The sequence below is a fragment of the Podarcis pityusensis genome (genome assembly GCF_964106645.2).
Source record: "Podarcis pityusensis genome assembly, chromosome: 16".
Lineage (NCBI taxonomy): Eukaryota > Metazoa > Chordata > Lepidosauria > Squamata > Lacertidae > Podarcis > Podarcis pityusensis.
The window spans coordinates 5,618,855-5,690,488 of NC_138041.1; the positions used below are offsets into that span (position 1 = coordinate 5,618,855).

At 47.1% G+C, this 71,634-nt stretch overlaps 1 protein-coding gene across 1 annotated transcript; it reads left to right on the forward strand.

The window, feature by feature from the left end:
* Positions 1 to 19,046: 19,046 nt before the first annotated feature.
* LOC308464999 (nuclear receptor subfamily 2 group F member 5-like) lies at positions 19,047 to 45,734 on the forward strand. Its single transcript, XM_080984771.1, has 4 exons — positions 19,047 to 19,498; positions 21,699 to 22,992; positions 32,266 to 32,793; positions 44,032 to 45,734. Exons 2-4 carry the CDS (start codon positions 22,644 to 22,646, stop codon positions 44,304 to 44,306), a joined length of 1,152 nt encoding a protein of 383 aa, XP_080840897.1. The 5' UTR covers positions 19,047 to 19,498; positions 21,699 to 22,643; the 3' UTR covers positions 44,307 to 45,734.
* The last annotated feature ends 25,900 nt before the right edge of the window (positions 45,735 to 71,634 follow it).

Here is a 71,634-nt window from a genome sequence, read left to right on the forward strand (position 1 = left end):
CAGGTGGTCTTCACATGGGCAAGTTCTTTCTCCTTCCACCCTGCCTGAGAACCTTCCCCAAAGGAGGTTTGATGGATTTGAATTAAACCTGGCCAGCGAAAATGCCCTTCTTTCTTGAGGGTTAAGCAGAAATTCAAGGTAATTATGGTTAGTTTCACAAAGGACGCGGGTGGCGCTGTGGGTTAAACCACAGAGCCTAGGACTTGCCAATCAGAAGGTCGGCGGTTTGAATCCCCATGACTGGGTGAGCTCCCGTTGATTGGTCCCTGCTCCTGCCAACCTAGCAGTTCGAAAGCACGTCAAAGTGCAAGTAGATAAATAGGTACCGCTCCGGCGGGAAGGTAAATGGCGTTTCTGTGCGCTGCTCTGGTTCGCCAGAAGCGGCTTTGTCATGCTGACCACATGACCCGGAAGCTGTACGCTGGCTCCCTCGGCCAGTAAAGCGAGATGAGCGCCACAACCCCAGAGTCGGCCACGACTGGACCTAGTGGTCAGGCATCCCTTTACCTTTACCTATGGTTAGTTTCATGTGCCCAAGAAAGTTGAAATTAAAGAGGGGGACATGTTTTCTCTGCTGCTGCTGTTAGTTCTTGGCGTTCAATATCCCACAACCTAGTTTTTAGTATAACCTTGGCATATGGTAGGGACATTGATCGCAAAAGTTCCACTGACAGCCCGAGTTGCTGTACCTTCTTGTTAAACTGTTGTAGCCTGGGGAAAGAAAGGGGTCTAACAAAACTTTGCTGAGGAGAGGATCTTTATCTGATGTAAGGCAGATGTTTAACCAGCCCATCTAGTCCAGTATTCCATTCTCAGGGTGGCCAACCATTATGGGAAACTCTCAAGCAAAATTCTAGCGCAAGAGTTATTCTCCCTTCCTGTGGCTTCCAGAAATTGATATTCAGAAGTATTCCTGCCTTCGACCAGAGAAGCAGAGATAGCCATCGGGACTAGTAGCCACCAATAGCCCTCTTCACCTCCATGAATTTGTCCAAATCTCATTTAAAGACACCCAATTTGGTGGCCATCCCCACCTCTTGTGGCAGTGAGTTCCACAATTTAACTATGTACTCACTGCCTGCAGAAGGACTTTTCTGCGCCCTGAATCTTCCAGCATTCGGCTTCATGGGGAAACGATGGGAGCCCCTTCACTTCCCAGAGATCTCAGGATCCTTTCCAACTCTGCACGTCTATAATTCTAGGTTCCAGCTTGTCAACATCCATCTTCAACTGAGACGCCCAGAACTGGACACAATATTCCAGGTGGAGGTCTGACCAAGGCAAGATAAGAGTCGTACTATCCCTTCCCTTGACTGGGACACTAGACTTCTGTTGATGCAGCCTAGAATAGTGTTAGCTTTTTTTTGCTGTTGCGTCACACTGTTGACTGCAAGTGAAAATTAAGAAATGAGCTTTCAGGCTGATTTGGCAACGTCCCTTGCAAGGACTTCCCAGTGATTCTGCACTTGTTGCAAACTCCATCCTGCACCGTCCACTTGGTCTGGCCCTCAGCTGGTTCTTCGTCCCCCTTCCCCTCCCTTCCCCCGCTTCTCACACTCATCCAGCAAAGCCAATTGGATCTGACAAGACGCCTGAGCCTCCCGGTTTAATCCTGGGTTATGTTTCCCTCCAGTGACCACGCTGGCAAAGATTAGCTGAGGGGCTCAGGAAAAAAACAACCCAAACGCCTCTCCGTTCGTCCAGGGGCTCTTTATTAAAGAGGCGTCGTCGTGGGGGAGGAATTCGCCAGTAGGAACAGACGAATCCATCAGTTTTGGGTTCTCTCAGCTCCTCCTCTTCCAGTTCGGCTCTCCACATCAGCTTTCAATTCCTTCTTGACAAAATGCTTGCAAAGATTCGTCGGGGTACTTTAGCGTGAATTTCCTCCTGTTTATTTATTGCATTTACAATCTAGCCTAAAGCTACAGGTTTTTATTATTTATATAGTTAATAATAATAATAATAATAATAATAATAATAATAATAATAATTTATTTGTACCCCGCCCATCTGGCTGGGTTTCCCCAGCCACTCTGGGCGGCTTCCATAGAAACCAAAAATATACTAAAATATCACAGATTAAAAACTTCCCTGAACAGGGCTGCCTTAAGATGTCTTCTGAATGTCAGGTAGTTATTTATCGCTTTGACATCTGATGGGAGGGCGTTCCACAGGGCGGGCGCCACTACCGAGAAGGCCCTCTGTCTGGTTCCCTGTAGCTTTGCTTCTCGCAATGAGGGAACCGCCAGAAGGCCCTCGGCACTGGACCTCAGCATCTGGGCAGAACAATGGGGGTGGAGACGCTCCTTCAGGTATACTGGGCCGAGGCCGTTTAGGGCTTTAAAGGTCAACACCGGCACTTTGAATTGTGCTCGGAAACGTACTGGGAGCCAATGTAGGTCTTTCAAGACCGGTGTTATGTGGTCTCAGCGGCCGCCCCCAGTCACCAGTCTATATATATATTGAATATAAAATATTCAATATTTTTTCAATATTCAATATATTCAATATTCAATATATATTCAATATTTTTAAATTTTTATTGTAAATTTTATTTACAACATAACACAAACCCCCCACCCCCAGCACAGAAATCCACCCCCATCAGACGTGAACATAACAAGCAACAAGCATAATATACAACAATACAAACAACCAAATAAAAGACTTCCTTTATCCTGTTTCTGGCATCCTTATTTACTTCTTATAAGCTGTTTCCTTTATGAATAATTATTAAGATTTTTCTAATTATAACTTAAATATCCACAAAGTCTCCTGCAGACATTAATCGAAATAAGTCCAGGTATGTATTTTAGGGCACTGTTTTGTGAAGTATTCTCTGCATTTCCCCCATGCTTTTTGAAATTCTTGTCAAGTGTGATCTCTAATTGCCTCTGTTAATCTAGCCAGTTCACAATTGTGTGAACAAATATGGAATGGCAAGACAAACTGTTAGAGTATATTTATATAGTAATATATTCAGTGCCTTTTTTGGTGTGTGGGGGGGGGGTACACAGGGGTACGCATACCCCTAAACATTTTACGGTCTTCAAACAAGAACATCTTGGAGGTCCCAGGCCACAGGGAGGTTAGGCTGGCCTCAACCAGAGCCAGGGCTTTTTCGGCTGTGGCCCCAATCTGGTGGAACGCTCTGTCCCAAGAGACTAGGGCCCTGCAGGACTTGACATCTTTCCACCAGGACTTTGGCCAAGGCACAGTCTGACCCCCTCTCTCCTTCTGTAATCCTCACAGAACTCTAGCCCAATGGTTGCCATTAATTTGATTCTGAATTGATTTTAGAACGCTGTGTTACTTTTATTGTTGTTAGCCGCTCTGAGCCCAGCTTTGCCTGGGGAGGGCGGGATATAAATAAACTTTTATTATTATACAGTGGTACCTCGGGTTAAGTACTTAATTTGTTCCGGAGGTCCGTTCTTAACCTGAAACTGTTTTTAACCTGAGGTACCACTTTAGCTAATGGGGCCTCCTGCTGCCGCCGCACGATTTCTGCTCTCATCCTGAAGCAAAGTTCTTAACCCGAGGTACTATTTCTGGATTAGCGGAGTCTGTAACCTGAAGTGTATGTAACCTGAAGCGTATGTAACCCGAGGTACCCCTGTATTATTATCTGTGAATTTTTGTACTTTTGTCCATTTACTGTATTTATTTTCCCGATTTGAACTATAAAATGGTGGTTTTCTTGAGTGAAAAAACCCCTAAACATTTTTAGGGAAAAAGCACTGTATATATTTATGTGAAGCACTGCGCACACACACATAAACACACACACACGTGTGTCTCTGGTCTGAAATGAGTTTTAACAGCTGGGCCGCTGCATCTGGTAAAAGGGGGCCAACCACAGTCCGCCTGCGTAGTTCCTGCAGTGGTCAAATGCCCCAAAGAACCTAGGTACCCAGATAGACTGCTGCTGGAGCTGGAGCTGGATGTCCATAAGGACATCGGAAGAGCCTGGCTGCAGGATCAGGCCCGAGCGGCCCCATCCACCACAGCCTCTTGTTCTCACAGTGGCCAAACAGGTGCCCCATCCTGCAACCAGGACCCGAGTTCAAAAGCCGCACCCTTGCGGCTTTCCAGCAACTGATCTATATTCCTCAGCGGAGGGAGAACATTTTTGCTCCCATGATGCATTCCAGGCCCTTTTCTCAAGGCTTTGAGGTTGCAGTACCCAGATTTCAGACGCCTGAGTCCTTCTGGATGTGGCTGCAGGGTTGGTGTGTGTGTGTGTTGTTGTCCCACTTTACTATCAACTTGATTCTTGAACTTTCTCGCAGGCCGTATCAGCCCCAAAGAGCACACTCCGGCAGGGTTTCGGAGCCCTGTGGGCAACGCCCCCAAACAACTTGGTGCTTTTCAGCTCGCTGCTCGTCTACCGCCTCCCCTTTGGCCACATGACCCCCTTCCTCCCCCCCCTCCTCTGCAAAATAACTTTTCCTTGTTTTTCGATTTCCAAACAAGACATCCCCTTGTCCCGTCCTGCTCGCCTCTGTTCCCCAGCAAAGGTCGCAACCTCTTTTGCCCTCTGCGTGACACGTTCGGTCACGCCTTTGCAGCATTCCAGAAAACTGACATTCCGGATTCCCCAGAGAGAAGCCGAGAGGGGGGGGGGTGTCTCTCCCTCCAACCCCTAACTAGGCAAGCCTCCTTCACCATCACATTGGCAAATGCAATATTCAGAGAGAGAAATCAACCCCAAATTAGGAGCGTTTTTTTCCTTCTAGGCCTTGTTTTTTAGGGGGAAGATTTAGTGGTGATTTTTTTATTAATTGCAAACTTTATTGAATTAAAACAACAACAATGCCCAAGCATAAAGCGTTGTCTTCCAGATGCAAAGTCTTGTATGTAGTCATCCACATGGCATTGAAACACACTAAGGAAATCTCTGATATTGCAGATTAAGTCCACACCCAAAGGATACGCTTCAATCTCTAGAGCGTTAAAATAATTTCTCCTTATTGGCTGCTGCGACTGAGAAGGAAGGGAGATTACAGTGGTACCTCGGGTTACAGACGCTTCAGGTTACAGACGCTTCAGGTTACAGACTCTGCTAACCCAGAAATAGTACCTCAGGTTAAGAACTTTGCTTCAGGATGAGAACAAACCCATCTTCCTTTGTTTTTCCTCTGATCACCGTCCGATGGTGAGTTAAGTGCCTCCATAAGTACTATATTCCACTTATATCTAGAGCATTAAGATAATTTCTTTTTAGCGGCTGCTGTGACTGAGAAAGAAGGGAGATTACTGTGCTATGGCTAATAAACTGATATAAATTGAGAAATGGAGATTTGAAATTGACCGGGTGCCCAGGAAACGGAGCGTGGAAATAAAGGCACCAGGACAGTGGTCTAAGAAGGTATTGGCGTAGTGGTTGGTTTCAGTTCTCATTTTTCCACTTTTCTGTTCAGTTGTCTGCATTCCCACCACAATTTGCAGTTATTATTAAAGTCTCTGTGAAAATCCATCAGTATTTGGGTACCACTTTCCTCTAACATACAAAGGTTTATATTGATCTTATTTCTATTTACATTATTTCTAAGCTGCTCTTCCTTGAAAGTTTTCAACCTCAGAGGAGGGAACAAAGCAATAACAAACAAACAGAGATAGAAACAATAAGAAGCAAAAATGACAAAATCATTATAAACAGGACCGATAAACAACTAAGAAGCAAAATCCCAATGCGACTTAATATTTCCAATTTAACAAAGTTCCAAGTACATGCAATTTTGCTTATTTTTGACATTTCTGAAAAGCAAATATTTGAAAAGCAAATTTCCCCTAATATACAGTAACTGCATTTTTATGAAAGCTTCCATCGAGTGCATTTTCCAGGCCACAGTCACACCCTGCATTCAATGAACCATGCTGTCACTTTAAACAGTCACGGCTTCCCCCAAAGTCTCCTGGGAGCTGTAGTTTCTTCAGGGTGCAGAGAGTTATTTTGGAGATCCCTATTCCTTTCACAGGACGCGGGTGGCGCTGTGGGTAAAACCTCAGCGCCTAGGACTTGCCGATCGAAAGGTCGGCGATTTGAATCCCCGCGGCGGGGTGCGCTCCCATCGCTCGGTCCCAGCGCCTGCCAACCTAGCAGTTCGAAAACACCCCTGGGTGCAAGTAGATAAATAGGGACCGCTTACTAGCGGGAAGGTAAATGGCGTTCCGTGTGCTGTGCTGGCTCGCCAGATGCAGCTTGTCACGCTGGCCACGTGACCCGGAAGTGTCTGCGGACAGCGCTGGCTCCCGGCCTCTAGAGTGAGATGAGCGCACAACCCTAGAGTCTGTCAAGACTGGCCCGTACGGGCAGGGGTACCTTTACCTTTACCTATTCCTTTCACAGACCTATAATTCTCAGAGGGCTTTAGCAAGCAATCCCTTTCCACAGGGAGCTCTGGGAATTGTAGTTCTGGGGAGCAAGGGATAGAGGGGGTCTCCTAACAAATCTCAGAAGTCTTGAACTACAGTTCCCAGAATCCTTTGGGGGGAAGAAGCAAGGGCCGTTTAAAATAGTATCACAGCGCTTTGAATGGATGGTGTTAAGGCAGCCAAAGTTTCTACCTCTGGGGAGTGCTGGGAAGATGGGAAAGATTTGAACTCGAAGGACCGATTGCCTCAGTGTGAGACAGCTTTGCATTTAGTTCAGCCCATAAGGACTAGAAGCTTAGATTTTTTTTAGTGGAATGGCTTGTATCAGCCCCCCTGCATGGCTGTTGCTCGTTGGCTTGGAGGTAGCAGTCAAACCGAGCGAGGTAGAAGTCCCATGATTCAGAGGCTGGGGCAAACGGCAGTAGAGGCACGAGTGAAGCCATGCTTCAGATGCCGATGTGGGGCGATGGATGGAACACAGTGCTCTAGCCAGAACGGTCAGCTCTGAATTGGTTCTGTTCAGTGGTTTTGCTCGGTGTTTCAGTTCAGTGATTCAGCTCAGCTCAGCTCAGAAAGTGGGCGCATCTGGCTGTGCTCTGATGTCCATCGATCCCATCCTCGTCACCAGTGTTAAGTTGTGGGTGAACATATCAGACGACATAGCGATTCTTCAAACAGCTCTTGTTTATTCACAGGCCAGAACAGAACTGAACTGAAGGGCTCAGCCAGCCTGCTTATATAGAGCTCCAGTACAATGTAACTGTAACAACTTTCTGTAACTATCCAATCACTGAACGTCACTTTCGATCCCTTATTTGCATATGTGGACCTGAACTGTCTACAGTATCCCCCTGCTGGCCCAGGGTGAGAACTTCAGTACATAACAGAATGGATGGTGTTAATGCGGCCAGAGTTTTCACCCCTGGGAGTGCTGGGAAGATGGGAAAGATTTGAACTCGAAGGACCGATTGCCTCAGTGTGAGACAGCTTTGCATTTAGTTCAGCCCATGAGGACCAGAAGCTTAGATTTTTTTTTAGTGGGATGGCTTGTATCAGCCCTCCTGCGTGGCTGTTGGCAGATCACCACCAACAAACAAACACACACACACACACACACAGAGAGAGAGAGAGAGAGAGAGAGAGAGAGAGCTGTACCCCTCTAAGGGGAGCTGGCTTTGGAGAAATCGCTTTCCCAAGCTCTGATTGATGACCATGCCACCTGTCCGTGGAAATCTCTGCTCAGCCGACATTTTAAAACAGCCCCTTGCTTGCCTCTGACCTCACCTGTTCCGGGTGGTCTTTCGAGGGTCACTGAGGGCGTACCTAGAGGCGAAGAGGTCAGAGGGAGCCGTTTCTGGAAAGACGCCTTTTTCTCTTGCTCCCCACAACCTCCCAGCCTCTTCCAAGACAGCTGAGGAGCTCCTTGTTTTAAAAATATCATGTAAGGGCCTGCCAAATATTTCCCCATCTCTCGGAGAGTGGAAATCAAGAAAATCTTAATTTGTCTGTGTGGCTGGGGGCGTCATTGCAGATTTGAGACACATTAAGGACATTTTTAACCAAGGCTGGTCTGGCATAGAACTTGGTTTCTGGGCCAGTTTTTCAGGGCGACAGGTACCTCTGAGCATGCGCAGAGTGCTCCTCCGCTAGTTATTTACTTAGCTGGTAAAAATGCTTGATATGAGTCCCCTGAGCAATTCTCAACTCCAAAACCTTCATTAAAAACTGATAAAAGAGAGTTTAAATATAAACAAAACCTGCAATTTTAAGATAATGATGCAGAATTACCGTATTTTTCGCTCTATAGGACGCACTTTTCCCCCTCCAAAAATTAAGGGGAAATGTGTGTGCGTCCTATGGAGCGAATGCAGGCTCCTTGGCTTCAGTGATAGCAACGCAAAGCCTGCAAAGCGCAGAGGAAGCACTCCTTCCGCGCTCCGGAGGCTACGCGTTGCTTTCGCTGAAGCCTGGAGAGCGAGAGGGGTCGGTGCACACCGACCCGTCTCGCTCTCCAGGCTTCAGGGATAGCCGCCTGAAGCCTTTGGAGCGCAGCGGGAACTCGTGTTGCGCTCCGAAGGCTTCGGGTTCCTTTTGCTGAAGCCGGGAGAGCCAGACTCTCCCGGCTTCAGCAGAGAGGGAGAGCTGTGCAGCGCCCCTTCAGCCAAGCGGGAGGAGAAATGGAAGGGGCTCCGTTTCTCCTGCTGCTTCACTGAAGGGGCGCTGAGCAGAGAGAGGGAGAATTTTTTTGTTTTGTTCTCCCCCTCTAAAACAAGGTGTGTCCTATGGTCAGGTGCGTCCTATAGAGCGAAAAATACGGTAAATGGCAAGTTAAACGTGTGTGTGATTGACAGCTTCTAGATCAGGGATGATGCACACACAGACATTTCAGGACCGGGAGGTAAATGTGGCCCTCCAGACCTCCCTATCAGGCCCTTGAAGCTCTTCTCAGGCCACACCCACTCCCCTAGACCACGCCTCCTCTCCCCAAGCCACTCCTCAAGCCAGCCCCTCTTGAGTGTTTTTTGATTGCCTCGAATGCATGCTTGGTAAAATGTAAAGGTTGCCATGTGCCTGTAATTTAGCAGATATAGCCGGTGGAAATCACTGAGATGTCTGGAGAAATCTAGACGCATGTAGATTTTGGCGAATTTCCTTGAAAACAGCTCAGACAGCTTTGCCAAAAAACAAGCTCAGACAGCTTGGTTTTCACTTTCTGAAATATGGCAACCCTATGATAAATGAGATTTGTACATTGTCCTTCATCCAAAGATCGCAGGGCAGTTCGCAACATAAAAATACAAAATTCATAATGAAAGGAAAGCAAACCCATAATTCACGCCCCCCATGAACACAGTTTAAAACACCATAGATTTTTTTAATCGGCCAAAGTCCTGGGAGAAGAGGAATGTTTTTACCTGCCCCCTAAAGATATTCAAAGAGCATCGCACCAGCAGGGAGCCACTGCAGAGAAGGCCCTGTCCTCGCGTTGCCTTCCTCCGCACCTCTTGCTTACCTGGGTGGAGAACAGAGAGGGGCGTATTTCATCTTCTGTACACAAGGCAAACTTCACAACCTCGCACACTTTTCCTTTGCCCCCCCCCCCACCACTCGCCCCCCAAGCTGCCCAGAAGGGAATGAGGTCTGCTCCCCCAGCGGCCGCTGTTCTAGCCAATGAAAGCTGCCTTTCAACTTCGCAACAGGTGTGATTTGCCCTAACCCTAACCTTTAAAGCCCTAAACGGCCTCAGTCCAGTAGACCTGAAGGAGCGTCTCCGCCCCCATCGTTCTGCCCGGACGCTGAGGTCCAGCGCCGAGGGCCTCCTGGCGGTTCCCTCATTGCAAGAAGCAAAGCTACAGGGAACCAGACAGAGGGCCTTCTCGGTAGTAGCGCCCGCCCTGTGGAACTCCCTCCCATCAGATGTCAAAGCGATAAATAACTACCTGACATTCAGGGAAGTTTTTAATCTGTGATATTTTAGTGTATTTTTGGTTTCTATGGAAGCCGCCCAGAGTGGCTGGGGAAACCCAGCCAGATGGGCGGGGTACAAATAATAAATTATTACAGTGGTACCTCGGGTTAAGAACTTAATTCATTCTGGAGGTCCGTTCTTAACCTGCAACTGTTCTTAACCTGAAGCACCACTTTAGCTAATGGGGCCCTCCGCTGCCGCCACCAGAGCACGATTTCTGTTCTCATCCTGAAGCAACGTTCTTAACCCGAGGTACTATTTCTGGGTTAGCAGAGTCTGTAATCTGAAGCGTATGTAACCTGAAGTGTATGTAACCCGAGGTACCACTGTATTATTATTGCTGAAGAAAACCCACTGCATGGCCCTGTTCTCCGATGAGGACTAGAATCTTGATGCTTTCTGGCTAAACTCTCTGGCTCCTTCCCAGCTGGTGGCCTCCCTCCTTGTGCGCCGGAGACGACAGCTGCGCCGAAGAATGTGCTTTGCACAGTTCCCCATCTTTTTCTCAGGGCCTCAAATCCCAGTTGGGCTAACCTCCTGAGACCTCTCCTTGCGGAAGGCAGGCAGCCAGCCAGCAAGGGGTTAAGAGTTGGATGTTCCCCAACAATACTATTGGGGGGGGTGCAAGGAGGCGGCAGCAGTGGCGTTGGGGGGGGGTGAGACCTTCCTCCCTCCAGACTCTTCTTGGGCCTCCAGACTCGAAAAAACAAGAACACAAGGTCAACGCAGGAACTTATTAATCTGCCTGCATGACGCCAGGCCTGGCCATAATTTTACGCGGATAATTAACTCCTTCCCGGACGAGGAAACGGGAGGGTCGCGTGTCACCCGGACCCGGCTCTTTCACGCGGACGTGGCCGCGGCTGGACGGAGCCGCTTTCTCGCCTTCACTTCCTGGATTCCCAGGCCACAGGCGGTGGCCCCCCTGTTGCTCCGACTCCATCTGGGACACGGGAATCGTAGGGTCCCCCAAAGGTCATCTAGTTCAACCCCTGGCTGCAATGGAGGAATCGCAAGCTAAATAAGTCCTGGTAGCGCTGTGGATTAAACCACAGAGCCTAGGACTTGCCGATCAGAAGGTTGGTGGTTCGAATCCCCGCAACTGGGTGAGCTCCTGTTGCTCAGTCCCAGCTCCTGCCAACCTAGCAGTTCGAAAGCACATCAAAGTGCAAGTAGATAAATAGGTACCACTCTGGTGGGAAGGTAAACGGCGTTTCCATGTGCTGCTCTGGTTCGCCAGAAGCGGCTTTGTCATGCTGGCCACATGACCTGGAAGCTGTACGCTGGCTCCCTTGGCCAATAAAGCGAGATGAGTGCTGCAACCCCAGAGTCGACCACGACTGGACCTAATGGTCAGGGGTCCCTTTACCCTTTACCTTTAGATGGTCACTCAGCTGCTCCTTTAAAAACTCCAGTGGCGGAGAGTTCCAAGGTCAGAGAATCTTGGAACCAGAATCTAGGCCAGCCCCTTGCAATGCAGGAACCACAGTTAAGAATCCCAGGCTCCTGGGGTATTTTTTTGGTGTGTGTTTGTTCCTTAACTTTCTTCCAGGGGTTCCAGGCACAAAACGGAGGGAGCTTCCCCTCTGCTCCATCGCTGCGAGTCTGCTATGAGAAAAGGTTGCAGCAGCTGGAGATTTTTAGGTTAGAGAAAAGGCGCCACGACATAAAACGATGCAAGGTGTCTTCCTCTCTCTCTCCTAACTCCAATGAAGCTGAATGCTGGAAGAGCTCTGATCGCGGCAAAATGGAAGAGTAATGAAATCCCCGCTATACAAGATTGGATCCAAAAGCTGACAGAATATGCCGAATTAGACGGTCTATCAGAAAAAAATAAAGAATAAATCAAAACAGGAATTTGTTTCAAAACGGGAGGTTTTCAAAGAATATTTGAAAAATAAATATCGTAGTTTAAATTCTGTTGCAGCAATCGAGGAACTTCAGTAATAGTTGCAACGTAGATATAAGAAATTAGATATGTTAAGGAAAAGTTTTATTATGTTAAAAGTGTGTGTTGGCAATAAGTAATATGAAGCCGAAATATGGAATAGATGGGAGGTTGTGTCTTTAGTGTTAAGACCAATATTTGTTTTATTGTTTGTTAAGAAAATTATGTGTCTATGGTTATTCCTGTGTGTAATTTGGTATTTGTGTTTTTTTCTTTTTTCTTGCTGTATCAAAAAAACAAAACAAAACAAAAACAAAATGTAAAAGAAGCTGAATGCTGGGAGACTCAGGACAAAGACAAGAAACTCTGTCGTCATGCGGTGCATTGTTAACCTGTGGAACTCCCTCCCACATGAGGCAGCCATGGCCAAGTGGCTTTAAAAGAGGATTGGACAAGTTCATGGAGGAGGAGGAGAGGGCTATTGGCTGTGCTCTGCCCTATACATTTGGGGGCAGCAATGCTTTGGAATGATGTATGGAAGTGAGAGCTGGACCATAAAGAAGGCTGATCGCTGAAGAATTGATGCTTTTGAATTCTGGTGCCGGAGGAGACTCTTGAGAGTCCCATGGACTGCAAGAAGAACAAACCTATCCATTCTGAAGGAAATCAGCCCTGAGTGCTCACTGGAAGGACAGATCCTGAAGCTGAGACTCCAAGATTTTGGCCACCTCATGAGAAGAGAAGACTCCCTGGAAAAGACCCTGATGTTGGGAATGATGGAGGGCGCAAGGAGAAGGGGACGACAGAGGACGAGATGGTGGGACAGTGTTCTCAAAGCTACCAGCATGAGTTTGACCAAACTGCGGGAGGCAGTGGAAGACAGGAGTGCCTGGCATGCTCTGGTCCAGGGGGCCACGAAGAGACGGACACGACTAAACGACTAAACAACAACAACAATGCTTTGGAATACCAGTTGCTGGAGACGGGAGGGTTTTTCTGCTCAAATTGGGCTTCCCTTTGGGGCCATTGGTTGGCCAATGTGGGAACAGGATGCCGGATTAGTCGGGCCCCCTTGGGCTTGATCCAGCAGCTCTCCTGACGTTCTCCTGCGTCTCTCCTCCCATCCCCTTTATTTAAAAAAACCCCCGTCTTCCTCAGGACTCCGAAAGCCAAGTGTCAGCCTCAGGTCGGGCTGTAAATTATTCCCAATTCCCCTTCTCCTGCTGGAGCCTGACCTGATCTTGACACACTGCTTGTCGTTCCCCCATTCCGCTCCCTCTTTTTTTAATGTCTCTGTGACAGGCCCACGATGGCTGGCCGTCCATCCATCCTCACCTGGGTTGCGAGCCAAAACCCATCCCTGCAAGGTCTTTGTGTTGCTTTTGGCTCTGCGGAAAGGACAGAGGGACAGATGGGGCATCTCTTGACCCTTCCCTCCTCCACCCTGTGCTCCGAGTGCCCCATCTGCAGGGGACGTCTTCCAGATTTTCATAATAATAATAAACAATAAATTTTTATTTATACCCCGCCCTTCCCGATTCAGAAAACCGGGCTCAGGGCAGCTAACAACAAATTTAAAACACTTAATTGATGCAACAAAAAACAGCATAAAATACAGTATAAAACAATAAATTCAGAATACGAAAATCAATTTAGGGGGGAAATCCATCCAATAAACATTAGATGAACACCAGGGTTAGCTGGCTAAATTAGTCCTATTTGGGCCAGAGAGGAGACCAAGGGAGAATTAGCTGTGGGATCCCAGAGCGGGTAATCTTCATAAAAAGGGAAGGGAAGGAAGAGGAATGAAAGATCAGGCTAAGTTCAAATTGAAAGCCAGGTGGAATAGCTCTGGCTTACAGGCCCTGTGGAAGGAGGTTAAATCCTGCAGGGCCCTGGTCTCATGGGACAGAGCATTCCACCAGGTCGGGGCCATCACTGAGAAGGCCCCTTTCCACAGAGTGTCCAGGCCAAGGGGATTCTATTCATAGCTGGGCCAGGATGGAGGCCAATCGTAAGGTAGCCAAAGACCCCAGTGGCTTAGCTCACGGCCATTTGGGAGGAGGGTCTTCTCTGGTTTGGGGTCCCCCTCTCCACCTTCTGTGATTTCCATTCTGCCCTGACAGAACTCCACCCTCTGGCCTATCCTCTCCCTCCTCCTTTCCTGGGACACTAGAGTCATCTAGTCCAACCCTTGCAATGCAGGAATCTCAACTAAAGCATCCATGACCCAACCTCTCCTTGAAGACCTCCACAACCTCCCAGGGGAGCCCGTTCCACTGTCAAACAGCTCTTAACGTTGGAAAATTATTCCTAATAATAATGTTGTTGTTTAGTCGTGTCTGACTCTTCGTGACCCCCTGGACCAGAGCACGCCAGGCACTCCTGTCTTCCACTGCCTCCCGCAGTTTGGTCAAACTCATGCAGGTAGCTTTGAGAACACTGTCCAACCATCTCGTCCTCTGTCATCCCCTTCTCCTTGTGCCCTCCATTTTTCCCAAAATCATCCACTCAGGGATGATTTCTTTAACAATGGATAGGTTTGATCTTCTTGCAGTCCATGGGACTCTCAAGAGTCTCCTCCAGCACCATAACCTAATAATAATAATAAATAATAATAAATTTATTATTTATACCCCACACATCTGGCTGGGTTTCCCCCAGCCACTCTGGGCGGCTTCCAACAAAATATTAAAATACAGTGGTCTGTTAAACATTAAAAGCTTCCCTAAACAGGGCTGCCTTCAGACGTCTTCTAAAAGTCTGGTAGTTGTTGTTCTCTTTGACATCTGGTGGGAGGGCGTTCCACAGGGCGGGTGCCACCACCAAGAAGGCCCTCTGCCTGGTTCCCTGTAACTTGGCTTCTCTCAGGGACGGAACTGCCAGAAGGCCCTCGGAGCTGGACCTCAGTGTCAGGGCAGAACGATGGGGGTGGAGACGCTCCTTCAGGTATACTGGACCGAGGCCGTTTATGGCTTTCAAGGTCAGCACCAACACTTTGAATTGTGCTCGGAAATGTACTGGGGTCATCCCCTTTATTGTCATTTGGAATCCATTGGTTTGGGTCCTACCCTGCGGAGCAGCAGAAAGCAAGCTTGATCCAATTTCCACCGAACAGAACTTGAGATATGTGAAGATCTCAGCCTCCTCTTCTCCAGGCTAAACATGCCCAGATCCTTCAACCGTTCCTCATCAGGCTTGGTTTCCAGGCCTTTGATCATTCTAGTTGCCCTCCTCTGCAAACCTTCCAGCTTGTCATAAGAACAAAATAAGTGTCTTGGAAAGACATATCCTGAAGCTGAGGCTCCAAGACTCTGGCCAACTCATGAGAAGAGAAGACTCCCTGGAAAAGACCCTGATGTTGGGAAAGATGGAGGGCACAAGGAGAAGGGGACGACGGAGGACGAGATGGTTGGACAGTGTTCTCGAAGCTACCAGCATGAGTTTGACCAAACTGCGGGAGGCAGTGGAAGACAGGAGTGCCTGGCGTGCTCTGGTCCAGGGGGTCACGAAGAGTCAGACACGACTAAACAACTAAACAACAACAACTGAATCAGGCCACAAGGGGGCCCATCTGCTCTGGCATTGCCCCCCCCCAGTTGCCCCCAGTGGGAAACTAGCAAGCAGGATTTGAACACAAGAGCAACTCTCCCCCTCCTGCCGTTTCCAGTAATTGGCATTGCTGCCTTGAACTGTGGTTAAAACGCTTCTTAAACTGCAATACTGAGAACTGGACCCAGGACTCCAGGTGGGGTCTGACCAAGGCAGAAGAGAGCAGTACTATTCCTTCCTGGACTTCTGTCAATGCAGAAAGGCATTAGCTTTCGTCGCTGCTGCATCACACGGTTGGCTCACCGTTACGCCTCAATCCTTTATCAAGCGGTTTTTTTCCTGTACCCTCTTAGAGTGCTGCTTCCTACTTGACGTGACACATCCTTTTTTTTTACAATTAGCTCCTCTCAATCATTCTCTCCCCCCATTTCCCCCTCTTTTACAATTCAGATTGTCACAGCTTTTGACAAGCCTTCGCACAGATTTATTCCCTTTGCCTTAACAATGGGGTGTCTCTCTTTAAACAAAGCAGCCCCTTACCTTGAGCCAGGAATCATGCTTAATTGTTTTTTCCTCTCCTTCTCCTCCCCAACTTTACCATGTTATTATCAGCCTGCAAAGCCTGCTGCATCTGTGTTTTCCAAGCCTGGGGATTCCAGCCCCAAAAAATCTTATTTTGAAAAGGACACTTAACTATTATCGATCCTTTTCATTATTTTGATGCATCCAAGGCCTACATAATACAAAACATCTCTCAGCAGCTTCCAGCAATAATGGGCTTTCCCCACGAGCGACAGTCTTAAATGCATTCCTTGCTTTTGTGATTTGGGCTGTTTTTAATTATCTTGTGGGTAAAATGCCTTGAGACAGTGGTTTAGAAGGCGATTAATATTAGTGTACTGGAAGAAGCAAAGATGACCAGTGTTGAAGCAATGATTCTTCAACATCAACTTTGCTGGGCTGGTGGATGCCTGATGATCGTCTTCCAAAGCAACAACTCTATTCCGAACTTAAAAATGGAAAGCGTAATGCTGGTGGTCAACAAAAGAGGTTTAAAAACTGTCTCAAGTCAAATCTAAAAAAATGTAGTATAAACACTGACAACTGGGAAACACTGGCCTGCGAGCGCTCCAGTTGGAGAACAGCCTTTACCAAAGGTGTTGTGGGCTTTGAAGACACTCGAACTCAGGACGCAAGGGAGAAATGTGCTAGGAGGAAGGCACGCTTGGCAGATCCACACCGTGATCAACTCCTACCCGGAAACCAATGTCCCCACTGTGGAAGGACGTGTGGGTCCAGAATTGGCCTCCACAGTCACTTATGGGCTCATTGTTAAAACCGTGTTTATAGAAGACAATCTTACTCGGCTACGAGTGATCGCCAAAGAAGAAGAAGGAGGAGGATCTGTGAGAGACCAGGGTCCGAATCTTCCCACTTGGCCATGTAGCTCAATGGGTATGACCCTGGGGGATAGTCACAGCCTCTCTCAGCCTAACCTCCCTCACAGCTTGGGCTCACGGAATATTATTACATGATGTTATCGCTGAACATTATTACATAATTTGATCACCGCATAGGATTCCTTATTCAATTGGATCAGTGAATATTATCACATGTTGCTTTTATTGCATTATATTGTAAATCGGATCATTCTAAAGCCACCTGGAATGTTTACAGATTAAAAAAAGGGAAGAAAGAAACAACCACCCGCTTGCTTTTTAAAAAAACAAACAAACCAAAAAACCCCGCAAATCTAGTGGTGACAACAAGAAGGTAGATCAAATGGAGAATCTTGCTTTGTCTGTGTCTGAGTGAATCGTTGATCTGAAGGCGGATGACAGCTGAATGGGGAGGAGGGAGGTAGAGCAAAAGAAAAGTGGGGTGTGTGTGGGGGGGGGTGCTGAGGCAGGAGGAGGGACCGAAAAAGAATAAGGCGGGCATGGAAGGAAACGGAGGCAGGGGGACGGAGGGGAAACTGTGGCAGAGCAGAGAAGAACAATGAAATGAAGACAAGAGAAATGAAATGAAAAGAAAGAACAGGCAGGGTAAAAAAAACAAAGACAGAAAGAGAAAATCTTATAATTAATAATAATTTATCATAACGTATTGCCCACTCTCAGGGCCGGCCTGTCCATGGCTTGCCTCAGGTGGCAAGACCCACAGGGGCAGCAGATTTGACCTCCAAGGAATGCATCATATGCAGATCTTTATACCCCCCCCCCCACGCTTGTTCCCAATGTAGATCTTCAGTCCCTGCTTCTCCCCTGCTGGGGGAGGCCTCGGTTTTTTGGTGTTTGCCTCGGGCGCTGAAATATCTTCAGCCTGCTCCACCTGCCCTTCACCCTACAGATCCTCAGGTGGATTGCAGCAATTAAACCGCAATATGAAAAGGAGTTTAAAAGCAACTTACACTTAGGTGGGTCCATAAATATGCACCTTGAGTGCCAAGAGAGGAAAGGGGGAGGAAACGGGGGAAATGAGGCAGGGAGGAAGGAAGAGTAGGAAAGTGAGGGGGAAACGAAGGAAAGAGACAGTGAGGTCTAGTGGTTAGAGTTGTTATACCAGGATCTGGGAGCCCTGTGTTCAAGTCCTCCACCCAGCTGTGTCTGCCACCTGGAGCACGAATAGGTGAGATGTAAATGTAACATTTTTTAAAGAACGCAACTTACTTTTGTTATAAGCTCATAGTATACTGCGGAGTTTGAAGGGATCCTGGGGGGGGTGTCATCTAGTACAACCCCCGCGATGCTTTGGGTAATTAATAATAATAATAAGCCACGAAATTAAAAGACGCCCGCTTCTTGGGAGAAAAGCAATGACAAACCTAGACAGCATCTTAAAAAGCAGAGACATCACCTTGCCAACAAAGGTCCGTATAGTAAAAGCTATGGTTTTCCCAGTAGTGATGTATGGAAGTGAGAGCTGGACCATAATGAAGGCTGATCGCCGAAGAATTGATGCTTTCGAATTATGGTGCTGGAGGAGACTCTTGAGAGTCCCATGGACTGCAAGAAGATCAAACCTATCCATTCTGAAGGAAATCAGCCCTGAGTGCTCACTGGAAGGACAGATCGTGAAGCTGAGGCTCCATTACTTTGGCCACCTCAGGAGAAGAGAAGTCTCCCTAGAAAAGACCCTGATGTTGGGAAAGATGGAGGGCACAAGGAGAAGGGGACGACAGAGGACGAGATGGTGGGACAGTGTTCTCGAAGCTACCAGCATGAGTTTGACCAAACTGCAGGAGGCAGTGGAAGACAGGAGTGCCTGGCGTGCTCTGGTCCAGCGGGTCACGAAGAGTCGGACACGACTAAACGATTAAACAACAACAATTAATAATAATAATAATAATAATAATAATATGAATGAATGAATAAATAAATAAATAAGGAAGAACCCCCGCGATACTTTGTAATGCTTTGGGTAAATAATAATAATAATAATAATAATAATAATAATAATAGAATGAATGAATAAATAAAAATAAAGAAAGACGGAGAGGAAACTGAGGCAAAGGGCACGGAACGCGAGGGACACGCTCTCCCTTTTAAAAACCATTCTCGGCTGGAGCCACGCCCCTCCTTCCCCGCCCCAGCCAATGGCAGCGGCGCCCCTTTCACTGGAGCGCTACATTCGCTTCCTTATATGGAGCGCCGCGCCTTATAAGGCGCCGCCTCGTCGCCATGGTCACGTTGTCAATGGGTCTCTATCTCTGCACCCCCCGCATCCCTCCCGCGGAGCACGTGACCCGAGGCAGCAGGAGAAGCAGCGGCGGCGGAGAAGCGAAATTGACAAGCGGAGACGGAGGAGCGACGCTGCTGCCGCCGCCGCCGTATCTCTCGGAAAAGAAAAGTTCCTCGCCCGCTCCGCCTCTCCCTTGTCCCTAGGATTTTAATTTTTTTTTTAAAGCCAGTTTTGAGGGAAGCGGGGGAGGAAAAAATAAAAAAATAAAATAAAATTCCGAAGCATTGTCCGGCGGCTTGCGCGGGTGGGAGCTGCGCGCGGGCGCAACTTCAGGATCGGGGCCGCCGCGTTGCGCGCCAAAGAAGAAACTGCTGCTTTTTTTAGCACTGGAGGGAGAAGCGCAAGGAGCAGCCTCGAGAGCCCCCCAGGCGGAATTTGCTTCAAAGAAAAGAAAAGGGGGAAAAAAGAGAGAAAACCATCAATTTCTTCTGCAGGATTCCGAAGGAGAATTAAAAGCGATTTTCGAGCAGGTCTGGGTCCTACCCTCCTTTTCCCTCTTCCTTTCCGATAAAGGAGATGTTTCCCCCCTCGCTTTGGGGTGGTGGTATTATTATCAAACCTTATTTTATCTTGGTGGTTTTGCTTGTGGTTAAGTCATGGCTGCCCACTCTGACAGATAGGAATTTATTTTTGAATTTATTTGGGGGTGCAGTGGTAAGTCGAAGGAGCGCTGCCTATTTTTTTTGTCTTCCTGTTGGAGAAGAAAAGCTTTCCCTTATTTCTGGGGTACTTTCCCCTTTTCAGGTAGCAAATGACACGAGGCAACATCGTGCTATAGGCACACCTACCTGTGAGTTTTACTCCCTCCTAAAGTAGCGAGCTCCTCCACTGACTGCAGGGGCGCGCGCTTACTCCTGAGTAAACGGGTGAAGGTTTGTGCCGTGTTAGGAGCGATTTATCCCCACCCTCTCCCGCAAAAGCAAGACAGGATAATGATGGCTCCCGAAAAAGGAAAATTAAAAAGAAAGAACTTTCGTTGGGGAAAAATATATGGGAGTTTGCAGAACAGGCAGAAACTTCACAAATTGATTTTTGCTCTCTTTAAAAAAAACAACAACACGATTTAAACAGTACAGATTTGATGTTAGTTGCTTGCAACAATGATGTTTAAGGATGGCTTTTGGTGTTCAGCTGAAAAACGAAAAACTTGCCCAGTCATCTGTACTGGCATCACTTGCTAGGATTATTAATTATTATTTCTGTGGGATGAAATTATGGTAATTCAAAACGAGTTTAACGGTACTAAATATTCTGTTATAATTAAAGAAATAATTATATGTAATTTCCGTAGCAGGATTTGACATCTGTTAAAAATATTACTAATGCTAATAAAGTTGCTTTAATTGTAATAGGGTGAAAGCTTAACACAATTGTATATAGACAGTGGCATGAATATTTATTTAATATAGACTGTTGGTACTAATGACCGTTAATGTCTAGAGCAGGAAACAGGATCTAATAATATTAGCAACAATAGTGTTATCAACAGTAATCACTAGTAATTTTATTAACAGCAATCTAATGCTGTTAATCATGATGTATCAATTACCATTACCTGTAAAAATAGCAACGTATTAATAGGAATATATTGCTAATAATGTACAGTATTGCTTTTAACAGTATTGCATTACTGATATTACAGATTTTGCAGGTAGCAATATCAATACAATTAGATGCCATTTCTTCTTGCACAAAGCTTTTAAGAAATATTATTTATTATTCAATGGACATTCCTTGCTATAGGGGGAAATGACATTTATTCATAAATATATTATTAGGAGGTGGTTGGAGATAATAAATTCTTCAGAGGGTTGGTAAAAGGAATATCATTTTAATTCTTGCTATGCTTGGAAAAAGACAAATTCTCTCGCCCCCCCAAATCCCTCATTGATCTGTAGATGATCTTCATCAGCTGTATTTAATACCTTGATCAGGGGTCAATAGGAAAATAAAGATATATACAGGGGTTCAGAGTTAAACCCACATGCTCCCTGATCCTAAAAATAGTTCACCGGAATAGATCTGTCTCATTCATGCAAGCTACTTTCTCTGTTGCTAGAGAAACTCTCCCTTCTTGAAAATTGAAATCTGAATGCCTGTTGATTTTGACCATAGAAAGGACAGAATGGGGAGGGAAACAGAGGATAGATTGGGGTCTTTGCCCTGGCTTAGATGGCTTCAATTTGCCCACACCCCAAAGGCAGAAGCACCCTAAAACCCCAGAGACGGGCATTTCTGGTGATGAAACACCCATCCCAGAGACAGTTTAGGATGAAAGCTCTCCCTCTCTTTCGGAAGCCCATCAAAATCTGATGGATCGTTTTTTTGGAGCCCCCATCATTTTTTAAAAGAATATTTTTTGGGGAGGACTGACTTTGAACTACCTCTCAAAGACTTGTTAGTTGCATTTTCTGTTCCTTTTGGGACACCGCTGCCTTAAAAGGCAGATGAACAGCCCCAAAAGGCTATCTTAAGATGTCGTATATTTCACACTCGATGGGAATGTGAACTTTAGACAACCGGGATGGGAGTTGTGTGGCTTCTGGTTTTTCCTTCACCTTTCTTGCACAATGTTTGCTGAGCTCTCTTCTTAAAAATAAACTAACCTCTCGCACCTCTTCTCTCTCCCTGTCCTTCCTCTCCTTAAAAAAATAAAACCCCCATGCACAGATCTGTCAGGATTTGAATGCCTGCTAGCAGCTGCCGCCTCACTGGAAGAAGTTTTCTCTCTGGTTATGGGCACCTTTTTCGGAGTCGTTATAACCCTGTGTGCTTTCCATCCTCTGGCAACTGAAGACCCGAGATTCCTTCCCTTCTCTCTGCTGGGCTTCTGCCAAATCGAGGCATTGTGATCTTCTTTCTCTAGCAAAGAAGGCAGACCGCTTCTTTGGGAAGACAGACCCACGGGGAGGAAAATGGAGGGAGGCGACTGCAATTTCCCCTCCCGGCACTGATTCTTACTAGTGGGGATTTTGGGATTCCCTCTGCCGCTTTTCCTGGAAGAAAACCTTCGTTTACAGTTGCCTGCTCGGTCTTGTGGGGCGAAGAGTGGGGGGAGAAGCTGCCAAGACGCCCCTCCTTTCATTCCTTATTCTTCTCCCTACCCCGCCCCCCCCCCTGCAAAGCATGCAGTTGTTTGCTCTTCTGCTGGAAAGTAGATTTATAACCCCGCTTTCTTTGGGATCTGTTTCATCCTCATTTTCCTCTTCCTCCTTTCTACCTGCTTCCTCTTTCTCTCACTCCTTCACGGCTGGTCCTTTCCACCCTCTCCTCCTTCCCAAACTTCAGCCGCTCACCCCCTGCCCTTCTCCATTCCTCTTCCCTCCTTCTCCTCCTTTCCTTCCTTCTCTCCCTCCTTTCTCCTCCTCTTCTCCGCTTCCAGTCCACCTGTTCCCCAGCCTTCCTGCCCATCTCATCCTTTCCTTCTCTCCCTAGCCGTCATTCTCTTGCCCACTGCTGCCCCTTCTTGACCTCCCAGCCTCTGCAGCCAGCCCCATACCTCCTCCAACCAACCCCTCCGCTAGATCTCTCTCTAGCCCCCCTGCAATTCTCACCCCCTTTCTCCCCACCCACTCCCCTCCTTTCCTGCACCTTCCTTACCACCCCTCTCCCAGGATGGCTCTGGTGGTGACCCCCTGGCAGGAAGAGCTTCCTGGCGTTCCCCCGGGGGTCCCCCCGCAGCTGCCAGCCCCAGCCCCCCAGGAGCCCAGCGGGGGCAGCAGCGGGGAGGGCAAGGCGTCTGCGTCGGCCGTGGACTGTCTGGTGTGCGGGGACAAGGCCAGCGGGAAGCACTACGGCCAGTTCACCTGTGAGGGCTGCAAGAGCTTCTTCAAGCGCTCTGTGCGCCGCAACCTCAGCTACACCTGCCGTGCCAGCCGCCAGTGCCCCGTCGACCAACACCACCGCAACCAGTGCCAGCACTGCCGCCTCACCAAGTGCCTCAAGGTCGGCATGCGCCGTGAAGGTGGGTTGCCCGAGGAGGGGGGGTGTCCCATGCATCTCGTCCTCCTCTCTCTCTCTTTCTCTCTGCTTTCTTGCAATCTCCCTCTCCTCCCTTCGCTCTCCAGAGGCCAGTCTTCCATTTCTTCTTCTTCCCCTGTTTTTTCCTGTTCGGATCTCTCTTACTCTTTCCTTTTGTGGAAGTTGTGACATCCCTTTTCTTGCTCGCCTCCTCCCTGCTGCCTTAGGGCTCCTCTGGAGAGTAATAATAATAATAATAATAATAATAATAATAATAATAATTTATTGTTTATATCCCACCCATCTGGCTGGGTTTCCCTAGCCACTCTGAGCGGCTTTCAACAGAATATTAAAATACAATAGTCTATTAAACATTAAAAGCTTCCAGTTTTAAACATTGTCTATAACATTACAAGTGTTTTTTAAAAATCCTGCTAATGTCTTAACTTGAGTACATTGCGTAGCTCAGTGGTCAGAACACCTGCTTGGCATGTAGAAGGTCCCAGGTTCCATCCCCGCTGGCAGAGGCTCTCTTGCCCCAAACCCTGGAGAGCGACTGCCAGTCAGTGCCAAAAGTACTGAGTTTCCTGTGATCCTGGTTTTTCTTTTTCTGTGGATGTATTCTGCGAAATGTCATCGGTGCATCAATAGTCCTATTATTTATGTATTCATCTGTTACCTTGCTCTTCAGCCTAAGTTCCCAGGGCAGGTTCTACCAATGAAAACACAGTATTGAAATGGCTAACAATCGCAAAAATAACATGGATCCTAAAAGGATACGGCTTGAGTGTCAAAAGCATTTCATTCAGTTTATATAGCCCACGCTTCCTCTCAAAGGAGCCCAGGGTGGAAAACCTATCAATCATGTAGAAAAGCATTTGAGAAGAGAAAGAACATAAGCAGAGCCCGCTGGATCAGGCCAATGGCTCATGTAATCCAGGATCCTGTTCTCACAGTGGCCGATCAGATGCACCAGTGGCTCCTGTGGGAGGGAGTTCCGCAGTTTAACGATGCACTGGGTGAAAAAGTCTTCCCCTTTTCTCTGTCCAGGGATCTGAGGGTCGCCGGAAACAGTCGTCTTTCAGCCACCAAATGACAACCTGGGTAAAGAGGGGTGTTTTAAAAATCCCTCCTGAAAGTCGATTACGAGGCAGGTGGGCGCAACTTGCTCGGGAAGGCATTTCACAAATGGGGAGCCACCACCAAGGAGGCCCTGTCAATGCCAACTGGGCAGCCTCCAGTGGTGGCACCCTTACCTACCACGGCCTCCTCTGCTGGTCTGAAATGCTTGATACTGGGAAAGGTGCTTTTTAAAAAGGTACTGGTGCCTTAGTGGCCGATGGTGCATTAATGGCAGATTTGTGCATAGGAACATAATAATCTGTCTTATACAGAGTCCAACCATTGATCCATTTAGCTCACTATTGTCTCCACTGACTGGAAGAGGCTCTCTGGGGTTTCAAGCAGGGATTAAATGTGGGATCTTTGGCATGCCAAGCAATCGCTCTACTCCTGAGCTACTGTCATTCCATTAAAAAAGAAGACGCTAGTCCGCATGGTTCTGAATAGAGAGTTGGTTTTAATTGGGAGCTGCCTTACACCAAGCCAGCCCCTTGGATCTATCTAGCTTTGTGTTGTCTACACTGGCTGGCAGCAGCTCTCCAGGATTTCAGGCAAGGGGTCTCTCCCAGTGGTACCTGGGGATGGCAGGGATTGAACTCGGGACCTTGTGCATGCAGCCTTTTCCTGAACCATCCACACATCATTCTGCCTTATTAGTTGCGTTCTGCAGTGCTTCCTCAATGTCCGTGTATTATGGCCACCCAGAGGGGCAAACTGCGATTCTTGCACTGTAGGGGGTTGGACTAGATGACCTTTGGGGGTACCCCTCCAACTCTGCCATTCTATGAAAAGCAGGGCAAGTAATTAAATCAGGCCATTTGAGTTAAAGGCTGAGAAAATGATAAACTAAAATCGACACATTTGTGCACCGGCTACTTCCACCCCTGTCCTGATTTTATTTATTTCTGCTCTCCAGGTGAACCTGGTTTAATTTCAATTTATTTGTGGCATTAAAAGTGAGGAGGATTTCAGCAGGGAGATCTGGGACTTGCAGCGACTGGGAACAAAGCAGAGTTTCTGGTCCAAAACCTTTGCAGCGGCAAACTCTGTTGAAAGGGAAATAGCTGCCTTGCCACTGCCCTAAAGCTGAATGCGGGGAAGCTTCGGGACAGATAAAAGAATAATAATAATAATAATTTATTATTTATACCCCGCCCATCTGGCTGGGTTTCCCCAGCCACTCTGGGCGGCTTCCCAAAAAAATATTAAAATACTGTAATATATCAAACATTAAAAACTTCCCTAAACAGGGCTGCCTTCAGATGTCTTCTAAAAGTGTGGTAGTTGTTGTTCTCTTTGACATCTGGTGGGAGGGCGTTCCACAGGGCAGGCGCCACCACCGAGAAGGCCCTCTGCCTGGTTCCCTGTAACTTGGCTTCTGGCAGTGAGGGAAGTGCCAGAAGGCCCTCGGTGCTGGACCTTAGTGTCCGGGCAGAACGATGGAGGTGGAGATGCTCCTTCAGGTATACTGGGCCGAGGCCGTTTAGGGCTTTCAAGGTCAGCACCAACACTTTGAATTGTGCTCGGAAATGTACTGGGAGCCAATGTAGGTCTTTCAAGACCGGTGTTATGTGGTCTCGGCAGCCGCTCCCAGTCACCAGTCTGGCTGCCGTGTTCTGGATTAGTTGTAGTTTCCGGGTCACCTTCAAAGGTAGCCCCACATAGAGCACATTGCAGTAGTCCAAGCGGGAGATAACCAGAGCCAGAGCTTTTTCACACAACACGTAGCTAGACTCTGGAACTCCCTCCCACATGAGGGCAGAGGCAGCCACCAAGGCTTGAAAAGAGGACTGGGCAAATTGATGGAGGGGACAGAGCTATTTGTCATTAGCAATAGCCCCTGTTGGCTACCAGCTGCTGTGGCTTTGCTCTGCCTCCAGCAAAGCTTCTGAAAGCCGGTTGCTGCAAATCACAAGCGTGGAGAGCACTGCTGTTGCACCCAGGTCCTCCTTTTGGGCTTCCAAAGGGGCATGTGAATGGTCACTGTGAAAAGAGGAGGCAGGACCACAAGGCCTCCACTTGACATGACCCAGTGGCCGCGCTCTTCTGATGTCCTTACGGTCCGGAGGAAGTCTATTTACATCCCTAGTTCCTTACAGGTATTTGGCCTTGGTGAGGAGAGGATGTTGGACTAGACTGGACCCCTTTGGCCTGATCCTGCGGGCTCTTATTGCATTCTTAAAAGTAAAGGTAAAGGGACCCCTGACCATTAGGTCCAGTCATGGCTGACTCTGGGGTTGCGACGCTCATCTCGCTTTATTGGCTGAGGGAGCCGGTGTACAGCTTCCGGGTCATGTGGCCAGCATGACTGAGCTGCTTCTGGCGAACCAGAGCAGTGCACGGAAACGCCGTTTACCTTCCCGCTGGAGCGGTACCTATTTATCTACTTGCACTTTGACATGCTTTCGAACTGCTTGGTTGGCAGGAGCAGGGACCGAGCGACGGGAGCTCACCCCGTCGCAGGGATTCGAACCGCCAACCTTCTGGTTGGCAAGTCCTAGGCTCTGTGGTTTAACCCACAGTGCCACCCGCGTCCCATTGCATTCTTACGAGAGCGCTATAAAAAGTGCCTATGCGGGGACCCTAATTCTTCATCTTCCTTCCATCCCTCTTCTGCTTTTCCTGCCTTCCTTTTTCCTTTGTGACTCTCCCTTTTCTATCCTGCTTTCCTCCAGTTCCCCATTTCTCCATTTCCCCCAATTCCCTCCACGCCTCCTCTTCCCTACTCTTTGCTTTCTCTCCTCCTTTTCTCCCTTTCTTTGCCTTCCTCTTCCTCTGCAATCCTTTTGCAAAGGCAGATCTTGATTATCTAGCTGTGCCCAACCACGTGCCCATTGCTGAATCATCCTCCTCTCTGCTCCTGCAATATCTTCCCTCGTTCCCCTTGATTCATGCCCCTGTCTTTGTCTTCCCAAGAACCTCCCAGGGTAGGAAAGCATCTACTCCTTTTCATCTTTGCCCTTCAAAGTTATTTACCTTTTCCCTTTCCTTCTCTCTGTCCTCCCTCTGCGTTTTCTTCTCCTTTTTTTTTTTTTTTTTTTAGGAATCGCTTCTTAAGGTCCAATTTCTTCCCCTCCACATTTAAGCAGAGGGGCTCCTTTGCAAGACTATTGGACACATTAATGGCTGATGAGGCTACCAACATCTGCTAACTGCAACGGCTATTTTCTGCCTCCATGTTGGAGGCAGTGAGGTAAAGGTAAAGGGACCCCTGACCATTAGGTCCAGTCGTGGCCGACTCTGGGGTTGTGGCGCTCATCTCGCTTTATTGGCCAAGGAAGCCGCCATACAGCTTCCGGTTCATGTGGCCAGCATGACTAAGCCACTTCTGGCGAACCAGAGCAGCGCACGGAAACGCCGTTTACCTTCCCGCCGGAGCGGTACCTATTTATCTACTTGCACATTGACATGCTTTCGAACTGCTAGGTTGGCAGGAGCAAGGACTGAGCAATGGGAGCTCACCCCGTCATGGGGATTCGAACCGCTGACCTTTTGATTGGCAAGTCCTAGGCTCTGTGGTTTAACCCACAGCGCCACCCGCGTCCCTGATGTTGGAGGCAGTAGCCGCTGAATAATAGCAGTTCCAGGAAACCACGGGGGGGGGGGGGAAGTGCCATGGCATTTGGGTCTGGCTTGTGGGCATCTGCTTGGCCATTGTGGGAACATTTGCAGGATAAAAAGGTACAGGATTTCTGGGACAGGTGTCAAAAAGTGCACAGATTAGAAAGGAAACCAGTGCAGCTGCCTCAAAATATTTGCAGGCCCCCAGCAGTGTTTTTTAAAATCTTTATTATTTTTTAATATATCTTTATTAACTTAAAATAAATACATTTATGAAAAACAGACGTACATATAAGTAAACAAACATACAATCAAACAAATAACAGAAAAACCAAACAAACCACCGCACTATAAGAAGATTAATATAATTATCATCATATATACTCCTGGTATTGAACACAATTATAAAACTTGTAGAAAAGAAATTTAAAACTGACTTCCAATTAATCTCGCTGTACTTTGTCTATCCATTACGTTATACCGCACAGTTACTTGTATACTTTCTTTTTACCTCCTCCCTACGAATTTAGAAAACTATGGAGTAAAAGGAAACATCTTGGCAGAATTAGACTGAGCCCCCAGCAGTGTTAAAGCAGCACGGTGTCTGACCGCCCCAGTAGCAGGTAGAGAAACAAATAATCATGGCTAGGTGATAAAAAAAAAAGTTGTCTGGAGGGGGCAAAGGATTCCTTGGAGGAGAGAGAATGCAGGAAGATTTGAGACAGCGTTTTCGGATCTTGCTCACGCAGCGCAACCTGTGGAACTCCTTGCCACAGTAGGCAGGGACAGCGACCAACTTGGATGGCTTTAAAGGAGGATTGGGCTGGTTCACGAAGAGGGCTATCGATTTCTGATAGCAACGATGGCTGTGCTTCTTCCTCCATGGTCAGAGGCAGCAGTTCTTCTGAATGCCAGTTGCTGCAGGAACTGCAGGAGAGCAGAGAGCCTTTTGTGCTCCAGTCCTACTTGCGGGTTTCTGACAAGATGGGCTACTGGCCTGATCCAGCGGGCTTGTTTGTGGGGCCAGAGCGGAGAGACCTCTGATCTGCCGGCCCTGCCAATCATGCAGGAGGCGGGGGGAGGAAGCGGGGCAGGTTCCCCTTTCCTAGACACAAGTTTTTTTAAAAAATCATTTTTATTGATTTTCTAATAAAAAACATCCAATTAATATATCCAATCATAATGCTCCAATTAAAATAAAAAAACTAAAATAAAGAGACCAAATTATAGTCCAAATTATAATTATTAATTTTTCGGGGCTCCCCAGGGTCTGGCTCTCTGAAGCATATCTCCACATCTTAGTCCTGTTTCTCCTCATTGTTTCCATATTTTCCACATCTCGATTTTGACGCTTCTTACTTACTTAATTTTCAGTTTTCTTTTTCATTGTGATTACTAACAACCCCAAGGGCATGGTATTGCATCATACTATATACAAAGCAAACAAAATAATAATAATAATAATAATAATAATAATAATAATAATAATAGGTCAATTTATATCCTGCCTTTTTCCCTGACAGGGACTCAAGGCGGCTTACAAATAAAATAAGAACTGCTAATTATTATTATTTTTTGAGGGGTGCAACCATTAAAAAAACAATTAAACAATGTAATTAAAATTACCTATCTGTCTATAGGAGACGCGGGTGGCACTGTGGGTTAAACCACAGAGCCTAGAACTTGCCGATCAGAAGGTCGCTGGTTTGAATCCCCGTGACAGGGGGAGCTCCCGTTGCTCGGTCCCTGCTCCTGCCAACCTAGCAGTTCCAAAACACGTCAAAGTGCAAGTAGATAAATAGGTACCGCTCCGGAGGGAAGGTAAACAGCGTTTCCGTGTGCTGCTCTGGTTCGCCAGAAGTGGCTTAGTCATGCTGGCCACATGACCCGGAAGCTGTACGGCGGCTCCCTCAGCCAGTAAAGTGAGATGAGCGCCACAACCCCAGAGTTGGTCACAACTGGACCTAATGGTCAGGGGTCCATTTACCTTTACCTATCTGTCTATAAGATTCCTGTGTAGTACGGGGTTGGATTTGATGGCCCCAGAAGGGTCCCTTCCAACTTTACAATTCTGTTAAAAACATACTGGCAATCTCCCTACGACAGAGGAATGGCAAACTAAACTGTTGGACTGCGCCGAAATGGCAAAACTGACCGGAAAGCTCAGGAATCAAGAAGACGAGAACTTCAAGAAAGAATGGGGGGAAATTATAATTTATTTAGGACACCATTGTAAAGCAGGTGAAAACATTACCAGGATTCTAATAATGCTTGTAATGGAACAAATATGATGGATAATATGGACAGGTACAAAATATTGTTGTTGTTTAGTCGTGTCCGCCTCTTCGTGGCCCCCTGGACCAGAGCACGCCAGGCACTCCTGTCTTCCACTGCCTCCCGCAGTTTGGTCAAACTCATGCTGGTAGCTTAGAGAACACTGTCCAACCATCTCGTCCTCTGTCATCCCCTTCTCCTTGTGCCTTCCATCTTTCCCTACACCAGGGTCTTTTCCAGGGAGTCTTCTCTTCTCATGAGGTGGCCAAAGTCTTGGAGCCTCAGCTTCAGGATCTGTCCTTTCAGTGAGCACTCAGGGCTGATTTTCTTCAGAATGGAGAGGTTTGATCTTCTTGCAGTCCATGGGACTCTCAAGAGTCTCCTCCAGCACCATCATTCAAAAGCATCCATTCTTCGGCGATCAGCCTTCTTTATGGTCCAGCTCTCAATTCCATACATCACTACTGGGAAAACCATAGCTTTAACTATACGGACCTTTGTTGACAAGGTGATACAAAATATAGACTGAAATAATACGCAGTTGGAAATGTTGACACTAGATTCAGAGAAATGTGTATTTGGCATTGTTACAGCTCTTCATTTGTAAAACCAAATAAAAACAATTAAAAAGACCACATACTGGCAATCACAACGGGAAAATAATAATAAGGAAATGAAATAGAAACATATGCATCCTTCGTTTCCCGAGCTTGCTTGGGTGGTGAATACTGAGAATCTTAAGTCAGAAACCCAGGAAATAAAATTTTCCCCTCCCCAGGACGACGTAACGACATATTGGTTTCATGAAATAAATGCTGAGACGCGAATCATGTGCTTTCTCCTTTCTCCCCCCCATAACATTGTATTAATTTTCCAACAATAACAGAAACAAAACAAACAACAATAAAAACCAAAATGAAACAAATTGACTTTCCCCCTGATCCCTTCCTTGGTTCCATTATATATCAATGTACTACTACCTGTCCATTATAAAGTTTTAACCATTTGAATTTCTTATTGTCCATTCATAATAAAATTACAAGAATTCTCAAAACTCTGCCAGTGTATTAACCTGTGTACATTGCAATAAAGTCCTTCCATTCTTCCTTAAATTCCTTGTTGTCGCTTCCTCTTAATTTCATTGCCAACTTTGCCGTTTCAGCATATTCTTTTAATTTAACTTGCCAATCTTCTTTAGCCATGACGCTTTCTTCTTTCCAATGTTGTGCTGTTTGTGCAGCCGTGGTTGCATACATAAACAGATTCTTTTGTGATCCTGGTAAGTCCATTCCTGTAATACCTAACAGGAAAGCTTCTCGGTTTTTTTTTTGGTCAAAGGTTATTTTAAACACCTTCATTTCATTATAAATCATTTCTCAATAATTCTTAACAATTTTGCTGTCTCATCACGTATGAAAAAATGTACCTTCTCTTGTTTTACATTTCCTACACTTGTTTTCTCTAGTTTTGTACATTTTTTGCTAGTTTAACCAGTTAGATACCTGAAGGAGCGTCTCCACCCCCATCGTTCTGCCCGGATACTGAGGTCCAGCTCCGAGGGCCTTCTGGCGGTTCCCTCCCTATGAGAAGCCAAGTTACAGAGGGCCTTCTCGGTAGTGGCACCCGCCCTGTGGAACGCCCTCCCACTAGATGTCAAAGAGAAAAACAACTACCAGACTTTTAGAAGACATCTGAAGGCAGCCCTGTTTAGGGAAGCTTTTAATGTTTAATAGACTATTGTATTTTAATATTTTGTTGGAAGCTGCCCAGAGTGGCTGGGGAAACCCAGCCAGATGGTCAGGGTATAAATAATAAATTATTATTTATTATCTATACGTCATTTTCTCTTTTTTATATACATTTTTATTATTTTTTTAACATATTAATTCCAACATTCATACAACATAACTTCTCATCTTATACAATATTTTTGGACTTCCGTCAACGCCTCTGATGATTTTCCGTTCTTTATCACTTATTATGCATTTCTTAATTCCATATTACCTTTAATTATCCTTAACTAATAATTCTCCTCATTGTCTTTTTTTTTTTTTGCAATATTTCAAATAATTCACCTTACAAAACTTCTTGCCGATCTACTAGCGCCATCTGTTCATCACAATTACTTTTCAAATCGTCCGTAAATTGACTCCAGCCTTCTGAGAATCTCTGGTCCCGCAGGTTTCGAATCCTTCCTGTTAGTTTATCTAATTCTGCATAGTCCATCCATTTCATCCTCCGTTCTTCTTTCTGCCACCATTGCATATAAAAACAGCCTATACATCATTTTCTCCCTCCCTCCCTTCTTGTCTCCCTTCAGCCGTGCAACGGGGGCGCATGGCTCCCGCGCAGCCCAGCCCGGGTCAGTACCCCTTTGCCAACGGAGACCCCTACAATTGCCACTCCTACCTGACGGGCTTCATCTCCCTCCTCCTCCGGGCAGAGCCCTACCCCACTTCCCGCTATGGGGCCCAGTGCCTGCAGCCCAACAACATCATGGGCATTGAGAACATCTGCGAGCTGGCCGCCCGCCTCCTCTTCAGTGCCATCGAGTGGGCCAAGAACATCCCCTTCTTCCCGGACTTCCAGTTGGCCGACCAGGTCTGCCTTCTGCGCATGACCTGGAGCGAGCTCTTCGTCCTCAACGCCGCCCAGTGCTCCATGCCTCTCCACGTGGCTCCCCTCCTGGCCGCCGCCGGCCTCCACGCCTCGCCCATGTCCGCTGACCGCGTGGTGGCCTTCATGGACCACATCCGCGTCTTCCAGGAGCAGGTGGAGAAGCTGAAGGCTCTGCACGTCGACTCGGCCGAGTACTCCTGCCTGAAGGCCATTGTCCTCTTCACCCCAGGTGAGCATCACGCGCTGCTGGATTGGAGGAGGAGAGGGCTATCGGTGGCCACGATGACCATGCTCTGACTCGCCATTTCATCGTTCGGGGCAGGCCAGAGAAAGTCCTCCCTCACGCAGGTCATTGTTAAACTATGGAACTCAGTGCTGCAGGAGGCAGCGATGTCTGCTATTAAGTAGCGGGTGGACATAGCAAACGACACAGAGATTTCTCCAAATACCGTATTTTTCGCTCTGTAAGACGCACCCGACCATAAGATGCACCTAGTTTTAGAGGAGGAGAACCAGAAAAAAAATATTCTCTCCTTCTCTGCGCAGCGCCTATCCAGCAAAGCAGGAGGAGAAATGGAAGTGGCTCCGTTTCTCCTCCCGCTTCACTGAAGAGGCACTGTGCAGAGAGGGAAAGCTGCGCAGTGCCTCTCCAGTGAAGTGAAGTCAGAACAGCAAGAGGGATCGCTGCTTTCGCTGCGCAGCGATCCCTCTTGCTGTTCTGGCTTCTGGGATAGCTGCGCACCCTGCATTCGCTCCATAAGACGCACACACATTTCCCTTTACTTTTTAGGAGGGAAAAAGTGCGTCTTATAGAGCGAAAAATACAGTAGTTCTTTATAAATAAGCTGGAACTAAACTGAACAGCAAACAGCTCAGCCGGCCTGCTTTTATAGGCAGCCAGCTGTCAACATCGTAACAACAGCAGCCCAGGGTTTCCCGCCTAAGTTAACTTACGTGGACCTGAGTGAAAACTATACAGTGGTACCTTGGGTTAAGAACTTAATTCGTTCCGAAGGTCCGTTCTTAACCTGAAACTGTTCTTAACCTGAAGCACCACTTTAGCTAATGGGGCCTCCCGCTGCCGCTGCGCCACCGCTGCATGATTTCTGCTCTCATCCTGAAGCAAAGTTCTTAACCCGAGGTACTCTTTCTGCGTTAGCGGAGTCTGTAACCTGAAGCGGCAGTAACCTGAAGCATCTGTAACCCGAGGTACCACTGTATACACAATACCCCTGGTGGCCAGGGTGAGAACTTCAATACATAACATCTGCCATCTTGGATGGCTGGAACAGAAGGCTGTCATTGGTTAATGGCTGTGCTCTGCCTTCACAGTCAAGAGGAAGCGATGCTTCTGAATACCCAGTTGTTGGAAACCGCAGCAGGAGAGAGGGCTCTCCTGCCCAGATCCTGCCTGTGGGTTTGCCATGGCGGTGGGGGCAAGGGCACTTTGCTGGCCATAATGAGAACAGGATTCTGGTCTCTTCTGATTGTGCTGGATCTGATTGCCCAATTAATTTGAAGGCGTCTGCAATTCTGAATGGCCTCAGGAACACGTTCCTTTCCTGGTGAGCGGTTCTTAGGCGAGAAAGGAAGCTGTGCGTGTTTCACACCCAGATGCACTGGAGTTGAGATGGGGGCGGAAGCTTATGGGGAAGCTGTTTTACACACAGTTTTTAAAAAAGCGCCCTCAGCCCCAAGATCTGTGTTTTATACCACAGATTTATGGTTATTATTATAATTTATTATTTCTATCCTGCCCATCTGGCTGGGTTTCCCCAGCTACTCTGGGCAGCTCCCAATAGAAAGTTAAAAACATAATAAAGCATCAAACATTAAAAACTTCCCAAAACAGGGCTGCCTTCAGATGTCTTCTAAAAGTCAGATAGTTGTTTATTTCCTTGACATCTGATGGGAGGGCGTTCCACAGGGCGGGTGCCACCACCGAGAAGGCCCTCTGCCTGGTTCCCTGTTACCTCACTTCTTGCAGGGAGGGAACCGCCAGAAGGCCCTCGGAGTGGGACCTCAGTGTCTGGGCTGAACGATGGGGGTGGAGACACTCCTTCAGGTATACTGGACTGAGGCCGTTTAGGGCTTGAAAGGTCAGCGCCAACACTTTGAATTGTGTTCGGAAATGTTCAGGGAGCCAGTGTAGGTCTTTCAAGACTGGTGTTATAAGGTCTCGACGGCTGCTCCCAGTCAGCAGTCTAGCTGCCGTGTTCTGGATTAATGGTAGTTTCCGGGGGGATTGATCCTCCAGGTCTGATAGGCCTCTTCGCCTGTTTCACAGCAGCAGACTGGTGGTTGTGGGCGGCAGGTCCTTTAGTTCAGAAATGGATCATGCTCTCCTATTATTCCCAAAGGGGCGAGTCGCTTCTGTTTCCTTCCAGCAGGAGGCGAGAGGGGGTCACTCCTCCACCCTCTGCTGGCATAACACAGAATCCTGACCATGGTGGCTTTTTTGCCCATGCAGGTGTTCATTAGTGTCCCAGGGGTCATCTTGTCTGACCTCCCTCCGACGCTGGTGAACCACCCCAAACTCTAACTGCGAGCAAAAGGGGTCCATTTACACTCTCTCCATCCAGTGGGCCAGGAATTGGCCCACCAACACCAGAATAGCCAGCCCACATTGGCTGGTAACTTGTTCTAGCTCCTTGCTTGAATCTCTTGAGGAGCTTCCCCCGTGCCTTTCTCCAACCTTCCTGGGGCATGGATTCCTTCATTAGAGGGGAAATCAAGCAACAGACGGAAGAAGACAGCGCCCCAGTATGGACTTTCTCATAGATCATCCTGGGACAGAATACGGCAGCTAGACTGGTGGCTGGGAGCGGCTGCTGAGACCACATAACACCGGTCCTGAAAGACCTACGTTGGCTCCCAGTACGTTTCCGAGCACAATTCAAAGTGTTGGTGCTGACCTTTAAAGCCCTAAATGGCCTCGGCCCAGCAGACCTGAAGGAGCGTCTCCACCCCCATCGTTCTGCCCGGACACTGAAGTCCAGCACCGAGGACCTTCTGGTGGTTCCCTCATTGCGAGAAGTGAGGCTACAGGGAACCAGACAGAGGGTCTTCTCAGTGGTGGTGCCCGCACTGTGGAACACCCTCCCATCAGATGTCAAAGAGATAAACAACTACCTGACATTCAGATGACATCTTAATGCAGCCCTGTTCAGGGAAGTTTTTAATATGTAACGCTGTACTATTTTTAACACTTGATTGGGAGCCGCCCAGAGTGGCTGGGGAAACTCAGCCAGATGGGCGGGGTATAAATAAATAAATAAATAAATAAAATAATTAATAATAATAATAATAATAAACCACCAAGAGTGGCTGGGGAAACCCACCTGGATAGGCAGGGTATTAATAGTAGTAGTAGTAATAGTAATATTATTATTATTATTATTATTATTATTATTATTATTATTGTATATCCCTCAAACCCAGTGTTGTCCACACTGACTCTCCATGAGTTCAGGCCAGGAGCTTCCCTAGAGATGCTGCTGGGCGTGTGTGTGTTAACCTGGGACCTTCTGCATGCCAAGCAGGTGCTTCACCTGTGAGCTGTGACCCTCCCCTTCACCTTTCTCCTGGCCCCGCTACCTAGAGATGGCCTCTGCAGAAGCAGAGCTTAATAAACTGCATGCATGTCAAGGAGAAAGGGGATAGAGAAGAGTTTTTCTCCCTCTCCCATAGTTCTGGAAGCCGTGCGACGAAGCTGAATGTTGGAACATTCGGAGGAGAGAAAAGAAAGCGCTTCTTTGCAATGCAGCTAAACTATGGAACTCCCTCCTGCAGGAAGCAGTGATGGGCAAGGCAAAAGCCTAGGTGGCTTTAAAAGAGAATGACACAAATTCATGGAGCGGGAGAGGGCTATTGAGGGCTACTAGCCATGTTGTCTAGGGATGCGGGTGGCGCTGTGGGTTAAACCACAGAGCCTAGGACTTGCTGATCAGAAGCTTGGCGGTTCAAATCCCCGCGACGGGGTGAGCTCCCATTGCTGGGTCCCTGCTCCTGCCAACCTAGCAGTTTGAAAGCACATCAAAGTGCAAGTAGATAAATAGGTACCACTCCAGCGGGAAGGTAAACGGCGTTTCCGTGCACTGCTTTGGTTTGCCAGAAGCAGCTTAGTCGAACTGGCCACATGACCCGGCTCCCTCGGCCAATAAAGCGAGATGAGCGCCGCAACCCCAGAGTCGTCCGTGACTGGACCTAATGGTCAGGGGTCCCTTTACCTTTAGTTTTAGCCATGTTGTGTATGTGCTGCCTCCACAGTCTGAGGCAGGAATGCTTCTGAAGACCAGTTCCTGGAAACCGCAGGAGAAGAGATTTGCTCTTGTGCTCAAATCCTGTTTGTGAGTTTCCCACTGGGGCATCTGGGTGGCCGCTGTGAGGCTGGACTAGATGGATCCAGCAGATCCTCCTTACGTTTTTATTTGTCCTCAGAGCATGTGGTTTTTTTGCATTCTGTTTCAACCATGTACGTGGCTTTGACACCATTGTCTTGTGAAGCGGTCTATAAACTTGTTGAATCTCAATGGCAACCTCCTTGATTCTGCCCTGCCATCGATCGGTGCTGGCTATTTTCTTGAAGGCATCAGGTAGCTGAGCTTGTGATGGCAGGGTGTGTGTGGGGGGGGGTTGCTTGTGTGTTAAGTGAGCTCGCCTTGCCAAGATGTACGTCGCTTTCTGAAATCACCCCCAGGCCAGTTTGCCTTTGCTATCGCAAGATGGAAACTGTCGGAAGTTTGGGTGCACAGCCTTTGCACAGAGCTAAGAGAGTGAGAGGGACATGGGTGGCGCTGTCGGTTAAACCACAGAACCTAGGACTTGCCGATCAGAAGGTCAGCGGTTCGAATCCCCGCAACGGGGTGAGCTCCCGTTGCTCGGTCCCTGCTCCTGCCAACCTAGCAGTTCGAAAGCACGTCAAAGTGCAAGTAGATAAATAGGTACCACTCCGGCGGGAAGGTAAACGGCGTTTCCGTGCGCTGCTCTGGTTCGCCAGAAGCAGCTTAGTCATGCTGGCTACTGACCCGGAAGCTGTACGCCGGCTCCCTCGGCCAGTAAAGCGAGATGAGCGCCGCAACCCCAGAGTCGGCCACGACTGGACCTAATGGTCAGGGGTCCCTTTACCTTACTGCCTCCAACAGTGGAGGTAGAAAATAGTGGAGAGTGAGGGACCTCTGTACCCCCAGACTGTACCTTTAACCTTATGAGCTTGCAACGTTAGCAAGAATAAGTTGGAACAGAACCTGCATCTCACGTCCCCTTGTCTGCTCTGGTCATCTAGCGTTTGCTAGGAGGGGAGTTCACAAAGGTGCTGGAGAAACTTTTTGCTTTGATGCCGTGAGTAATGCGCCACGACTGGCAGATAAACAGCCCACCTCTCTTTATCTCTCTGTGTTTTTTTTTTAATTAACCAAATCTAGCTGTGCCCCTTTCTCTCCCCACACGCACACACCCCGGTGCTCCTTTCATCCCTTTGGTGGCCCGCGACACAGCATCCCCAGAGTAAGCGTTTTCAAGTCCCAGCTATTGATGCCGGCGACGGGCGGCCCATTCTCCCCACGCAGCTAAATGTCTGTTGCGTTAGCCATGCCGCGTTAGAAAAAAGCGGCGGCTGTGAATGGATTCGCGGTGAGGTCCCTTTTGGGGGCCTCTGTCAATAGCGACGGCGTTCGTGGCCTGAATAGCCACGGCGCTCATTTGAGGGGCTCTGAATGGAGCTGTTTTGTGGCTCCCGCAACGGGGGAGAGGGATGAACTCAACTTGAAGGTTTCGTTCAAGCTGGGAAACGGCAGCCCTCGGAGATGTATTTCACTGGAGTGCTTGGGGTGGGGGCGAATGCTTCTCAACAGGAATGGGGAGGGGGGACACAACAACCCTCAAATATATATTCTCTTAATTGAATCCTGGAATTATGCTGTGTGGAAATTTTTTTGGGGGGGGGGGGAATGTGATGAAATAAATAAATAAATAAACAAACAAACAAACAAATAATTTATATCCCGCCCTCCCCAGCCGAAGCTGGGCTCAGAGCGGCTAACAACAGTAAAATAATACAGTGGCATCTCGGGTTAAGTACTTAATTCGTTCCGGAGGTCCGTTCATAACCTGAAACTGTTTTTAACCCGAAGCACCACTTTAGCTAATGGGGCCTCCTGCTGCCGCTGCTCCGCCGGAGCACGATTTCTGTTCTGGGTTAGCGGAGTCTGTAACCTGAAGCATATGTAACCCAAGGTACCACTGTATAGCATTATAAAATCAGTTCAAATCAAATTAATGGCAACCATTGGGCTAGAGTTCTGTGAAGATTACCAAAGGAGGGGGTCAGGCTGTGCCTTGGCCAAAGATCTGGCGGAACAGCTCTGTCTTGCAGGCCCTGCTGAAAGATGTCAAGTCCTGCAGGGCCCTAGTCTCTTGGGACAGAGCGTTCCACCAGATCGGAGCCACAGCTGAAAAAGCCCTGGCTCTGGTTGAGGCCAGCCTAACCTCCCTGTGGCCCGGGACTTCCAAGGTGTTTTTGTTTGAAGACCGTAAGGTCCTCTGTGGGACATACCAGGAGAGGCGGTTCCGTAGGTACGAGGGTCCTAGGCTGTATAGGGCTTTAAAGGTTAAAACCTGCACCTTAAACCTGAACCTGTACTCCACCGGGAGCCCGTGCAGCTGGTATAGCACCGGGTGAATGTGATCTCGCAGTGAGGACCCCGTAAGGAGTCTTGCCGCAGCATTCTGCACCCACTGGAGTTTCTGGGTCAGTCTCAAGGGCAGCCCCACGTAGAGTGAGTTACAATAATCCAGTCTGGAGGTGACCGTCACATGGATCACAGTGGCTAGGTCAGGGCAAGAGAGTAAAATGACTGAATTTGGTAAAGTGATGCTCACTTCAAGAATCACCAAAGACTGAAGAAAGGAAGAAGACCCTCAGTCTAGCATCCTGTTCTCACTGAGGCTAATACCTGAATGGTAAGATCACAAGTAGGACTTGAGCACAAGAGAATTCTCTCCTTTCCTGTGTTTTTCGGCAACTGGAATTTAGAAACATTGCTGTCTCTGACCACAGAGGCAAAGCGCAGCCATCATGGCTACTAGCCATCAGTGGCACTCATGAACACAAAACTTATTATGGTCAGAGACCAGCTTAAGAAACACAAATGGAATTACAATCCCAATATATACAACAATGGATTCTCGGTTTAAAAGTGTGATAGGCATAGTAAAGGAGGTAAAGGGACCCCTGACCATTAGGTCCAGTCGTGGCCGACTCTGGGGTTGCGGCGCCCATCTCGTTTTACTGGCCGAGGGAGCCGACATGGGTCATGTGGCCAGCATGTTAAAGCCGCTTCTGGCGAACCAGAGCAGCGCACGGAAACAATGTTTACCTTCCCGCTGGAGGGGTACCTATTTATCTACTTGCAGTTTGACATGCTTTTGAACTGCTAGGTTGGCAGGAGCAGCGACCGAGCAACAGGAGCTCACCCCGTCGCGGGGATTCGAACCACCAACCTTCTGATCAGCAAGTCCTGGGCACTGTGGTTTAACTCACAGCGCTACCCGCGTCCCCTATAGGGGACATATAGGCATATAAACACAGATAGGCATATAAACACATAAAAACTTTAAAATAGACTACCTTAAAGAAATGACCCAAAGTCGCCCGTGGATCTGGGTTTGGGAATTTTCAAACTAGATTGAATTGGGCGATGGTCTGCGCCTACAGATCTGTGCGCAGAATCTGGTGACCATTCAAGTCATCTTGGGGTCTTTGCCTAACAGGAGAAGATAGAATTTTTGCTTTGCCGGAAGGTCAGCAAGCCTTAGCAGCAGGGGGGCGATGGTTTCTCTACATGCCTCATCGTAAAAGGGACATCTAAAAAATATGTGTTTAGGGCTTCCTATATCCCCCAAAGGACAGGTGCAAATTCTCTGGTTGTATGGGACTTTTTTAAAGGATCCTTCCAAGACTGGCGAGGGCAGAGCTAAGCTTCTGGCAAGTGTAAAAGCCCTTTTTGCATTTTTGGATACAAGAAAAAAGAGATATGTTGCTGGTGCAGCTATATCTCTCTCGATTTCTACAATTTTGTAGTCGGAGCACCTTAAGCAGCCCTGTTGTCTCTCGGTGTCTATAATTCTTTGCCTAACCATTGCTTTTGCTTGGCCCGAGGCCAGACTTAGAAGGGCTTGAGGGGCAAAACCCAGTGATAGCCATTTATAGATCGGTGTTAGGCTGATATGTGCCAATCCTCTTTTAAACCCATCCAAAATGGTGGCCATCCCTGCCTCTTGTGGAGTTCCATGGTTCCCCTATGCTCTGCAGGAAAGGCTTCCTTTTGACTGTCCTGAATGATGAAATGAGGACTCAGGGTGGGGAAAATGGAAGGATACCATCGCACAGTGCGCAGCCAGGCTCTAGGCAGCGGTGGTCTCCAGCTCGTATGGTTTTTATAATTCATAGCGCATACCAGGGCTATCGGCGGCTGCTAACCATGACGGATATATTCGACCTCCATTGTTAGAGGTAGTTCAGTGGAACCTTGGTTCTCGAACTTAATCTGTTCCGGGAGGCCGTTCGACTCCCGAAACCGTTCAAAAACCAAGGCGTGGCTTCTGATTGGCTACGGGAGCTTAAGCGGAAGCAGCGTCAGACATTCGGCTTCTGAAAAACGTTCGAAACCTGGAACACTTACTTCTGGGTTTTCAGTGTTGGGGAGCCAAAATGTGCGAGTACCAAGGCGTTCAAGAACCAAGGTATGACTGTATGTCTCTTAATACCAGGTGCTAGGGATCACAGGTGTGGAGAGTTGCATACCCACCAACATTTCTCCTATGAAATAGAGATGCTCTATTCCCTTATTATAGGGACGCGGGTGGTGCTGTGGGTTAAACCACAGAGCCTAGGGCTTGCCGATCAAAAGGTCGGCAGTTCGAATCCCCGTGACGGGGTGAGCTCCCGTTGTTCGGTCCCTGCTCCTGCCAACCTAGCAGTTTGACAGCATGTCAAAGTGCAAGTAGATAAATAGATACCGCTCCAGCGGGAAGGTAAACGGTGTTTCCGTGTGCTGCTCTGGTTTGCCAGAAGCGGCTTAGTCATGCTGGTCACATGTCTTGGAAGCTGTATGCCAGCTCCATGGCCAATAAAGCGAGATGAGCGCCGCAACCCCAGAGTCGGTCACGACTGGACCTAATGGCCAGGGGTCCCTTTACCTTTACCTTTATTCCCTTATTATTGCTGTTGTTATTTTAGTATTTATACCCTGCCCATCTGACTGGGTTCCCTCAACCACTCTGGGCAGCTTCCAACATACATAAAAACATAATAAAACTTGAACCATTTTTAAAAAAACCTTCCCTATACAGGGTTGTCTTCTGAAGGTTGTAAAGTTACCGTATTGGCCTGAAAATAAGCCACACTTTTTTTCCCCTTCAAATTCTGACCGTGAAAAGTTAAAAGTGTGGCTTAAATTTGCGACCTTACAAAACTGGCTTTTATGATATCGCTGCTGGAACAGACATACGGTAAAATGGAACGGGTGTGAGTGCCTGTGAAATTTTAAAGGTGCGGCGTATATTCAGGTGCGGCTTATATTCGGGCCGATATGGTACTTTTCTCCTTGGCTCGGGTGTGTGTGTGTGTGTGTGTGTGTGTGTGTCGCATAACTCCATACCCTCCAACATTTCTCCAGTGAAAATAAGGAAAAGTGGGATCAGATCAGAAACCGGAACGGCTTCTATGAATCCAGGGCTGGAGGAGCTGAAGTTTCGGTTGTGCTGTGGCCCTGGTGTGCGCTTCCCCTTGTGCATCTGTTTGGCCCATGTGAGAATAGGATGCTGGCCTAGCGGATGGTGACTTTTAAAAAAATGATAATATTTATTATTTTCCGTACATAAACATAACAGAAGAAAAAGCCAACAATAATAAAGAAAAAAGAATGAAACGGAAAAAGGAAAAAGAACATAAAACATAAAACACATCAGATCACCACATAAGCTAAAACTTAATTAATCAAAATCCATCTTCATAAACGTATTACTTGACTTCCTCAAATCTCTTCCATCTGAGTTTCTTAGTAATTATATATATATATAGCAGTTTCCAATATCATTATTTCATAAAACCATATCACAGTCATAATCATATTTCCTAACTTTTCTTATCGTATATTTTCTTATTTATTTATTTAATCCCAATTTAATCCTAGGCCTAATTGATTCCTTCAGGTGATTACTTATCTTTAATATTACAATATTTATTCAAATAGCCTTTAAATTTCTTCCAATCTTCTTGGTATTCCTCTTCTTTCTGGTCGTGGATTCTCCCAGTGAGATCAGCCAGCTCCATAAACTCCACCTTCAGCGGATGGCGGCGGATGGAGACTTTTACCGCATGTGGTGGACTTGTGATAAAGTTAAGAATTTTTGGGAGTTAATTTACAATGAACTCAAGAAAATATTTAAAGACACCTTTCCCAAAAAACCCAGAAGTCTTTTTGTTGGGTTTGATGGGGAAGGAAATTAAGAAAGTCGACCAAAGACTTTTTATGTACGCCACAGCAGCGGCAAGAAACATGCTTGCCCCAAACTGGAAATTACAAGAAGTTCCTATCATTGCGGAGTGGCAGACAAAAATGATGAGCTACGCGGAGTTAGCCAAACTGACGGGAAGAATTCGGGACCAGAATGATCAGAGGTTTCAAGAAAATTGGAGTAAAATTTATAGTGTATATAAAGGCTAATTGCAAAACTTTAAAAACACTGGCAGGGCTGAAATAGCTCTTACAATGTACGGCAGATACAAGGTTTATAAATAGAATACGCGATATAAGAAAATAAGGGGTACTTGCTGAAGGGATGGAGGGAAGTCGCAAGCTCGGCAGAGCTAATAGTATCTATGTGATTTATTGTAAAGGTAAAGGGACCCCTGACCATTAGGTCCAGTCGTAACCGACTCTGGGGTTGCGGCGCTCAACTCGCTTTATTGGCCGAGGGAGCCGGCATACAGCTTCCGGGTCATGTGGCCAGAATGACTAAGCCGCTTCTGGTGAACCAGAGCAGCGCACGGAAACGCCATTTACCTTCCCGCCGGAGGTAAACCTATTTATCTACTTGCACTTTGACGTGCTTTCGAACTGCTTGGTTGGCAGGAGCAGGGACCGAGCAACGGGAGCTCACCCCGTCGTGGGGATTCGAACTGCCGACCTTCTGATCGGCAAGTCCTAGGCTCTGTGGTTTAACCCACAGCGCCACCCGCGTCTCTGTGATTTATTGTATTGTACTGTAAAGGTATGTATAAGGACTGTAAAAGTATGTATAAGGACTGTAAAAGTATATATAAGGAAAATAATAAATAATTATTATATATATAAAAAAAGAGAATAGGGTGCTGGCCTAGATGGGATCCTCTCTAGCCAGATCCATCAGCTGGGCTCTCACTCCGATCTCCCATGCAAACCTTCTTTCCTTCTCCCCCTTGCAGATGCGGTGGGGCTGACAGACTTGTGCCACGTGGAGAACGTCCAGGAGAAGTCCCAGTGTGCCTTGGAAGAGTACGTCCGTAACCAGTACCCCAACCAGCCCAGCCGATTTGGGCGCCTCCTCCTCCGCCTCCCCTCTCTGCGCATCGTCTCAGCCCCCGTGATCGAGCAGCTCTTCTTTGTGCGCCTGGTAGGCAAGACCCCCATCGAGACGCTGATTCGAGACATGCTCCTTTCCGGGTCCAGCTTCAACTGGCCCTACATCTCCATGCAGTGAAAGCAGCCGGGGGTTGGAGGCCGTGACTGCAGCCTTGACGTTGCCTTTGCCCCCCAAACTGGGCGATGAGGGCCTTGTTGGTGCGCAGACAGCAGTGGGCTGTCACTCAGGGAGCCAGAGCGTCTCAACTGTGCTCCCTCCAAAATGGCTCCAAAATCGAGACAACCAGGAAATGACATCAAGGAGGTGGAGCTTGAGGTCGCTTTCCTGGTTCCTTCTAATCCCAAGGGGGGTGGGAGTGACTTTGGAAAAGCAATCCCTGCCCTTCCATATTTATATCGCAGACAAAACACAATGGAAGCCGTTTTCTTAAAATGAGCTTGATCCTTGGATGGTTATTTTTAAAAATGTGCTTTATCTACAAGAATGTCCTTGCCCCTCAAGGAATTATACTGGACATTATAGATTGAGAACTTGAGATCTTTCGTTGTCCCATGTCTAAGGGATTTCTATAGCTTCGTTGGTGGGTCTCCCTTGGGCCCACCTTCTCAACTGGTGAATGTTTTGTTGACAGCGTGTTGGCGACTAGAGGCCAAGGTGAACGGCCCGCCTAGGAGAAGGTTTGCAGTAGATTGCGATACAAACACATGTGGCTTGCTGAGCCCCCATCGTGCAAATGCACCTCAAACAATCTTTCATCTTCCCTTTTGCGTTTGTGCATAAATATGTAACGAGGGAGAAAAGGGCTGGGGCAATTGGGGAAAAAAGACTTGCCTCTTCAGACCGATCAAAAAAGAAAAGACTTGCCTCCTCAGCCTGCTTTTCTTTTCTTTTTATAACAAGGACTTTCTTCTTCAGGCCAATATGTGTGAAAGTGTCCTTTACAATACTGCAAAAAGCCCGCATATCTTCCAAGACTCCTTCCCCGTGGGCCTTTACAGCCTAGGGAACTGTCTACAATCTATGATGTTTGGGAGTGATGGTGGCTATCATACCCTATACATGAACTGAAGCGGAAGAGATACAGAAAAAAAATGAACAAACCCAGAATTGGAGTCGGGGCAGTTGATTCCATTCATGTGCAAAAAAGAGGAGATAGACAGGGGAGAGACGACTACTACTTCTTTTTTAATCTAAAGGAGGGGCAAAATGATTTGGAATGTCTCTTACCTGGAGGGGGAAACATGCTATTTATAAAATAAAATAAACTCAGATTATATCCTACTCCCGTTGCCCAGCTAAATGTACTTACATACAATTCAACACCCATAATTTTTAAAATTTCGGATGGTTTCTTTGTAAGCGCAGCGGCGGAAGATCTCATCTAATGGATTGTGGGTTCCTTTCTTGGATGCGGGGGAGACGATGAAAAAGAAACAAGGAAAAATTCAGCATCCATCAAGTAGATTTAATTAAAAAAAAAAATGATGGAGCTGGCGTTATAATTAAAATTGATGATTGCTGAACTCCTTCCAGATTTTTTTTTTTTTAATTTCACTTCCCTCCCTTTCTCCACCTTTTCCCTATCTATGATGCCCCAGAATTTGTGGGTTTGGGGAAGATGAGCTCTCCCCCCCCCTTTTTTTCCTCAGGAAACATTTGCCCAGGACGATTAGGACAGATGGTTTGGCCAAGTAGGAGGAAGATGGTTTGCGGGAGGTAAAGCAAGAGAATGTGTGTGTGTGTGTGTGTGTGTGTGTGTGTATGTAGTTTCAGGAAATGGAACCTCAACGTAGCTGTTAAATGTTTTCCATCAAGGGGGAGGGAGCGGTTTGGAAGCGGCAGGCAGGCGTGAGGGAAAAGGGGGGGGGGGTGTCGCTTGTGCATTTTTGCTGTTTATTCCCTCCTCGACATACAAATGGGCTCAAAACGCGTTCAGTCGCCACCATATGGAGTGATGCTCACGTCAGAAGCTGGTCCACAGAGGCGGGGTGCGCAGTGACTGTTACGGGCTTGGATGAGGTTTTTCAGAACATAAGAGGCTCGCTGCTGGATCAGGCCCAATGGCTTGTCTAGTCCAGTACCCTCTTCTCTAAGTAGCCGACCAGATGCCCAAGAAAGACCCAAATCCACTTCTCCTGTGGTTTCCAGCGAGAGACATCAATAATAATAATAGTAATAATAATAATAATAATTTATTATTTATACCCCGCCCATCTGGCTGGGTTTCCCCAGCCACTCTGGGCAGCTTCCAACAGAACACTAAAATACAATAACCTATTAAACATTAAAAGTTTCCCTAAACAGGGCTGCCTTCAGATGTCTTCTAAAAGTTTGGTAGTTATTTTTCTCTTTGACATCTGGTGGGAGGGCATTCCACAGGGAGGGCGCCACTACCAAGAAGGCCCTCTGCCTGGTTCCCTGTAACTTGGTAGAAGTTGTGGTGGGCAGAGCTAGTAGCCTTCTCCTTCATGAATTTCCCCAATCCCCCTTTTAAAGCCATCCAGGTTGGCGGCTGTCACTGCGTCTTGTGACAGTGAGTTCCAGAGCTAATAATGATAATAATAATAATAATAATAATAATAATAATAATTTATTATTTGTACCCTGCCCATCTGGCTGGGTTTCCCCAGCCACTCTGGGTGGCTTCCAACAAAGATTAAAAATACATCAAAATGTCACACATTAAAAACTTCCCTGAACTTAGATGCTTTCTAAATGTCTGGTAGTTGTTTATCTCTGAAATCTGGTGGGAGGGCGTTCCACAGGGCGGGTGCCACTACCGAGAAGGCCCTCGGTCTGGTTCTCTGTAGCTTTACTTCTCGCAGGGAGGGAACCGCCAGAAGGCCCTCAGAGCTGGACCTCAGTGTCCGGGCAGAACGATGGGGGTGGAGACATTTCTTCAGATATACTGGGCCGAGGCCGTTTAGGGCTTTAAAGGTCAACACCAACACTTTGAATTGCGCTCGGAAACGTACTGTAGCCTTCTCCTTCATGAATTTTCCCAATCCCCTTTTAAAGCCGTCCAGGTGGGCGGCCGTCACTGCGCCTTGTGGCAGTGAGTTCCACAGTTTAACTATGTGCTGTGTGAAGAAGGGCTTTCTTCCATCACTCCTGAACATTCAGCTTCATTGTCCGCAAGTCTACAAATCTATAAAGCTGGGAAAAGCTTTTCTCTACTCACTTCCTTTCCGGCATGCCGGATTCTATAAACCCCTCTCGTGCCACCTCTTCCGTTTTGAGAAAAGGCGCGTAAGTCCCAAACGATGCGGCCTTTCTTTGTACGGGACAGGGAGATAAATAATGTAGCTTTTTTCGCAGAAGGCGGGCTGCAGCAGAATGGAAACGGCGCTGCGTGCTGAGAATACAGGACAGAACACTACTCTTGAGAGCACCTCCATGCTTTGAGAGTTCTCTCGCTTGCCATGCTGTTACGACGGGGAGAGCTTTGGTTTACGACTCTTTCTGCAAAAGCCCATTAGAGAGCCGTCAAAAATGGCCTTTTCCCAGGGAAGGAACGGGGCAAGTTTGCATTTGACCCGCCTATAAATATCTTCCAAAGTGGAGGAGAATCTTTTAAATTATGTCCACGACTGGCTTTGAGTTATACACCAGATCTCCGAGGCTGAGGGATGGGGGCAGTCAGGACAATTTCCATCAAGGACAATTTTTTTGGGGGGGGGGTGTATGAAGAAGTTTCCAGCTGATTTTCACACGGCAGTTGCTTGTCTTCGCAGCGGTAAAGGTGGCCGCTGTTATCTACTTCTCTACGGGTGGTTTGGAACGACGCTGCGTTTTGCAGGCTGCCTGCGCACGCTGCAGATACTGGAATAAAATTTCTGCGACTTGGGTCGTCACCGGTGAAATCTAGAGAGCCTGTTGCAAAGAACTCGGTGTTGAAAAAAAAGAGATTTTGGCAGAGAGCCCTGCAGCTCACTGCTAGAACACCTGCTTTGCATGCAGAAGTTCGCAGGGTCAATCCCCGGGTATCTCCAGGTACGGTTGGTAGAGGCCGCTGCCTTAAACCCTGGAGAGCTGTTGCCAGTCAGTGTACACAATATCTAGCTAGATGAACCCAATGGTCTGAGTTGATGTAAGACACCTTCCTATTTTCTACTATGGGAGGTGATGCACAGCCATCTAGTCCAGTGGTCAGCAAGCTTTTTCAGCAGGGGGCCGGTCCATTATCCCTCAGACCTTGTGGGGGGCCGGACTATATTTTTTTGGGGGAAAACAACGAATTCCTATGCCCCACAAATAACCCAGAGATGCATTTTAAATAAAAGCACACATTCTACTCATGTAAAAACACCAGGCAGGCCCCACAAATAACCCAGAGATGCATTTTAAATTAAAGGACACATTCTACTCATGTAAAAACATGCTGATTCCTGGACTGTCCGCGGGCTGGATTTAGAAGGTGATTGGGCTGGATCCGGCCCCCGGGCCTTAGTTTGCCTACCCGTTAGCTAACCTGTAGGGATGTGCATAGATGCTAGGAGAGGATATATTTATTAGATATTATCTTTCCTTCCTTGCATTTTTGTGTTCAGCAGAATGCGTCACTTTGTAGCTGAAAAGGGAAGCTTAGGTAGGCAAGTTTTAGCCTTTCAGTTCAAGTAATCCAGGATGTTTTAAGGCAGGCTGGATTCCCCTGGTATATCCCTCTTTTATCCCCGCTTAAAACAAAAACCACACAAACCATCCTGTAAAAGGTAAAAAATAACGTTTACTCACTCAGAATGCTTGCTGAAGAGTAACGGATACAGCAACTTGGTTCAGGCAGACTTAAAAGGGCATTCAGCTAATTCAAAGTCTGTCTTAAGATGGAATGAGGTGGAAGAGCAAAGAGGAAGTGCTCAAGCAGGTGAGATGATTATATATGTGGCTATACCCTCCCGCTGTCAGGGCACAGGTGGGTGTGGCGCTCAGAGTGTTCTCTAGCAAATTTAGAAGAAATCTCTTTGAGTTCAACTCCTATCATGCCTATCTAGCAAACATGCATTGTTGGTTGGACTGTACAGTGGTGCCTCGCAAGACGAAATTAATCCGTTCCGCGAGAGTCTTCGTCTAGCGGTTTTTTCGTCTTGCGAAGCAACCCTATTAGCGGCTTAACGGATTAGCGCTATTAGCGGTTTAGCGGCTATTAAAGGCTTAAAGGCTTAGGGGATTAGCTGCTAAAAGGCTATTAAAGGCTATTAAAGGCTTAGCAGATTAGATAAAGGGGGGGGGGGAAGCGAAAAAAAAATCTCTAGACTCGCAAGACATTTTCGTCTTGCGAAGCAAGCCCATAGGGAAATTCGTCCTGCGAAGCAACTCAAAAACGGAAAACCCTTTCGTCTAGCGGGTTTTCCGTCTTGCGAGGAATTCGTCTTGCGGGGCACCACTGTATTGTTAATGTCGCACATAACCACTAGTAGCTTTTGATTTTGCATGGCCCTCTTTCGGAAGCATCCACTCTAGAGGCTGTCAGTAGACCTCGTGGTAGCAGCCACATAATAATAATAATAATAATAATAATAATAATAATAATAATAAATTTATACCCTGCCCATCTGACTGGGTTTCCCCAGCCACTCTGGGCGGCTCCCAACAGAATATTAAAAACATGATAAAACATCAGGCATTTAAAACTTCCCTAAACAGGGCTGCCTTCAGATGTCTTCTAAACATCAGATAGTTGTTTATTTCCTTGACATCTGATGGCAGGGCATTCCACAGGGTGGGCGCCACCACCGAGAAGGCCCTGGTTCTGCCTGATTCCCTGTAATCTCACTTCTTACAGGGAGGGAACCACCAGAATGCCCTTGGAGCAGGATCTCCGTGTCCGGGCTGGACAATGGGGGTACAGACGAGGTATACTGGGCCGAGGCCATTTAGGGCTTTAAAGGTTAGCATCAACACTTTGATTTGTGCTCGGAAACGTACTGGGAGCCAATGTAGGTCTTTCAGGACCACGGTTATATGGTCTTGGCGGCTGTTCCCAGTCGCCAGTCTAGCTGCCGCATTCTGAGCTGGAGATTTCCCTGTTAAAATAAAGTAAGGCCCTAGTCCTCATGTTTCAGTTGGGAACATAGGAAGCTGTCTTATTCTGAGTCAGAGCCTGGTTCATCCGGCTCAGCATAATAGTGTTCGCTAGCTGGCTGTGGGTTTCAGACGGAGAAGTTTTCCCCAACCCTAGCTGGAGATTGAACTCGCGGACTTTCTGTGCATGGAACGAATGATTTCCTCCTGAGCTAGAAATCGCCCCTTTGTCTCTCAACCAGGACAATGCCTTTGCACAAAAGGAAGGGTTTCTTCACACAGTGTGCAGGTCAACTCGCTGCTTCTAAGCTATAAAAGAGGATTTGACAAATGTGCAGAGGTGAAGGCTGTCATATGAACCGTATGGACCAGCTCCACGCTTGGAGGCAGGAACGCGTCTGAATTTTAGCTGTCAGAAACCACAAGAGTGGAAAGTGCTTCTGCTGCGCTCGAGCTCTGCTTGAAGGCATTTGCCCCTGGGGGCATTTGGCTGGCCGCAGATGGAGCACCGAGCTAGACCGCCACGTGGCCCCGATCCTGCAGGGCTCTTCAGATACTCGCCCGCCCTATGCCTCAAGAGAGTCCGAGCTCAGCACGGGGCTTGGCTAACAGCATCGCAGGTGCACACATGTCCCCTGTCACAAGCTTTCGTGCAACCCATAATATTCCTGAAGTGCGCTGGCTCGCGCTGTCAAACGTGAACAGGCTTGCTTGAGAGGCTAATTAACACATCGGCAAGATTTTTTTAAAAAGACGACTAAGGAAGCAGGTGTAATTTTGGGGATGCCTCGATGCTTTGCATCAAAATTTCTGCACATTCTTAGGCGTGGAAAGAAGGGGGGGGGGAGAGAAGGAAGGACTCAGCCCTCGGTGTCTGCCAAAGGAAAATAGGATTATTTTTTTTTGGGGGGGGAGGCATTTAAGAAGTATCCAGTCCCCAAATCTGTCCGTCTTGTGGGGCACAATATCATTTGTATTGTCAGAAAGAAGAAGGACGGCTTGGTGAACATTTTTTTTTGGGGGGGGGGAAGGGGAGAACTAGCTCCCAGTTCCCTGACTTCCAAAGCCACAAGATAATTTAACTACAACTAATCCAGAACGCGGCAGCTAGATTGGTGACTGGGAGCGGCCGCCGAGACCACATAACACTGGTCTTGAAAGACCTACACTGGCTCCCAGTACGTTTCCGAGCACAATTCAAAGTGTCGGTGCTGACCTTTAAAGCCTTAAATAGCCTCAGCCCAGTATATCTGAGGGAGTGTCTCCACCCCCATCGTTCAGCCCGGACACTGAGATCCAGCTCCGAAGGCCTTCTGGTGGTTCCCTCGCTGCTAGAAGTGAGGTTACAGGGAACTGGGCAGAGGGCCTTCTCGGTAGTGGCTCCCGCCCTGTAGAACGCCCTCCCACCAGATGTCAAAGAGAAAAACAACTTCCAGACTTTTAGAAGACATCTGAAGGCAGCCTTGTTTAGGGAAGCTTTTAATGTTTAATAGGTTATTGTATTTTAATATTCTGTTGGAAGCTGCCCAGAGTGGCTGGGGAAACCCAGCCCGATGGGCAGGGTATAAATAATAATAATAATAATAATAATTAACTTTGATTTGAGAGCCAGTGTGGTGTAGTGGTTAGAGTGTCAGACTAGGGTTCGAATCCTCACTAGGCCCAGAAGTTCGTTGGGTGACATTGGGCGTCTTTCAGTTTACGCTCCCTCAGAGGGTGGTTTGTGTAGATGAAATGAGGAGGGGCAGATCCATGCAAAGGCCGCCTTGAGCTCCTTGGAGAACAAGGTGGGATATAAGTAATAAATGAACAAAATAATAATTTAAATCCGATTCGTGCTGCCGCAGCTCAGGGATTTACATATGTTAGAGATCTTACTTGTCTGGAACCAGGATTCACACAGGGTTTTCTCATGCAGTGGAACGAGGTGATAGAACTAAGTGTGAGTAAATCCATCTATTTCATTTTGTCATCCCTCCCTCCATAAATCTTAAGTTCATTTCTCTGCATTTCCACATCCATTTGCAATTCTCTCCCACCCCCCACAAAACCCCCGTGAAAAATCATCTGCATTTTGCTGCCATTTTTCCATTTTTGTGAGTAAGTTTTGCATATTTTTTTTGCAAAATTTGATTCAGTTTACAGTTAGAAGGGAGGCGTTCTGATCTGCAGTTCCCGAAACAAGAAGGAAATTTGAACGCAGCTATCCTTTGAAATCTGCGCTTCTGTGAATTTTGCAGTTCCGTTCCCCAGCCAGCTAGCCCATTTTCCTGGGAGGCACGAGTACAGATTGGATCTCACGGATTCTGGCTCTGAAACCAGGGTCTCCTCCCCACTGAGACATTCCAGTTCTTGAAAGGACCTATTTGGAACTAATGTTTCAAGTCCAAATAATAATAAAATAATAATAATTTTTTATTTATACCCCGCCCTTCCCGGTTCAGAAAACTGGGCTCAGGACGGCTAACAACAAAATTTAAAACACTTAATTGATGCAACAAAAAACAGCATAAAATACAGTATAAAATAACAATAAATTCAGAATTCAAAAATCAGTTTAGGGGGGAAATCCATCCAATAAACATTAGATGATCACCAGGGCTAGCTGGCTAAATTAGTCCTATTTGGGCCAGTGAGGAGGCCAGGGGAGAATTAGCTGTGGGATCCCAGAGCAGGTAATCTTCATAAAAAGGGGGGAGGGAGGGAAGGAAGGGGAATATAAGATCAGGCTAAGTTCAGATTGAAATCCAGGTGGAATACCTCTGTCTTACAGGCCCTGCGGAAAGAGGTTAAATCCTGCAGGGCCCTGGTCTCATGGGACAGAGCATTCCACCAGGTTGGAGCCATCACTGAAAAGGCCCTGGCCCTGGTGGAGGATAGTCTGACTTCCTTAGGGCCCGGGACCTCTAAACTATGATCATAGTTCATGGACCTTAAGGTCCTCTCTGGGGCAGACCAGGAGAGGCGGTCCCGTAAATACTAGGGCCCTAAGCAACAAATAGCTTTAAAGGGGAGAAAAGAGGAGGTTTAAAGACAGTGGAGGGTTCCTTTTATCTCTCCCCAGGTGTGGTTGGGAGGCAAAAGAGACTAGTGTTTCGCTAAAGCTAAGCAGGGCCAGGCCAGGTCAGGAAATGGATGGGAGACCTAGGAGGTCTCCTTCTTTGCCCACCTTAGCTCTGGGATATTTTCAGCATACATACATACATATCACACCCATCCATATATATATATAACAGTCACAGAAATAAGGTGGTTTCCTAAAATGGCACACCTCAATTGTCAAAAGTCTGGGTTTAAAGAGGTGTGTCTTCAGCAATTACCTTTTTTTAAAGTAGGGTTGGGGGGGGGGGAGATTGATATGATAGAACAAGATGCATGTATTTTCCTCTGGTTTTTTTTTTTAAGTGCTAATGGATGGAATGCAGCCTCAAACTAGGAATATTGCGAAGAGTCGTTTATCGGATAAAAGCGTCACTTTAAAATCCCACCCTATTCCCAGCGGACAGGCGGAATGGGAAGCCTTCAGGGAGGGGTGTGTGTGTGTGTGTGTGTGTCTGTCTGTCTGCGTGGGGCTTTTAGTAAAATGGAGGCATTTATTTCCTCTCCCCTTGCAAGAAACAATAAGGACTGATTGGCTGTGTGTGTGTGTGTGTGTGTGTGTGTGTGCCCCCCAAATTGTACACAGGTTGTTGCCATTTTGCAGGATCAAAAAATAAAACAGAATAATTGAATGGTACTGTTGGATGGGACCGCAACGGGGATGTCTAGTCCACCACCCTGCAATACAGGAATCACAGCTAGGGAATCTCTGGCAGACGACCACCCAACTTCCATTTGAAAACCTCCAATGAAGGAGATTCTACCACTTTCTGAGGCCATCCATTCCACTGTCGGACATCTCTTCCCTTCCGAAAGTTCTTCCTCATGTTTGTATAGGAGACTCTCAACTTACGTCGGGGTTACGTTCTGGGGATCGTGCGTGAAGCCAAAACTGTGTATAGTCAAAACAATGGGTAGGCAAACTAAGGCCCGAATCCGGCCCAATCGCCTTCTAAATCTGGCCCGTGGACGGTCCGGCAATCAGCGTGTTTTTACATGAGTAAAATGTGTCCTTTTATTTAAAATGCATCTCTGGGTTATTTGTGGGGCATAGGAATCCGTTCATTATTTTTTTCAAAATATAGTCAGGCCCCCCACAAGGTTTGAGGGACAGTGGACCGGCCCCCTGCTGAAAAAGTTTGCTGACCCCTGGTCAAAACACAATAGGTTCAAGGATGGGTGGAATTGCAAAAGTCTTTTTCCCCAGAAGCCTGCCGCGTATATATATATATATATATATATATATATATATATAATTTGCCAAATCTCTAAGGCTGAATGCACTCCAGTTAAATGCACATAAGTTGCGAGTTGCCTATAATTCCTAAGAACAATTACGATAATACAACAAGTGTGTAACAACAGTAACAATAAACTCACAGTGTCCAACATCAACATTTCTCTAAGTGCCGGACATATGTTAAAAAGCCTTTCAAAGCTGTCCTACTTGATGGCCTTGTTTATTATATCATGCAGCAGTGAGTCCCGCAGTTTTAACTATGTGCTGCGTTGAAGAAGCCCTTCCTTTTCTGCCTGCTCTGAATCTCCATCTCGATAATCCGCGAGCCCAATGAGGTCACATCCAGTGAAGCTGAATGTTGGGAGATTCTGACGGAGAAAAGGGAGCGCTTCTTCGCGCGGTCCGTAATTGAACTATGGAACTCACTTCCAGAAGATGTCAGCTTGGGTGGCATTGAAAGGGGACTGGAGAAACTAATGGAGGACAAGGCTCTCTGTGGCTGCTAGCCATGGTGGCTATTTTTCTGTTGTCATTGTGCTCAGGTTCTGCTTCTGGGCATTGGGGCATCTGGTTGGTTGCTTATGAGAGCAGGATGCAGGACTTTCTTGGCTCTGATCCAGCAGGACCCTTCTTGCAACCTTAACAGGCACGGCACAAAAGGAAAAAGCAATGTGGAGGGAAGAGGAAAGCAACCATTGGAGGAACTGCTCTCTCATTGGCCAATGGATGGGGGAAAGTTGGTGTCCTCTTTGCTACGATGTTCATTCTTGGGTGTGTGTGAGAAGGGTAACCATGGGCCTAAGTCTCCTGACTGCATCTCTGCAGTGCCTTTTGCTCCAGGACGATAGACAACCAGGTGCCCTTTCAAGCCAGGAGAAGGAGGAGAAGTTTACTTCCAGCTGTGCCTTGTCTGACACTGAAACACCTGCAGTTCTCTATAAGAAATAGGAAGAGGTTGCTGGATTGGACCAATGGCCCATCTAGTCCAGTGGCCAAATATCCCTAAGGACCCGGGGATGATGATGGTGATAATAATAATGATGATAATAATAATAATAATATTTTTTATTTATATTCCGCCCTCCCCAGCCAAAGCCGGGCTCAGAGTGGCTAACAACAATAAAAGTAACACCGTTTACATAAAATCACAATCAATTAATTGAAATGCATTCTAAAATCAATTCATTCTAAAATCAGTTCGGAATCAAATTAATGGCAACCATTGGGCTAGAGTTCTATGACGATTACGGAAGGAGGGGGTCAGACTGTGCCTTGGCCAAAGGCCAGGCGGAACAGCTCTGTCTTGCAGGCCCTGAGAAAAGATGTCAAATCCCGCAGGGCTCTAGTCTCTTGGGACAGAGCGTTCCACCAGATTGGAGCCACGGCCAAAAAAGCCCTGGCTCTGGTTGAGGCCAGCCTAACCTCCCTATGGCCCGGGACCTCCAAGATGTTTTTGTTTGAAGACCGTAAGATCCTCTGTGGGACATACCAGGAGAAGCTGTCCCGTAAGTACGAGGGTCCTAGGCCATATAGGGCTTTAAAGGTTAAAACCAGCACCTTAAACCTGATCCTGTACTCCACTGGGAGCCAGTGCAGCTGGTATAGCACCGGGTGAATGTGAGTTTTCTCTTCTCTCTTTTTTTTAATAATAATTTTTATTAATTTTCCAACACAAATAAACAATCATATCGAAATTTCCACAAATTTGGTTCTGTTTGGACTTCCTTCAGCTTCTCTGACAATCACCCATATTTACTTCTCAGTTACGCATTTCTTCTGTTTATATTGCCATTAAACTTCCCTCCCACTTCTATTTCTTTTTAACAATATATCTCAACTTTCACAGTGCTTCTTGAAACCCCACTAGCGTTGTTTGCACATCACATGTTTTTTTCAGATATTCGACAAATTTCCCCCAGTCCTCGATGAACCTTTGGTCTCGAAGATATCTAATTTTCCCAGTTAATCTGTCTAGTTCTGCATAGTCTGTCAGCTTCAGTCTCCATTCTTCTACCGTTGGTATTTCCTCTTGTTTCCATTTCTGGGCCAGTAGAATTCTTGCTGCTGTAACTGCATATTGGAAAAGTTTACAGTCCTTTCTTCTTATTTCCTTTCCTGTAATCCCTAAAAGAAAGATCTCTGGTTTCTTTACAAATGTGTATTTTAACATCTTTTTCATTTCATTGTATATCATCTCCCAGAATCCCTTCACTTTCTTACACTCCCACCACATGTGATAAAACGTTCCTTCTTTTTCCTTACATTTCCAACACTTGTTACACGTCTTATACATTTTTGCTAATTTTACCGGTGTGATATACCATCTGTAAAACATTTTCATAACATTTTCTTTTAGTGCCATACAAGCAGTGAATCTTAAGTTCTCCTTCCACAGTTTTTCCCAATCCTCAAACTGTATATTATAACCAAAATCTTTGGCCCATTGTACCATTACCGATTTAACTTCCTCATCTTTCATGTTCCATTCCAACAATATTTTATACATTTTGGACAAAATTTTAGTCATTATTTATCACTTCTTTCTGGAACTTTGAATCTTTTTCTGCATAACCCCTTTCTTTAATGTCTTTTTTGAACATTTCATTAACCTGAAAATAATGCAACCAATCATAAACATGTTCTCTAACTTGTTCATATGGCTTTAGTTTCCATTTCCCCCCTTCTTTGGTTATCAATTCACCATATGTAATCCAATTACCTCTCATATTTATTTTCTTTACACTCATAACCTCTAATGGAGACAACCAGTGTGGAACTCTAGGTTCTAATAGGTTTTTGTACCTATCCCATATTTCTATTAGTGGACTTCGAAATATGTGGTTCCCAAAACCTTTATGAATTTTGTTCTTTTCACACCATAGATACGCGTGCCATCCAAATCTGTTATCAAATCCTTCTAAATCTAATAACTCCTTATTCTCTAATTTTATCCATTCTTTCAACCAGCAAAGACATGCTGCTTCGTAGTATAGTTTCACGTCACTCCAGTATCCCTGCCAAGAAAACTCCATGGACAAAGACAACAGGCATGCCTTAGAATCCACATACAGTGGTATCTCGGGTTACAGACGCTTCAGGTTACAGACTCCGCTAACCCAGAAATAGTACCTGGGGTTAAGAACTTTGCTTCAGGATGAGAACAGAAATCATGGCTGCAGCGGGAGGCCCCATTAGCTAAAGTGGTGCCTCAGGTTAAGAACAGTTTCAGATTAAGAACGGACCTCCGGAACGAATTAAGTTCTTAATCGAGGTACCACTGTACCAGGGAAAATGCGACTGAAATCTGGGAAAAGGAGGAACAAGAGAGAAGCCCAAGCCTTTGGATTTGTCTATCTCTCTTAACACACACACTTTTCTCTCCCTCTAACCCACTCCCTTTGATCAGAACCCGCTGGCAAATCTGCAGAGGGTTTGCGAACGTTCGAGCATTTATAAATATATATATATCTCTAAGTGAAACATCGCCTGTCAGTAAAAGTCAGTTAAAAATAAATATTTGTGAGAGATTATTTTTACTTTTTAAAAACAAGGAAAGAAGGGAGAAGGGGGCCTTAAATCAAACCCGTTCTGTTCTCATCCTTCCTTTGTTGGTCTCAGACCCACTTTTGGGGGGGGGGTTAAAAAGGAGAAGGGGGGGGCGGAATTTAAAAGAAGGCCTTTGGCAATGACACTTAGAGTGTCAACACCATATGTGGGAGGTGTTTTGCATGCGAAATTGACTGGGTGGGACGGATCCGAGAGAGTGACCCAGGCAGGCACCTCGGAATGAAACGGTGGTTAATTTTTTTTGGGGGGGGTTTAATATGCTTTTTTTGCAGCCCACTCTGAGGCTCTGCCGCCATTCCTTTTCCCGATCCGCAGTGCCTCCACTTAAAATAAAATGAAAATCAGTGGAGATAGTTGTGGGCTCTGTATAGCACCTTGCGGAAGGGCAGGCTGGTTCCCCCCCCCATCATTCTCTCCCCCCCCCCACTCTTCTCCTTCCCCTTCTCAACTCTTTTCAAACATTACCCATTTGGTTTTATTCTGGGAAAGCGGGTGGGGGTGGGGGTGGTGTTACGGGCAGATAATTAGAGGCACCATCTGTGAGAAAAATCCAAAAGCGAAAAGGGGGGGGGGAAACCACCCAGCCTCGCATGGAGAGAGAGAGAGAGAGAGAGAAAGAGAGAAAGAAAGAATGAGGGGTGAAAGAGAAACCGAGAATTGGGGTGCGGAGAGAAAGCGTTTAACGTTAGCCATCCTTCGGGAATCAAATCCAAAGGAAAATTCGGTTTCCATTTCTGCAACCCCCTGTCTCGAGGCTCGAAGCTAAACCCAGCCTCCATATGCCGAGAGATGTACCTGGGGATTGAACCGGCGATTGACAAAGCAGGGGTTCTGTTGACAAACGATGACCCTTCTTTGTCTGGGGGGAAATGTCACTGCACTTTTTAAAGATACTCCCATAAGAAAGCAAGGATCTGGCCGAAGGCAGCCCATCTGCACCAGCACCCTGTTTGCACAATGGCCAGCTAGTTGCTCACGAGAAACCTACAAGCAGGATTCGAACACAAGCCCTCCTGTAGTTTCCAGGGACTGGGATTCAGAGGCACTGCAGAGCACAGCCACCATGGCTGGGAGCCGCCAATAGCCCTTTCCTCCATGAATCTGCCCAGTCCTCTCACGCAGCTCCCATTCATTTCAGTGCGGCGGGTTATATTTTTTAAGGGTCTATAGAATTGATGCTTTTGAATTCTGGTGCTGGAGGAGACTCTTGAGAGGCCCATGGACTGCAAGAAGATCAAACCTCTCCATTCTGAAGGAAATCAGCCCTGAGTGCTCACTGGAAGGACAGATCCTGAAGCTGAGGCTCCAAGACTTTGGCCACCTCATGAGATTTGATCCTGAAGTGTCCCACTTTTCCTTAGGATGTCCCTATTTTCACATAACACCGGTCTCGAAAGACCTACACTGGCTCCCAGTACGTTTCCGAGCACAATTCAAAGTGTTGGTGCTGACCTTTAAAGCCCTAAAAGGCCTCGGTCCAGTATACCTGGAGTGTCTCCACCCCCATCGTTCTGCCCAGACACTGAGATCCAGCTACGAGGGCTTTCTGGCGGTTCCCTCCCTGCAAGAAGCCAAGTTACAGGGAACCAGGCAGAGGACCTTCTCAGTAGTGGCACCCGCCCTGTGGAACGCCCTCCCTCCAGATGTCAAAGAGAGAAACAACTACCAGACTTTGAGGAGACATCTGAAGGCAGCCCTGTTTAGGGAAGCTTTTAATGTTTGATGCATTGCTGTATTTTAATATTTTGTTGAAAGCTGCCTAGCCAAATGGGCAGGATATAAATAATAAATTATTATTATATTATTATTACTGGAGAAATGTTGGAAGGCATAGAGTTACGTGACCCCAGAGCTGAGGAGATAAGTAACTATACAACTTTTAGAGGACATCTGAAGGCAATCCTTTATAGGGAAGGTTTTTTAATGTTTTACTATGTTTTTATATGGGTTTAAGCTGGCCAGAGTGGCTGGGGCGACTCAGTCAGAAGGGCAGGGTATAAAAATATTATTATTATTGTTGTTGTTGTTGTTGTTGTTGTTGTTGAATAGGATGTCCCTATTTTCATCATATTGGAGAGTATGCTTTATCTGAAAGGGAAGGGTTGTGGATGGACTCTGGATCAGGCTGCTTCCTCTGTTCCCATGTTAAATGCATCCAAGATTTCAACAGGTGTGGGCGTCACACATTCAACCTTTCCAGTACAACAGGAGCCCACCAGCTGCTATTTCCCCAGTCGCACCACCAAGGAGCTGGAGATGGGCAAATCTCTGTTTCGGTTTACCTTTTCTTCAATCGGAAATTTGGTTCGTTGTGTTTCCGCATCAGTTTGTGATATGATTTTTTAAGTTAAAAAAAAAAAAACTTTAAAAGAAGTCCTCATGAAAATTATAATCAACACTTCCGTGCATCGTTCTTCAGTTATGGACATTTTTTTTGGTATGTGAACTTTCTTAATACAGTCGGTTTTCGAAAGCTATTTCCCGCAATATAACGGGAGGAATTCAACGTTGTGCTATGATGAAACACTCTGCATGCAAAAGCATTTCAGTTTGCCAGATGGAACAATTCCCCACTCCTCCCCCTGCAGGCTGTTACGGGGGTTCTCTTGACTCCCCACAAGATGATTTTGGACAGTGTGGGGGCCTGTGGAGGGAGGAGAGGTGGAAATACCTGTCACAAACTGGAAGTCCTTGCAAAAGGCTTCTTCTGTGAGTGCTCTGTAAGTGAATCCATCCCTATGAATTTTTACAAGTTATTTTCACTAAAATAAATGGCATTCGTACCTTGGAAGTCGAATGGAATCCATTCCGGAAGTCTATTTGACTTCCGAAACGTTCGACTTCCAAAGCGCGGCTTCCGATTGGCTGCTCCTGCAGCCAATCAGAAGCCACGGAAGCCCCGTTGGACATTTGGCTTCAAAAAGAACGTTCGAAAATCCGAACGCTCACTTCTGGTTTTCAATTGTTCAGGAGCTGGGACGTTCAACTCCCAAGGCGTTCAGGAGCTGACGTACGACTGTATGCACTGTTATGCTCATATACAGTGGTACCTCGTTTTATGAACAGCCCTGTTAACAAACTATTTGGTTTACGAACTCCGCAAAACCGGAAGTAGTGTTCCGGTTTGCGAACTTTACCTTGGTCTACGAACGGAAGCCAAACGGTGGAAGAGCACTGGCAGCAAGAGGCCTCATTAGGGAAAGCACACCTTGGTTTAAGAACATATTTGGTTTAAGAACGGACTTCAGGAATGAATTAAGTTTGTAAACTGAGGTAGTACCACTGTACGCATCTTCATATGTTATTTTGCCAAACAGGGATTTTTGGCAAGCAACTTTCCCTATTATAACATGCTATAATATTCTTTACATGTTAGTTTTCACTGACATATGCATTTTAAAGGCACATTTCCTCATAATGTGCACATTTCTGTACTTTTTGGGGGTGGAGGAAGGATGGGAGAATCTGCAGTGGACATTGGAGAATCTCCGAGTGCAAATTTCACTTGGAGAGCTACTTTTCAATTTGTGAATTGTTTCAGGAAGCGCAAGTCTGGTTCTTAATGGGTCTTCGACCCAAGTTGTCCAGGGCTTCGTAGATCACCCCAAGACCCTTGAAGCTGGCCCCGTAGCCTAGGGGCAACCATTGCAGATATTTCAGCAGCGCTGTCGCACACTGTTCCTCTGTCCCCCATCTGACTGCTGCGTTCTGCACCAGCTCGAGCTTCGAGACCAGGCCTGAAGGCAGCCCCACATAAAGCACCATGCAGCAATCCACTTTTGAGGTTACCAAAGCATGGACCACAGAGGCCACGATATCCTGATCCAGAAAATGCCCAGTACCAGACTGATGATAGCTGGATGGATGGCAATGCTGTGTCTCCACTCTTGGAAGCAGTAAAGCTTCTGAATTCCAGTTCCTGAAAACTGTAGGAGGCCTCTAGTGGTTGAATCCTGCTTGTGGGACTACCGCAATGCGCTCTACATGGCGCTACAAGTAATCCAGAATGCAACAGCTAGACTGGTGACTGGGAGCGGCCGCCGAGACCACATAACATCGGTCTTGAAAGACCTACATTGGCTCCCAGTACATTTCCGAGCACTATTCAAAGTGTTGGTGCTGACCTTTAAAGCCCTAAACGGCCTCGGCCCAGTAGACCTGAAGGAGCGTCTCTGCCCCCATCATTCTGCCCGGACACTGAGGTCCAGCTCTGAGGGCCTTCTGGCAGTTCCCTCATTGTGGGAAGCAAAGCTACAGGGAACCAGGCAGAGGGCCTTCTCGGTGGTGGCGCCCACCCTGTGGAATGCCCTCCCATCAGATGTCAAAGAGATAAACAACTACCTGACATTTAGAAGACATCTGAAGGCGGCCCTGTTGAGGGAAGTTTTTAATGTGTGACATTTTAATGTATTTGTAATCTTTGTTGGAAACCCAGCCAGATGGGTGGGGTTGTTGTTGTTGTTTAGTCATTTAGTCGTGTCCGACTCTTCGTGACCCCCTGGACCAGAGCATGCCAGGCACTCCTGTCTTCCACTGCCTCCCGCAGTTTGGTCAAACTCATGCTAGTAGCTTCGAGAACACTGTCCAACCATCTCGTCCTCCGTCGTCCCCTTCTCCTTGTGCCCTCCATCTTTCCCTACATCAGGGTCTTTTCCAGGGAGTCTTCTCTTCTCATGAGGTGGCCGGGGTACAAATAAAGTATTATTATTATTATTATTATTATTATTATTATTATTATTATTGCTATTACTACTACTACTATTGGCTTCCCATAGGCATCTGGCTGACCAAGGTGAGAACAGGACGCTGGACTAGGCGGGTCACTGGCCTGATCCTGCGGTCTCTTCTCATGTCCTTATGCTCTCATCCAATCTGGCTTTGGCAACTGATTACCAAATTCCCCTACGGTCCTACGTGAACTGCAGAAAAAGTTAAACCCTGCTGGCGACCAGTCCGATTCCACCTCTCCGCTCCCGGCCTTGCAGCATCAAACCCCGGGTTTTTTTTTGCTTTCCGCAGATATCAAGGCAACCCAGCTCTTAATGAGATCTACGCGAAGGTTCCTGTTTGGGAGAAAACACGCGCCGGGGGTGGAGGAACAGGGGATTCTCTTTCCTAATGAGTTGGCCGCAGCGCTCTAAGTGGGGTGCCAGAGAGAGGGATCGATAATTTGGGGGTAAGTTTGCGGTCAGTAGCCACATGCTATGCGAAAAGGGTTATTCCACGGTGGCGAGGGGGAACCAGGCACAGGAGCTTAACTCTTTGGGGGCCGGCATTGAGCGAGAGCTCGCCGCTCCCAGAGTCAAATAGCGGCTTATTGGGCTGTAGAAATCGGTGCTGAAGAGGATTCTGAAACACAGAGTGAAGATGCAGAGACATGATCTTCAGGTCTGCTAGGTTTTCTGCATGGTTATTTATTCTCCAGCAGAAGAACGGAAAATTCTGCAGCATCAAGAACAGAAACCTGCAACCTTTTTAATAATAATAATAATAATAATAATAATAATAATAATAATTTATTATTTGTACCTCACCCATCTAGCTAGGTTTCCCCAGCCACTCTGGGCGGCTTCCACAAAAACCAAAAATACACTAATACGTCATACATTAAAAACTCCCCTGAACAGGGCTGCCTTCAGATGTCTTCTAAATGTCAGGTAGTTATTTTTCTCTTTGACATCTGGTGGGAGGGCGTTCCACAGGATGGGTGCCACTACCGAGAAGGCCCTCTGCCTGGTTCCCTGTAGCTTTGCTTCTCGCAATGAGGGAACTGCCAGAAGGCCCTCGGCGCTGGACCTCAGTGTCCGGGCAGAACGATGGGGGTGGAGACACTCCTTCAGGTATACAGGACCGAGGCCGTTTAGGGCTTTAAAGGTCAGCACCAACACTTTGAATTGTGCTCGGAAATGTACTTTGCTCGAGAGGGGCCCCCAAATCTATATGCTGTGATGGACAGAGCTGCAAGGCATCTTGGGACGCAGAGACCCTCCCTCCCAAATATTGGACACCTTGTTCAATGACCCCCTCTGCTGCACCAGTCGTTCCCACACGTACTCCTGGCCCTCTTCACCAACCAGAAAGGCTGCGGATATTTCAGTGGTGGTGTTATTTTTTAAAAAGAGCCACCTGGTTTTAAAGTTCAGCTATTTGCTTGAGCACCCTCCAGTTTTACCAAATGACAACAAAGTGAGTGTCTCTGCACATGTACAGAGCGACTTGCTTACCAGTGTCAAGCCACAGCGAATAAGCTTCAGAGGCGGTGGTCTGAAGTCTGAGGGTATGACCTCCAAAGAGATGCTGGAGCTCAGCCCCTCTCAAAAAAATACATTTGGGGGACCCAAAATGCCTTAGCCTCTAGGAGTCAGTGTATAAGATCTGAAAGGCACCATGGCAAGGAAGGCTGGTTTACATTGGTCTTCATTCAGGGGAGATTCCCACATCACCCATCAATGACTCAAACATCATTCCCTTTCTGCAGCAATTTCTTCTTTGACTAACAGCTACATACCCAGTTCTTTAAAATCTGCTCGCGCTGCTCTCTGCTTGCTTTCTATATATATACATATGTGTGTGTGTGTGTGTGAATATATGAATATACTGTAGTTTTCTGTGTGTATAAGACGACCCCTATTTTTTGGGACTCAAAATTAAGGAAATGGGGGGAGATTTCCCAGAGTTCAGCTTTTTTTTGGGGGGTGGGGTGGTGGAGATGGCCAACAATCGCTCACCCGCCTGACTGTCACTGCTAATTGCATGCCTCGCCACAGACACAACTATTAAAAAAACACCTCGTCTTATACACGGAAAAATACGGTATATGTGATAATTAGTATAATAATTGAAATAGCTACATTCAATTTTTTGTTAGCCCCTTTGAATATTTATATAGTAAAAAAAAAACTGGGTAAAAATCTATGTTGAGAGAACGAAGGATAAGAGCATCCATGAGCATGTGAAAAGTGCATTTCACATCCCACCGGGCTTTGGCGTGTTCCACACTTCAGAGTTCAGCTCCCAGGCATAAGCCACCTCCCAGTTCTGTGGCAACACCTGTCGCAACTGAGAAGTGAAGGAAAGGAAAACTGGCTGCACGGGATGAGGCAAAATTAAGCATGTGTGTTAAATGCTGTCACCGCCATCACTTCTACCTTGACTTTTAATGGCATCGTGGGTGGCGCTGTGGGTTAAACCACAGAGCCCAGAACTTGCTGATCAGAAGGTTGGCAGTTCAAATCCCTGCGACGGGGTGAGCTCCCGTTGCTCGGTCCCTGCTCCTGCCAACCTAGCAGTTCGAAAGCATGTCAAAGTGCAAGTAGATAAATAGGTACCGTTCCAGCGGGAAGGTAAACAGCGTTTCCGTGCACTGCTCTGGTTCTCCAGAAGTGGCTTAGTCATGCTGGCCACATGACCCGGAAGCTGTACGTTGGCTCCCTCGGCTAATAAAGTGAGATGAGCGCTGCAACCCCAGAGTCGGCCACGACTGGACCTAATGGTCAGGGGTCCCTTTACCTTTACCTTAACAATAGCCGATGCAAAAACCCAAGGAGCACAATTAAAACGATTGCGCTCACATCTCATTGCTAATAAATAACAACCACAAACCAATAATTCACTAGAAAGGGGAGATAGCGGGAGGAGGAATCTTTCGGGTTGTTCCAAAAGACAGATCTTCCCCTGACATGGGGGTCATCTAAGGTGACCTGCTTCTTGGCCAGCTAATTTGCAATCCTGGCATTTGCAAAAGGAGGACCGGGCAAAACATTTCCAAAACTCGAATTTTATCGCCCAGGAGAGGTGAATGAACGCAGATTCCGGCAGAGGTGGGCAGAGAAGGAAGGAAGGGAAAGGGAGAAGAAGAAGAGGAGGATTTGAAGCAGGCTGTTAATAAAACGGGTCTGGGGTGGGGGGTGGGGAGACAGGCGGTAGCTGCCCGCGTAACCCCGATTTTAATTGGGTTCACGTTGAACAAGAGGGATGTCAACAGAGACAAGCCAGTTAAGGAACGCCCGTCGGGTCCTGCAAAATGAGTGGGCGGACTTGTTGGGGGGGGATTGTGGTGGGTGGGCAGCAGAAAGCGTTGTCATTGGGGTTGCCTAGCGACGCAGGCGGCTGACCCCCCGTGCAACAAGCCCATCAGACGCGAGCAGAGACTGACAGGCTCGCTCGGCGTCCTTCGGATGAAACAATCGCAGTTGCAAAGGGGGCTTTGTTTTTGCGGGACGACTCTGGGTTTCATCGGAGCCGATAACGCAGACCGCCCCCCCGAACCTCTTTCAAAATGCTAACGCCACACCCTCAGACGTTTGAAGCGAGAGGCACACGGCCCCGGGGCCCCTATCCCCAGATTATGTTCCAAATATTCACAGACATCACGCACCTCCCAAATTCACGAACCACATTTTGAGGAGGCCAGGAGAGCGTGGGTAGAGAAATGTTTTCCTCTCCTCGTTACAACTCTTTGGAGATCCCGAGCCTCAAGGAGGTTAGATTGGCTTCAACTAGGGCCAGGGCCTTTTCAGTACTGGCCCCGATGTGGTGGAACGCTCTGTCACAAGAGACCAGGGCCCTGCAGGATTTGACATCTTTCCGCAGGGCCCGCAAGACAGAGCTGTTCCACCTGGCCTTTGGTTTGGACTCGGTCTGACCCTTATGTTTCCCTCCCCTTATGGTCTTGATTTATCAGCTATTTTAAAATGAGGCTGCATTTTAAATTGCATTTTAACTTGTATTTTAAATTGGTCCCCCCCCCTCTTTTTCCCCTATTATGTTTTTACTGTGATTTTATTGGTGTTAGCTGCCCTGAGTCCGGCTCTGGCCAGGGAGGGCGGGGTATAAATAAATTATTATTATTATTATTATTATTATTATTATTATTATCTCATGGGCATCCAGTGAAACTGAACATTGGAAGGTTCAGGGAAGGTGAAAGATGCAGCGCATGGTTAAACTGCGGAACTCCCTGCCACAGTGACGGCCACCAACTCAGATGGCTTTAAAAGAGGATCGGACAAATTGATGGAGGAGGAAAGGGTTATCAGTGGCTGCTGGCCACAATGGCGGTCCTCTGCCTCCACTTTCAGAGGCGACAGTGCTTCTGAATCAGAGTTGCTGGAAAACATAGGTGGGGAAGAGTTGCTGTTCTGCTCAGGTCCCAGTTCCAGATGGGCCTGAAGCAGCAGTGATATCTTCTGTTTGAGGGTGGGGATCGCACGTCAGAGGTGGGCAGGGCCAGAGGCAAAAGGAAAATGCCTTGGGGAACAGCCAGTGTGGCATAGTGGTTAGAGCATGGGTAGGCAAACTAAGGCCCGGGGGCCAGATCCGCCCCAATCGCCTGCTAAATCTGGCCCGCGGACGGTCTGGGAATCTATGTTTTTACATGAGTAGAACTCATGTAAAATGCATCTCTGGGTTATTTGTGGGGCCTGTCTGGTGTTTTTACACGAGCAGAATGCGTGCTTTTATTTAAAATGGGTTATTTGTGGGGCATAGGAATTCATTCCCCCCCCCCCTTCAAAATATAGTCCAGCCCCTCACAAGGTCTGAGGGACAGTGGACCAGCCCCCTGCTGAAAAAGTTTGCTGACCCCTGGGTTAGAGCATCGGACGAGGGCCTGGGAGAGTTGTTGTTTAGTCATTTAGTCGTGTCCGCCTCTTCGTGACCCCATGGACCAGAGCACGCCAGGCACTCCTGTCTTCCACTGCCTCCCGCAGTTTGGTCAAACTCATGCTGGTAGCTTCGAGAACACTGTCCAGCCATCTCGTCCTCTGTCATCCCCTTCTCCTTGTGCCCTCCATCTTTCCCAACATCAGGGTCTTTTCCAGGGAGTCTTCTCTTCTCATGAGGTGGCCAAAGTCTTGGAGCCTCAGCTTCGGGATCTGTCCTTCCAGTGAGCACTCAGGGCTGATTTCCTTAAGAATGGAGAGGTTGGGTCTTCTTGCAGTCCATGGGACTCTCAAGAGTCTCCTCCAGCACCATAATTCAAAAGCATCCATTCTTTGGCGATCAGCCTTCTTTATGGTCCAGCTCTCACTTCCATCCATCACTACTGGGAAAACCAGAGCTTTAACTATACAGACCTTTGTTCAAATCCTCCCCTTTGGCCATGTAGCTCACTAGGAATGACCTTTGGCCAGTCACCGTCTCTCAGCCTAACCTACCTCACAGGATTGTTGTGGGCATTAAATGGGTGAGTGTGTGAACCATGCGTGGCACCTTCAGCTCCTAGGTAGAATATAAACACAGCAAATAAATAAAACGAATAAATAAAAATATATATTGGAGACCAGATGAAGAGCAGCAAGCAGACCTCCCAAGCCATGGATCTGGCTCCCCGAGTCGTCTATAAACAGGCTGCTTCCTCTAATTTATTTATTTAATAGATTTAATAGCGATATAACCTTCTCTTCTCCTTTGAGTTACGGCCTTGCGATATGGACCCCCCCCTCTGACGCACGGCTCCCTCCTCGGACGGGAAGATGAAAAGGGTATTAGCAGTGATGGATGCTCCGCAGAACGGCCCTTTGACAGCGGCCGGCTTCACTCACGCCACCCGGCGGGGCAGCAGGGAGCCACGCCGAAAGGGCCTGTGCCAAAACTGCTCCGGGAGAATTGATGGGCGAACCTCCGATTGAAAAGGAGAGAGGCAGACCGGTGAGGGAGCTGGCTGATTTCTGAAGCGGGGTGGGCTCAAACGCGGGAGCCCCCATCCCTGCTTCATCCCACATTACGATACAATACGATACTCTTTATTGTCATTGTCCCATACAGAACAACAAAACTGAAAAATCTACATAAGACATTCAAAACCCAACAAGCCTGCTATCCCAGCTATCCCAACCTGGTTAGCCCCCTAAAAAACTCTGATACCCCATTTTTAAATACAGTGGTACCTCAGGTTACATATGCTTCAGGTTACAGATGCTTCAGGTTACAGACTCCGCTAACCCAGAAATAGTACCTTGGGTTAAGAACTTTGCTTCAGGATGAGAACAGAAATCGTGATCCAGCGGCATGGCAGCAGCAGGAGGCCCCATTAGCTAAAGTGGTGCTTCAGGTTAAGAACAGTTTCAGGTTAAGAACGGACCTCCGGAACAAATTAAGTACGCAACCAGAGGTACCACTGTACAATATACTCCCATACAGACTCCTTACAATGCGTTTAAAACCAAAATCGCATTTGGGTAGAAACTGTTTCTCAGGGAGCTAGTCCTAGTCTTTATAACCTTGCAAGATCATGGCCACTGGTCCCATCACCTCCTGGCAAATAGAAGGGGAAGAAATGGAGGCAGTGAGAGATTTTACTTTCTTGGGCTCCATGATCACTGCAGATTGTGACAGCAGTCACAAAATTAAAAGACACCTGCTCCTTGGGAGAAAAGTGATGACAAACTTAGACAGCATCTTAAAAAGCAAAGACATCACCTTGCCAGCAAAGGTCCGTATAGTTAAAGCTATGGTTTTCCCAGTAGTGATGTATGGAAGTGAGAGCTGGACCATAAAGAAGGCTGATCACCAAAGAATTGATGCTTTAGAATTCTGGTGCTGGAGGAGATTCTTGAGAGTCCCATGGACTGCAAGAAGATAAAATCTATCCATTCTGAAGGAAATCAGCCCTGAGTGCTCACTGGAAGGACAGATCCTGAAGCTGAAGCTCCAAGACTTTGGCCACCTCATGAGAAGAGAAGATTCCCTGGAAAAGACCCTGATGTTGGGAAAGATGGAGGGCACAAGGAGAAGGGGACGACAGAGGACGAGATGGCTGGACAGTGTTCTCGAAGCTACCAGCATGAGTTTGACCAAACTGTGGGAGGCAGTGGAAGACAGGAGTGCCTGGCGTGCTCTGGTCCAGGGGTCACGAAGAGTCGGACACGATTAAACAACTAAACAACAACATTGTTGTTGTTGTTATGTGTGGGGGATGTAATCCACTGAGAGCAATCAAGTACAACATTCCTTGTAATGCTAGAGAAGACATGTGGGGGAATATGTAGTCCAGCCAGTTGAAAACCTGTGGTGGTGTGGTTAAGAGCGGTAGACTCGTAATCTGGTGAACCAGGTTCGATTCCCCACTCCTCCACATGCAGCTGCTGGCTTACCTTGGGCCAGTCACATTTCTTTGAAGTCTCTCAGCCCCACTCACCTCACAGAGTGTTTGCTGTGGGGGAGGAAGGGAAAGGAGAATGTTAGCCGCTTTGAGATTCCTTCGGGTAGTGATAAAGCGGGATATCAAATCCAAATAACTCCTCCTCCTCTTCTTCTAGTTGGAGCATCCTTCCTTTTGCATGTGACTACAGGTGGGTGTGACCTTACCTGTCCACGTAACAAAAGGACAAGGCATACAGCCCCCCTCCCATCTTCTCCATCTTCCTTTCGTCTTGTGAACTGCAGTGACTTCCAGTCTGCAATCACTGGGATTATTCCCCCATATGGGGTAGATCCACATGTACATATTTGTAACTAAGTCTGCCTTCAGGGATCCAACTGTGAACTGATGTGAGTAAACTTCTTTTATTGACTTTGAATAAGACTGCCGTGTCTTTATTCTTTTTAAGAGGGATTAAAGGGAATTTACAATTCAATCTGATACAGACTGAATTGTATAATAGTGAGAGGCTTACACGAGCCTGCAACCAGCTACCTGCTGTGCGTAAGAAAGGGGAATGTGAACTCTGCTAAGTAAAGAAACTTGCTAACGCAAGTTAGGAAGGATATTGATAAACAATATATCCTCTCCTGCCACCCTGAACATTCCCACAATGTGGTGTAGTGGTGAGGGTGTTGGACTAGGACCTGGGAGAGACCAGAGTTCAAATCCTCCCACTTGGCCACAAGGCTCCACCTATCTTTCCTTGCAGGGTTGTTGTTCCTGTGGGGATAACAAGAGGAGGAGAACTTTGTATTGCCGCCTCGAGCTCTTTGGAAAGAAGAAGGTGTGGCATAAATGCAACGCATCAAAATAAATAAAAGCTTTATTTTCCCTGCTCTCCAGCAGCATAGCCTTCTCACCATTCACACGCCACAAAAATGGTAGGATCTTGTCCTGTCCCTCTTGGGCGTGTGGGGTCTTTCCTACTCGGTAGATTCCAGGTGCTCCTTTCTCTCTCGTTCTACGAATGTTCGGCACTGAGCCTTTATTGTTCTGTCAGTTAAGTTCCTTTCCTCCCCCCCCCCCCCAATTTTTAAAATAAGAATACCAGTGTCTTCGTATTTTCACGGAGGCGTGCTTGCTGCCTGAATGGAAATACCTACTATGCAATTAAGTCAGACAAGAATGGCTTCTTCAAGAAATAAAATAAAATCCTCTCACTGCCACTGTTTCCCCTCTTCACAAAAATCGGTTGATAATTTGTCGTCAATGCAATGTGAGTTCCTCAGTGAGATCTCTCTCTCTCTCTCTCTCTCTCTCTCTCTCTCTCTCTCTCTCTGGGTCCTTCTAGTGTGGGTGATGATTTAGAAGTACTCAGAAGTGCCTGTTTTTGCTGCGTGCAGAAATGGTGAGATTTCTGCCTTGTGTGACAC

Coding starts and splice junctions, on each gene's coding strand:
- LOC308464999 (XM_080984771.1), top strand. CDS start 22,644: ATGGCTCTGGTGGTGACCCCCTGGCAGGAAGAGCTTCCTGGCGTTCCC. Junction 22,993..32,265: donor GGTCGGCATGCGCCGTGAAG/GTGGGTTGCCCG, acceptor GTCTCCCTTCAG/CCGTGCAACGGGGGCGCATG. Junction 32,794..44,031: donor CATTGTCCTCTTCACCCCAG/GTGAGCATCACG, acceptor TCCCCCTTGCAG/ATGCGGTGGGGCTGACAGAC.